Source organism: Nycticebus coucang, chromosome 12 (genome assembly GCF_027406575.1).
Source record: "Nycticebus coucang isolate mNycCou1 chromosome 12, mNycCou1.pri, whole genome shotgun sequence".
NCBI lineage: Eukaryota > Metazoa > Chordata > Mammalia > Primates > Lorisidae > Nycticebus > Nycticebus coucang.
The window spans coordinates 67344830-67415652 of record NC_069791.1 but is presented as its reverse complement, the minus strand read 5'-3'; the positions used below and the strand labels follow the sequence as shown (position 1 = coordinate 67415652).

Below are 70823 nucleotides of genomic sequence, written 5' to 3'. Positions count from 1 at the left end.
GGAGGTTACAGACAAGCAAAAAGGGGAAACTTGGCTTGGTGCCTGTAGCTCAGCTGCTAGAGCGCCAGCCACATACACCGGAACTGGTGGGTTCAACCCTGGCCTGGACCTGCCAAACAACAATGACAACTACAACCAAAAAATAGCCAGGCATTGTGGCAGGTGCCTATCGTCACAATTACTGGGGAGGCTGAGGCTAGAGAATCACTTGACCCCAAGAGTTTGAGGTTGCTGTGAGCTGTGATGCCATGGCACTCTACAAAGGGTAACAAAGCAAGACTCTGTATCAAAAAAAAAAAAAAAAAAAGATGACTGATTAAATCGGTAAAGGAGGCCAGGTGCAGAGACTCATGCATGTAATCTTAGCACTCTGAGTGGCTGAGGTGGACAGATAGCTTGAGCTCATGAGTTCGAGATCAGCCTGAGCAAGAGTCAGACCACATTTCTACTAAAAATAGAAAAACTACCAAGTGTTGTGGTGGGTGCCTGTAGTCCCAGGTACTTGAGAGGCTGAGGCGAGAAGATTGTTCAAGCCCAGGAGTTTGAGGTTGCTATGAGCTATGATGCCACAGTACTCTACCCAGGGTGACAGAGTGAGATTCTGTCTCAACAACAACAAAAAAAATCAGTAAATGAGAGGGAGACAAATCTCCATGTTTAAACATTCACATAGCTGGGCAGCACCTGTGGCTCAAGGAGTAGGGCGCCAACCTCATATACCAGGGGTGGTGGGTTCAAGCCTGGCTCCGGCCAAAACTGAAAAAAAAAAAAAAATTCACATAGCTAATTCTCCTCAGGGAAAATTATGGGCTGTAATATGGGCTGCACATAGTGATTTCCTTGCAGATAGGACAATATGAAGGGGTTTGGAGAAAGGGAAGAGTAACTTCATGGAGGAGAAACCTGACGAACACCACCTTAGTTGCTCAAGCTTGATATCAACACTGACAAATCATGTGAGAAATGTGTTGCCTTCCTTGACATGCTGAGAATGGCTTTTTGCCTCATCTTCCCCAAAACCATACCTGGGCTAACTATGAAAAAATGGCAGTGAACCCTAATTGAGAGAAATTCTATAAAATACTTAACTCTAAAACTGTTGAGATCATCAAAAGCAAGAAAAGTCTAAGAAACTGTCACAGCCCAAGGAGACATGATAACTAAATGCAATGTTTTATCCAAACTAAAAACTGCATTAGCAAATAATAATGAATCAATTTTGGTTCATTAGTTGTGACAATGTACCATAGCAACATAAGGTGACAACAATAATGGAAATAGGGTATGGGGATATGGGAATTTTGTACTTTAATAACTTTTCTGTAAATCTTAAACTGTCCTAAAATTTAAAGTTTGTTTTAAAATCCTCTTCTCAGGGTGTAGGAGAAGGGAACCAGATAGACTAGCAGCTATTTTTTTTTTAAGTAAATTTATTTTAGGTTAATGTGAGGGTACAGGCAATCAGGTCCAAATATTTTATTTAGTTAGGTAGAGTTCGTCTTGTGGTTATGTATCACACATAAAAGATGTTCCAACCCCCCCAACCCCATGTCCATTCAGTGAGAGGGCCCCCAACCCCCTCCCTCATTACCTCTCCCTCCCAACTTGAAATGAGTTTTTCTCCTGTTTAGGCATGTATTGAATTGTTTAGTGGCTTCACGTTAGTATGGAGTACATTGGAATTTGCTTTTCCATTCTTGTGATAATTTACTAAGAACGTATTTCAGCTCCATCCAGGGTATTAGAAAAGATGTGAAGTCTCCATCCTTTTTAAAGCCTGAATAGTATTCCATATTGTGCATGTACCACAATTTGTTAATCCATTCCTGAGTTGATGGGCATTTAGGTTGTTTCTACATCCTGGCAATTGTAAATTGAGCTGACATAAATAATCTAGGGCAAATGTCCTTATGGTAAAATGATTTTTTTTTTCTGGGTAGATGCTTAGTAGTGGGATTGCAGGGTCAAATGGGAGATTTAATTTGAGATCTTTGAGGATTCTTCGTATTTCTTTCCAAAGAGACTGTATGAGTTTGTAGTCCCATCAACACTGTAAAAGTATTTCCCTCTCTGGCGGCGCCTGTGGCTCAGTGAGTAGGGTGCCGGCCCCATATACCGAGGTTGGCAGGTTCAAACCTGGCCCCAGCCAAACTACAACAAAAAATAGCCAGGCATTGTGGCACGCTCTTGTAGTCCCAGCTATGAGGCTGAGGCAAGAGAATCACCTAAGCCCAAGAGATGGAGGTTTCTGTGAGCTGTGACGCCACAGCACTCTACCAAGGGTGACAAAGTGAGACTCTGTCTCTAAAAAAAAAAGGGGTTTCCCTCTCTCTACATCCACGCCAGCATCTGCAGCTATGGGACTTTGTGATGTGGGCTAGGAGTTAGGTGATATCTCAGGGTGGTTTTGATTTGTATTTTTCTGATGATTAGGGATAATGATCATTTTTTCATATGTTTGTTAGCCATTCATCTGTCTTCCTTAGAGAAGGTTCCATTCATGTCTCTTGCCCAGTGATATATGGGATGGTTGGTTCTTTCTTTGTTGATTAATTTGAGTTCCCAGTAGTTCCTAGTTATCAAGCCTTTGTCCAATTCATAATATGCAAATATTTTTTCCCATTCTGAAGGTCATCTATTTGCTTTGGTTGCTGTCTCCTTAGCTGTACAGAAGCTTTTTAGTTTAATTAAGTCCCATTTATTTATTTTTGTTGTTGTTGCAATTGCCATGGAAGTCTTTTTTTTTTTTTTTTAGACAGAGCCTCAAGCTGTCCCCCTGGGTAGAGTGCTGTGGCATCACAACTCACAGCAACCTCCAACTCCTGGGCTCAGGTGATTCTCCTGCCTCCACCTCCCAAGTAGCTGGGACTACAGGCGCCTGCCACAACACCTGGCTATTTTTTGGTTGCAGCCATCATTGTTGTTTGGCAGGTCCAGACTGGATTTGAACCTGCCAGCTCAGGTGTATGTGGCTGGTGCTTTAGCTGCTTGAGCCACAGGCGCTGAGCCAGGAAGTCTTCTTCATAAAATCTTTCCCTAAGCCAATATCTTCAAGTGTTCTTCCCACATTTTCTTTGAGGAGTTTTATTATTTCATGCCTTAGATTTAAATTTTTTATCCATATTGAATCAATTTTTGTAAGTGGTGAAAGATGCATGTCCAGTTTCAGTCTTTTACGTGTGGTTATCCAGTTCTCCCAGCACCATTTATTGAATAGGGATTCATTTCCCCAGTGTATGTTCCTGTTTGGTTTATTAAAGATCAGGTGGCTGTAAGATGTTGGTTTCATCTCATGGTTTTCTATTTGGTTCCAAATGTCTCTGTCTCTATTTTTGTGCCAATACCATGCTGTTTTGATCACCATGGCCTTGTAGGATAGCCTAAAGTCTGGTAGGGTGATGCCCCTAGCTTTGTTTCTATTACTAACAATTGCCTTGGATATACAGGTTTTTTTCTGGTTCCATACAAAACAAAGAATAATTTTTTTTCCGAATCTTGAAAGTTGATATTTTAATCGGGATTGCATTGAATCTGTAGATTGTTTCAGGAGTATGGACATTTTAATAATGTTGATTCTGCCCAGCCATGAGCATGGTATGTTCTTCAATTTGTTAGTATCTTCTGCTATTTCTTTTCTTAGGGTTTTGTAATTTTCTTTGTAGAGGTCATTTACCTCTTTTGTTAGGCATATTCCTAGATATTTCAGTTTTTTTTTTTGAAGCTACTGTGAAGGGAATTGTATCCTTGATTAGCTTCTCAACTTGGCTGTTATTGGCATATACAAAGGCTACTGATCTGTGGACATTGATTTTATATCCTGAGACATTGCTGTATTTTTTCATCACTTCCAGGAGTCTTGAGGTTGAGTCCTTGGGGTTCTCTAAGTATAAGTTCATATCATTGGCAAAGAGTGAAAGTTTGATCTCCTCTGCCCACATTTGGATGCCCTTTATTTCTTTCCCTTGCCTGACTGTATTGGCTAGAACTTCCAGCATTATGTTGAATAGAAGTGGTGATAGAGGTTTCAGTTCTAAGTGAAAAAGCATTCAGTTTTACTCCATTCAGTATAATATTAGCTATGAGTTTGTTGTGGATGGCTTTGATCAGTTTAAGAAATGTGCTACCTATGCCTATATTCATAAGTGTTCAATTAGAAAAGGATGCTGAATTTTATCGAATGTTTTTTTTTTTTTTTTGCATCTGTTGAGAGGATCATATGGTCTTTGTTTTTGCTTTGGTTGAAATGTTGAATTATGTCTATGGACTTGCGATGTTAAACAAGCCTTGCATCCCTGGGATGAAACTTACTTGATCGTGATGTATAATTTTTTTTAATGTATAGCTGTAATCTATTGGCTAGGATTTTGTTGAGAATTTTTGCATCTATATTCATTAGTGAAATTAGTCTGAAGTTCTCCTTTTTAGTTGGGTCTTTTCCTGGTTTTGGTATCAGGGTGATGTTTCCTTTGTAGATCGTGTTGGAGAAGATTGCTTCCATCTCAATTTTTTGGAATAATTTCTGCAGTATGGATATAAGCTCTTTTTAGAAGTTTTGATAGAATTCTGGTGTGAAGCCATCTAGACCAGGGAATTTTTTTTTGTTTTTGGGAGATTTTTAATTGTTTCTTTGGTCCCAGTGTTTGAAATTGGTCTGTTCAAGAGATCTATTACTTCTTGGTTAAGTCTAGGGCAAGGGCGTGATTTCAGGTATTGACCCATTTCCTCCACATTATCAAATTTCTAGGTATAGAGTTTCTTGTAGTACTCAGAGATAATCTCTTTTATCTCTGTGGCATCTGTTGTTATTTCCCCTTTATCATTTCTGATTGAAGTTATTAGAGATTTTACTTTTCTGTTTCTAGTTTATCTGGCCAAAGGTTTATTGATTTTATTAATTTTTTTAAGAACCAACTTTTTGTTTTGGTAATTTTCTAAATGATTCTTTTGTTTTCAATGTCATTAATCTATGATTTAATTTTGGTTCTTTTCTTCTGTTGGGTTTGGGATTAGATTGTTCTTTTTCCAATTCCATAATTTTTGAGATTAGATTGTTCTTTTTTTTCCAATTTCAGCCCAGAATTCTGTATCCCGCTAAACTAAGCCTTAAAATTTATTTATTTATTTAGACAGAGTCTCACTTTGTGGCCCTTAGCAGAGTGCTATGGCAGAGTGCCAGTGCCTCACCTACAGATGAGGTCTCACTTTGGCTCAAACTGGTCTTAAACTCCTGAGCTCAGGGCAATCCACCTGCCTTGGCCTCTCCAAGTGCTAGGATTATAGGTGTGATCCACCACACCTGGCCTCACCTTCAAAATTGATGGAGAAATCAAACTGAGGAAATTTGCCACAATAAGACCAGCTCTATAGGAAATACTTAGACCTAATGCACAAAAGGTAAAACTATACAATGGACTCTCAGAAAATAAGATGAATAGAATTCTACCACACGTATCAATTCTCTCAATAAATGTTAATGGCTTGAATTCCTTACTGAAGAGGCACAGGCTGGTGGGTGCAGTGGCTTATACCTGCAATCCTAGCACACTGGGAAGCAAAGTCGGGTGGATTGCTGGAGCTCAGGAGTGCCCAGCCTGAGCAAGAGCGAGACCCCACCTCTAAAAATAGCTGGGCATTGTGGTGGGTGGCTACTCAGAAGGCTGAGGCAAGAGAATTGCTTGAGCCCAAGAGTTTGAGGTTGCTGTGAGCAATAACACCACAGCACCCTACCAAGGGTGACAAAATGAGACTCTGTCTCAAAAAAAAAGGAAACCCCACGAACCATCCATATGTTATCCCCAGGAAACACACCAAGACTTGAAGGACAAATCAAGACTCAGGATGGAAAACAGTATTTCAACCAAATAGAAATCAGAAGAAAGGAGGGGTTGCAACCTTATTTTCAGATAAAGTGGATTTAGAGCAACTAACGTTAAGAAAGATGAAGATGGACACTTCATACTGGTCAAGGGGACAATAAAACAAGAAGATATTTCAATTTTAAATATTTTTTTCACCCAAGTTAAATGTTCCCAGATTTATGAAACCGACCTGAGTAATGTGATATCCCATCACACCCTCACAGCCAAGGACTTTAACACCCCTCTGACAGAACTGGACAGATTCTCTGAACAGAGACTAAACAAAGATACAAAGGATTTAAATGTGATTCTACAACAAATGGGATTATAGACATATGCAGAACACAACATCCTGAAGCTAAAAGAACCTAACATCTCGTCAGCCCATGGAACATACACCAAAATAGATCATATCCTAGGATAAAAATCAAAGCTCAACAAAATAAAAAGAATAGAAATTATACCATGTCTTCTCAGACCACAAGGCTAAATATAGGTAGTACTCAACTTCAACGAAAATGTTCATCCCCACACAAAGGCATGGAAATTAAACAATCTCATGCTGAATGATAGTTGGGAAGATGAAGCTGTTAAATTCCTCAAACATAACAATGAAGACACAAGTTACCCAAACCTGTAGGATACAGCAAAAGCAGTCTCAAGAGGAAATTTATCACATTAGATGTCTACATTTGAAAACAGAAAGACAGCACATCTAGAAGCTATAGGTCACCAGGACCAAGCTGGATGTTTTCCAGAATTTGCTTTGCCCAAAGATACTGAGTTACTCTCTCTCTGTCTCTCTCTCTGTGTGAGACAGATATGTCTATATGATATGTTCTCATATCTCATATACATTATAAACTCTCTGGGGAGCTTACAGATATCCTCATTGGAAAAATAATTGTGAGTGAATCAGCATATTCCCAAAGCATGATAGAGAATGTCTTAGACTACAGCTCTGCACACTTAGCAGCCTGCATGGTTGATTAGAACAGTGGCAGTTGTGAGGGTGACTTGGCATGCTCTTTTATCTTCTTGCTGCAAACAAACTCATCTTTCTCTAGGATGGAAAAGATGAAGTCACCTGACACTGCTGATTGGAATGTAAAATGGTACAACTATTATGGAAAACTGTTAGGTAGTTTCTTAAAAAGTTAAATATATGGTCCACCTGTCTTTTTTTTTTTTTCTTTGTAGAGACAGAGTTTCACTTTATGCCCTCGGTAGAGTGCCGTGGCATCACACAGCTCACAGCAACCTCCAACTCCTGGGCTTAGGCGATTCTCCTGCCTCAGCCTCCCGAGTAGCTGGGACTACAGGCGCCCACCACAACGCCCGGCTATTTTTTTGTTGCAGTTTGACCGGGGCTGGGTTTGAACCCGCCACCCTTGGTATATGGGGCTGGCGCCCTGCTCACTGAGCCACAGGCGCCACCCTGGTCCACCTGTCTTAATCTATTCAGGCTGCTATAACAAGACTATGAAAGACTGGGTAATTTGTTAATAATAGAAATTTATTGATCACAGTTCTGGAGGCTGAGAAGAAGGAAGTTTAGGATCAAGGTGTCCAGCCAGCAGACTCAGTGTCTGGTGAGGGCCCATTCCTCACAGATGGCACCAACAATGGGCTTTTTCAAGCCTCTTTTATAAGGGTACTAATCCCATTCATGAGGGCAGAGCTCTCATGACCTAATCTCCTCCCAAAGGCCCCACCTCTTAATGTCAGATTGGGGTTTAAGTTTCAAAATATGAATTGTGGGGAGGGGGGGAACACAAACATTCACACCACAGCACTACCCATTTCACTTGTCTTAGCTCAGACTGCCATAACAGTAATACAGGTACTGGGTGGCTTAAATGGAAGAAATGCATTTTCTCACTGTTCTGGAGGCAGGAAGGCCATGATCTAGGTGCTGGCCGATTGGGTTCCTGATGTGGGCTGTCTTCCTGGTTTGTGGACTGCTGTCTCCTCACTATATCCTCAACCATCTCTTCTCTGTGTGCCCTCAGAGAAAGAGACTGAGTGAGCTCTCTGGTGTCCCTTCTTGTAAAGATACTGATCCTATCAAATCAGGGTCCCACTTTATGCCCTCAGTTAACCTTAATTACTTCCTTAGAACCCCTATCCCCAAATACAGTCACACTGGAGGGTTAGCGCTTCAACATATGAATTTTGGGACCCACCTAGGTGTTTACCCAAGATAAATGAAAGTGTATGTCCACACAGAGACTTGGACATGAATGCTTATAGCTGCACTATTCACAGTAACCACAAGATGGAAACGATCTAAATATCCATACTGGTGAATGAATAAATAAATTGTGATACATCTGGATGCCTACTCAGCAATAAAAAAAAAAACCATTGATACATGTAACAACATGGATAAACTTACAAAACCATTATGCTAAGTCAACAAAAGCCTCTATGATTCAATTTATTTCAAATCCTAAAACTTATCTATATTGTCAGAAGACAGATTGGTGACTGGTGGGGTGAGGACAGAGGAAGGGATAAATTGCAAAGGGACATGAGGAACTTCTGGGGTGAACAAAACATTTTCTGTTTTGATTGTGGTAGTAATTTACAGGAACATAAAAGTCAAAACTCATTGAATTGTACACTTTAAATGTATGCAGGTTATTCCATATAAATCGGTGGTTCTTAACCTTCCTAATGCTGCAATGTATTTTCATTGTTAAAAAGGAGTTGTGACCCACAGATTGAGAACCACTGATATAAATGATTATATATCTCAATAAAGTTGACATTTAGAAAACTTGAATTCCATTAGAGTGCTGTGGTGTTACAGCTCAGAGCAACCTCCAAATCCTGGGCTTAGGTGATTCTGTTGCCTCAGCCTCCCAAGTAGCTGGGACTACAGACGCCCACCACAATGCCTGGCTATTTTTTTGTTTGCTTGCAGTTTGTCCGGAGCCAGGTTTGAACTGGCCACCCTCAGTAAATGGGGCCGGCGCCCTATCCACTGAGCCACAGGCGCTGCCCGGAAACTTGAATTCCTTGAGAGGCATATCCACAAGCCTGTAACCTAGAGGGGAAGATAAATGAATCTATATTGAAGCCAGACCCAGTCCCGTGCCAGGCAATTGTCAGACATTTGTTACCTCATTCAATTGTCACAACTTTCCCTACAAAGCCAGAATTGTTAGTCCCAGTTTAGAGATGAGAAAACAGAATTTCAGAGAGGTCAAATGACTTGTCCGTGGCCGTACAAGCTCAGGGTCCACCCACCACTCTGCAGCTATGAAATTAGAAGAAATGCACGTGTATGCTCACTTTTGTCTCTGCCCTCAGTTCCTAACACAACTCCTAGGACCTTCATTTTTTTGCAGTTTTTGGCCAGGGCTGGGTTTGAACCCGCCACCTCTGCCATATGGGACCAGCACCCTACTCCTTTGAGCCACAGGCGCCGCCCCTCCTAGGACCTTTGTAATTTCATGAGTGATAGGAGCATCTTAGCTCCAGGGAGGGAAGAGAGGCTGATAGTTAAGTTGATGGTTAATCTCTCCCTGTGGAGTTGGGGTACATTACCTTCCTGGCATGGGGATGCATTCTTGTTTGCCAACCTGGAAGTTCTCCAACCCTGTCCTTTTGAGTTTTTATGGTGGCTCTATTATGTGGACATGATTGATTGGCTATTGTTGATCAACTTAAACAGCTGGTGTCCCACTGGAGAATTTTTTGGTGTAAGAAGAGAATTGCTTCTGATGATACAGGTAAATTTGCGTGTTATAGAATTTCCCCATCTTTTGTCAGCAGTGTTCTGTGTTGAGTGTGAGAGTAGAAGACACCACCTGGTTTGTTCTGTCTGTTACATCTGCCTTTCAGCCCTTACAGGACACTGAGTCCATTCTCTTTCCCTCCCTCCATTCCTTCCTTCTTTTCTTTTTTTGAGACAGTGTCTCACTATGTTGCCTTCAGTAGAGTGCCATGGTGTCACATCTCACAGCAACCTCGAACTTTTGGGCTCAAGCAATTCTCTTGCCTCAGCCTCCCAGGTAGCTGGGACTATGGGCGCCTGCCACAATGCCTAGCTATTTTTTTTGTTGCAGTTGTCATTGTTGTCTAGCAGGCCTGGGCAGGGTTCGAACTCACCTGCCTCGGTGTATGTGGCTGGCGCCCTAACCACTGAGCAACGGGCGCCAAGCCACCATTGCTCTTTCTACTGACAATAAAAAAAGCACTTGATGAACTCCCAGCCCAAGATCTTTTTCCATATTTCATGTTCCACCTTCTTGCCAGCAGGTGAAGTGAGGGAGGCCAGGCCCAGGGGGCAGCACAGTTTCCTAGGAGTCTACAGGTATGGAAAAAGGCTTGGAGACCTTTGGGTGGCTGCCACTGAGAAGGGATGGCATCATTAACCCCTTTTATACCCCAAATTCAAACATCAGCAAATCCTATGACTCTACCCTCTAATTTGAACTTATAACATAACCCATCCAATTCTCTCCACTCCCACTCTACCACCTTGGTCCAAGTTGCCATCTTCCCTCTCCTCAATTGGTTCCACCACTTTCTCAGTGGTCTTCCTTTGCCCCCTGCAGTCTATTGTTAAGATAGCAGCCAGAAGGAGGTGTTATAGGACAGTCAGATCCTGTCTCTCCTCTGCTCAAAACATTCCCATCATGTAAGTACTCCCACAGCCTCTAGGACCCTACCCAATCAGACCCCTTGCACCTCCCTGAACTTCCCTGCTACAGGACCCCTTGCCTGCTCACTCCTTACACGGGCCAGGCATGTCCCACTTCGTATTAGCTTCTCCCTCCACCCAGATTATTTCCGCCACAAACAATCCTTCCTCACAGCCTCTGTTCAGATATCTCCTGTTCCATGAGTCTCCCAGCCCTCCTGTTCTCCTTTCCCTGCTTTCTGTTTCTTTATAGTACTTCTCACCATCTGACCTGCAGTTAAGTGTCCTACTAATCCATCTTGTTTGCTGTCGGTGTCTGACATATTAGAATGCAAGCTCCGGGGGTGGGGCAGGTATTGCTCTCTGATCTTTCCTGGGTCTGTAGTACCTGGAACATGCTTAGCGATTTGAGGGTGTACAATGTATATTTGTTAATAATCCCTACACTGAGATCCCATACCCCTCACAGAAGGAAGAGCATCCCCCCTCTCCAGCCTGCCCTAGGTACTCTTAAAGTATCTCTAAGACAGGCTCCAGTATGGCACATGGTAAGCATTATCTGGTGGTTATTATGTAATCTCTGGTATGCTATTCTGACAATTCAGTTATATTCCACAAAGTTGAAAAAATTTTTTTCAAAATAAACTTTTTGTTTTAGAGTACAGTAGCTTTAGGTTTACATTCACCTATTGAAGGACATCTTGGTTATTTCTGGCTTTTGGGAATTAAAAATAAATCTGTTGTAAACAATAACATACAGACATAAGTTTTCACATGAGTTGCATAAATACCTAGGAGCATGATTGCTGGATCATATGGTAAGTCTATATTTAGCTCTATAAGAAACTGCCAAACTGACTTGGCTCCTGTAGCACAATGGTTATGGCACCTGCCACATACACAAGGGTGGTGGGTTCAAATCCAGCCTGGGCCAGCTAAACAACAATGACAACTGCAACAAAAGAAATAACCAGGCATTGTGACAGGCACCTGTAGTCCCAGCTACCTGGGAGGCTGAGGCAAGAGAATAGCTTAAGCCCAAGAGTTTGAGGTTGCTGTGAGCTATGACGCCATGGCTTTCTACAGAGGGTGACAGCTTAAGACTCCGCCTCAAAAAAAAAAAAAACAAAACTGCCAAACTGTCTCCAAAGTGGTGGTACCATTTTGCATTTCTACCAGCTACTTCACATCTTTGTAGGCAATTGTTATTGTTAGGCTTTTTATTGAAGGTGGGTGGAATTTTAGCCATTCTAATAGGTATGAAATAGTATCTCATGGATGTTCATTGATGTTTTAATTTGCCTCTTCCTAATGTCAAATGATGTTGAACATTTTTTCATATTTTTTGAAACAGAGTAAGCTATCTCCCTTGGTAGAGTGCTGTGGCATTAGCCTAGCTGACAGCAACCTCAAACTCTTGGGCTCAAGTGATCCTCTTAGCCTCTTGAGTAGCTGGGACTACAGGTGCCTGCCACAACACCTGGCTAGTTTATCTAGTTTTAGTAGAGATGGGGTCTCCTCTTGCTTAGGCTGGTCTTAAACTCCTGAGTCTAAGCAATCCACATGCCTCAGCCTCCCCCAGAGTGCTAGAATTACAGGCATGAGCCACCATACAGGCCAAGTGAAAAATTTTAATTTTAATAAAGTAAAATTTATCAAAATTCTTTCTTTTGGGATTGTGCTTTTTGTGTTAATCTAGAAACTCAACACCAAGCATGTAGATTTTAAGGTCATGTGGATTTCCTCTTAAAATTTTTCTTCTATTGGCTCAGTGCTTGTAGCTCAGCAGCTAGGGCACCAGCCACATACACGGGAGCTGGAGGCGGGTTCAAACCCAGCCACATCAGAGCTTGTGGGTTCAAACCCAGCCTGGGCCTGCCAAACAACAATGACAATGCAACAAAAAATAGCCAGATGTTGTGACAGGCACCTGTAGTCCCAGCTACTTGGAAGGCTGAGGCAAGAGAATTGCTTACGCCCAAGAGTTTGAGGTTGCTGTGAGTTGTGATGCCACAGCACTCTACTAAAGGCAATATAGTGAGACTCTGTCTCAAAAAAAAGAAATTTTTTTTTTCTTCTATCAAACTCTGGAAAACATCCAGCCCAACCATTGTGCCCTGAAAGAGTATCTTGAAGTTGATCTGACTCTTCCACGAGAAGAGGCATTTTCCCGGTAAATAATCCACAGAAATAGGATCATAAACACCACAAAATGGGCCCTTCTTGTAACTGAGCTGTGTCCCCCCCAAATTCATATTTTGAAGCCCTAACCCCCAGTACTTCTGAATGTAATTTTATTAGAGGTAGTTAAGTTAAAATGAGGTCATTAGGGTGGATTCTAATCTAATCTGACTGGTGTCCTTATAAGAAGAGGAAATTTGGACACAGACGTGCACAGAAGGTAGACCATGTGAAAACACAGTGAAAAGGCAAGTGTCTGCAAGCCAAGGAGAGAGGCCTCTGGAACAAACAGCCTGTCAACACCCTGGTCTCAGACTTCTGGTCTCTGGAACTGTGAGGAAACACAGTTCATTGAAGCCATCAGTCTGTGGAATTTTGTTATGACAGCCTTAGCAAATTAATGCACTGCCATAGTGAAATTTTTAAAAAAACTTTTTATATTTTTTAATTTAATTAATTAATTAATTTATTTATTGAAACAGAGTCTCAAGCTTTTGCCCTGGGTAGAGTGCCATGGCATCACAGGTCACAGCAACCTTAAATTCCTGGGCTCCAGCAATTCTCCTGCCTCAGCCTCCCAAGCAACTGGGACCGCAGGCGCCCACCACAATGCCCAGCCATCTTTAGAGACAACCATAGTGAAATCTTATCAAAATATGGATAAAAGGCTCTTCATTCAGGATGTAACAGGCCTGGTAAGAGGTATTAGCCAAGGAAAATAAATGAGGGAAGACAAGGATTGAATGGGAAAACCCAGACATTGGTTTAAAAATGGCTGGTGTCTTGTTCTCTCCCTGCCAAGTCTACTCTGACAAATTCAGTCACTCTGGACCAAGGAAACAGTCCAAACAGAGATTTGTGTCTTGCAGTCATGCACTCCTACACAAAGCTTCTGTGGTCTATACTGTGACTGTAAGACCTCAGGTGACAAAGGAAGGGAAGTGTGTGGGGCCGGGCTGATCTAACTGATTGCCCATCCCCATGACTGAGAGCGGTTGACTGATGATGTAATGGCATTTTGAGGGCAAGCTTGATGATGGGCTTTCACTGACACCTTGAATAGTAAGTATCATTAATGACAGCTGCTGTAACAAACAACCTGCAGTCTCAGTGGCGTCACATAATCAAGTTTCAGTCTTTCCTATATCACCTGTCTGATGATGGTCTATGAACTCAGATGTTGGCAGGAGCCTCTCTGAGAACCCTCACTTCTACCACAGAAGTGAGATCAGCTCAATGGCACACCTGGTTCCACCTTGTCTTTTTTATGTTCACTTCTTCTGCTTCTTATCTCCCCTCCACTCTTGGTAAAGCTATTTTATCTTGTTTCTATGTCTGTGTCAGCTGTCTTCAGGAATTAGACGTATCTTCCTGGGCAGAGTGATGTAAGTACATGTAGCAGACAACATTTTGAAGTTTCCCTCTCTGTCCTTCTCCCTGTGGCCCTTTCTCCAAGGGTCAAGCTAGCTTTCCTGGATACCTGAGTATGTGGGGGTGGGGCAGGGAGAGCCATCTTTTCATCCCTTCACCTCCTAAGTAGATGTAAGTGTGTCTGTTTAGACAAAGTTCTAAAAGCCAAACTATTTTTTTCAATGTCAAAGGTGGGGATTTGTAAAGGGAAAAAAATACTGCAAAAACTCACAGTTTATACCATAAACCACAGACACTGTTTACACCAGAACTAATTTTTTTATACCTGAAAAAAATAAGAGGTGAGTGTTGGGCTTGGAAGGGGGGTAGAACTGCTGTTCTAGCAGATTTTGGGTCACAGAGCCCAGTTTTGGAAATACAGAGGAGGTTACAGCTGACTTTGGAACTGAGTAAACATTCGGCACAGCTGACTTTGGAACTGTGTAAACTCCCGTCAGCTGCACGGCCTCCCCCCTTGGCACCGCACTGCACTCTTAGGAGCATTATCAGAGAGCTACAGTCAGGGTGATGCATGCCAGGTGCTGTAACAAACTGCATGTGTGTGTAATAATAAACCACCAACACTGTGTATTCAGATGCCTCTCCCTCTGATGTCCTTGCTTCAAGCTAAGGAATTTAGAAAAATATGACATTTTAACATTTTGAACTAAGGAAGCCTCAAGGTCTCTCTGATCTCCTGCAACCACCATCACCAACTCTCTCAAAATCCTTCAAGTTTCTTTATCTGAGTGGTTCTGAGATCCACAGAATAATTGTCTTTTTCTTCCCCTCCCAGGAAGACATGGTGTGTCACTGCACCTGAATAGACTCTTTAAGAAGATAATGTCCCTGACTCTCAGGCTCCTTTCAATTCCAAGAGAGAACAATTTAATCTTTGTTCCCCAACTATCCATCCTCTATAGTGGTCCTTTGTTGCCCCTACACTGAGCGTGCCCACCTCCCCTTCCACCTCTTTCACCTTTTCTGCTTCATCACCCCTGAGAGGGCAACACCAATTTCTCCTCTTCCTCCTCCTCCTCAGCTTACTCAGTATGAAGGCAACAAGGATGAAGACCATTATGATGATCCACTTCATAAATAGTAAATATATTTTCTGTTCCTAATGATTTTCTTAATGTGTTTTCTCTAACTCACTTTATTGGAAGAATATGATAGACAGTATATACAAGGTCTGACAATTAAGTTCATGAACTCATCCTAGAAAAAGTGCTACGTATCCCTCATTGGTGAATATTTCTTTCTTTCTTTTTTGTTTTTTTTTTTTTTTTGCAGTTTTTGGCCGGGGCTGGGTTTGAACCCGCCACCTCCAGCATATGGGGCCGGTAACCTACTCCTTTGAGCCACACGCAAAGCCCTGGTGAATATTTCTATACATACGTCATTGCTGAGTATCACTATGGTCACCTTTGAAGTACTCCCTTTGGGAAGCTATGCGCTGATGCCAGCACCTAGTCCAAGCAATTTTGGAACTCTTTTTCTGGATTGTTCATCAGATCTGTAGTCATGTTACCCTTGATGTCCTGAATGTCATAAAAATGTTTTCCTTTCAGTATTTCCTTTATCTTCAGGTAAAGAAAAAAGTCATTGGGGGCCAGATCAGGTGAGTAGGGAGGGTGTTCCAATACAGTTATTTGTTTACTGGCTAAAAACTCCCTCACAGACAGTGCCATGTGAGCTGGTGCATTGTCTTGATGCAAGAGCCACACCTTTCTCATGCCAAGATTTTCAGTTAAGATTTCCCTAACTTGGGCAGCACCTGCGGCTCTGAGTAGGGTGTCAGTGAGGGTGGTGGGTTCAAACCCGGCCATGGACAAACTGCATCAAAAAAAATAGCCGGGCGTTGTGGTGGGTGCCTATATTCCCAGCTACTCAGGAGGCTAAGGCAAGAGAATCGCCTAAGCCCAAGAGCTGGAGGTTGCTGTGAGCTGTGACGCCAGGGTGACAAAGTGAAACTCTGTCTCTAAAAAAAAAAAAAAGAAAAGATTTCCCTAACTTTATGGATGTTTACTTGGTCTACTATGCTTCTTAAATTTTGACACACAATTTAAGAATTTTTGCAATGTTTTTTGTCAACTACGCTTGTTACTGACCGCCCTGACTTCTCTTCATCAGTGACAACTTCTCTCTTCTCAGAAAATACTTAATCCATTAGTACACTGCTGTTTTCTTCATGGTATTAACCCCATAAACTTGGGTTAACAAGTCTCTGATTTCACTTCCACTTTTGCCAAGTTTAACAAGAAATTTAATGTTTGTTTGTTGCTATAATTCAAGCTCTCTTGATGAAAGTAATGAATGCCACTCAGCAAAATACTTCTTCACGTCAACTTGAACACGGCTGTGAGACACTGATACACTAAAGTTGTGAAACCTTACCACACTCTTTGTATAGTGCTGCCAACCTAAGCACAAGGTGGCAAGCTCTTCAACTTAATTGTCAGACCTTTGTACCCAGAATCCCTCTCCCCCCCCCATAACCCATTTTACCAGAAAGGCATAAAAGCTCCTGAATTCCATAGCGGAGTTAAATCCTAATTTTTCTGAGGATTCCCATTTATACATATTTAAATACACTTCATAGTTTTTTTGTTGTTATTGTTTAGCAGTCCTGGGCCGAGTTCAAACTTGCCACACCTGGTGCTCGGGGCCAGCACTCTAACCACTGAACTATGGGTGCCCTGCCAATAGATTTTCTTTTATTAATCTCTTTATTATGAGTTGCTTTTTCAGCAAACCCTGTGAGGGAGAAGGGAAAGTTTTGCCTTGGTCCCCACAGAGCTAATGTTCAGGACCCCTCTGACACTGCAGTCTCAGGTGCCCCCCTCCAGGGAACGGGGCTTCCCAGCTGACTCTGGAGGCCCCCATGCAATGATGCAGCACCTCTAACCATTAGGAAGTGGTGGCACAAACCTATAGTTCCAGGTAGTCTGGAGGCTGAGGCAGGGAGATCACTCAAGGCCCTGAGTTCGAGTCCTGCCTGGGTGACATAGGGAGACTTTTATCTTTAAAAAACTTTTTTTATTAATAAAGAGGGGGGAAAAAAGGGAATTTCCTTGGTGGCTTGCTGGTCCAGGCTAGTCTACAGTCATCACTGCAGTCTTTCCCAGGGGATAAATCATGGAGTCTGTGGAAGCCTCATTCCAGGCTCTTCCCATTGACCTCATCTGTTTGAGCCTCCCTAGGGAGATTATTTTATTTTTTATTTGATTTTTCAGAGACACTATCCCTCTATTACCCAGGCTGGAACTCCTGGGCTCAAGCAATCCTCCTGCCTCAGGCTCCCAAGTAATTGGGACTACAGGCATGCACCACCATGACTGGCTAGTTTTTCTTGCTTGCTTGCTTTTTGTTTTGGTAGCGATGGGGTCTTGCTCTTACTCAGGCTGGTCCCAAACTCCTGGCCTCAAGTGATCCTCCTGCCTCAGTATCCCTAAGTAGTGGTATTCCAGGTGTGAGCCACCATGCTGGGCTGTCCCTGGGAGAGATAATGGCTTCCTCGTTTCAGCTTTCACAGTTCCCCTCTTCCCTGGTTCTCCTACCTCTTTGACCATCCAACTTGGCTTTCTTTGCCAGCTCCTCTTTTTTTTCCCTGGCTCCATAATGTCAGTGAGCCCCAGCCTCTTCTCTCCTTACACTCTCGGGCTCTTCCTGAGCAACTGCATCCGTTCTGGATGACCTTGCAGAAGTGTGTGACTGCAGCTTTGTGGCTAAAATTTCCTTCCCCTTCCTTTGCATACACATTTTCTTACACCTACACCAGGAGACTACTGCCAGGAAGGAATTGTATTAATAGATTTGCCTTTGAATCTGGGAAGTAAAGGACATCCACCATAAGGTCCTGCCATGGCCCAAGCATCCCATGTTTTCAGTGTTGCACCTTCATCCATCCTGAGCTTAATCTTAATTTTGGGGGAGGGGATTTTTTTTTTATTTTTGAGACAGAGTCTCACTTTGTCACCCTCAGTAGAGTGCTGTGGCATCATAGCTCACAGCAACCTCAAACTTTTTGGCTTAAGCGATTTTGTTGCCTCAGCCTGCCAGGTAGCTGGGACTACAGGAGCCTGCCACAATGCCTGGATATTTTTTGATTATAGTTGGCATTGTTGTTTGGTGGGCCCAGTCTGGATTTGAACCCGCCAGCTCCGGTGTATGTGGCTGGTGCCCTAGCCACTAAGCTACAGGCACTGAGCCTGGGGGGATATTTCTTACATATTCCTCCCATCATTCCAGATATAACTTATTAGTTGCCCACTTAATGATTGCCTACCTGGTCAGCATCCATACGCCTCCCTAGTAGTACCCAGACTTCCCTTCCAGATCCAGCCCCTCTCCCAAGCAGCTCACCGGCTTTGGGAGAAAAAGATCCCCGTAGCTGCAGCAGGGGACTTGTTTTACTGAAGTCAAACAGCACATTCTGTCTTCCTGGCCCCTCATTGGTTCAAGAGTGAGCCTATGACCCAAGAGAGCCCAATCGTGGTGAGTTTTAGTTTTCCTACCTGGAGTAGGATAGGCCCCTTCTCTATGCTCATTGGTTGTGAATGTGGATGCATGAAGCCCCAACTGTGGCTGGCTACCATCTCACCATCAGGAGGTCAGGAGGAAAGCTGATCTTGGGATGAAGCTGGTACTCCAGTGGCAGAGTAAGGGACAAAAAGAACTTCTGTCCTTGGTGATGCCATTGAGCTGATGATTCAAACCATTCTGGAAATAATGTCCAGTAAAATCTCTGGACATTCAGTGGCAAAGACCAAGAAATCTTTTTTGTTGTTTAAACTAATTTGAATTGGGTTTACTATTATTTGCAACATAAATGAGTCCTGACACCCCAAACCTCTTGTACCAGAAATACTTCCTCCTTTGTTCTTCTAAATTGATCATTGTTAACTTTAAGGATTTGCATCTATGATATAAGTAGCCAATATTTGTTGAATGTGTTTTACATGCGTTATCTCATTTAATCCTCATGACAACCCTGCAATGGTTTGAATGTTTGTCCTCACAAAAAATGATCTTAAAGATAATCCGCAATATAGCAGCATTGAGAAGTGAGGTGTTTGAGAGGTGATTAGTTCATGAGGGCTCTGCCCTTATGAACAGATTAATCTATTCATAGATTAATGGATTAATAATTAACAGTTATTAATGGATTAATGGGTTAATATGAGATTGGGACTGGTGACTTTATAAGAAGAGGAAGAGAGACATCAGCTAGCATGCTCAGCTCCCTCTCATGGGCTGCCTCCAACCCCTACAGACTTCTATAGCAAGAATGCTCTCACCAGGTGTGGCCCCTTGACTTTGGACTTTTCAGCCTCCATACTGTAAGAAATAAAAGTTTTTTTAAATGTTCAGAAAAATTTTTTTTTCAGAATTTTAGGAGTATAAATGTTTTGCTTACATGAATTGCTTTTGTGCAGTTTAAGTCCAAGTTATAAGTGTGCCCATCACCAAGACAGCGTGCATTTTACCTGTTAGGTGTGAATTTACTCATCCTTTTCTCTCCCCTTCCATCTGCTTGGTTTCCATTGAGTGCACCTGGGTGTTGCTTGACTAGTTCCAATTTAATATTGAGTACATGCAGTGGATGTTTTTCCATTCTTGCAAAACTTTGTTTAGAAGAATAGTGTCCAGTTCCATTGAGGTTGTTACCCCTTCTCCCTTTCTTATGACTGAGTAGTACCCCATGGTATACATGTACAATATTCTATATTAATACACATCATGTATTGATGGGCACTTGGGAATAAGTCCTTTTCTTTATAAATTACCTGGTTTCAGGCAATTCTGTATACATAACAGAAAACAGACTAAGATAAACCTTTTGAGGTAGATTCTTTTCTCACTTTACAGATAAAGAAACCAAGGCTTAGAGAGGATAAGCAGCTGGCCTGAAGCCACAGCACTGGAAGAGATAGATCATAGACTGGAATCCAGTTATTCCTGAGCTCACACTCTCTTTTTTCATTTTAAACTTATGTTTATTTCCCACCAATCTTACTTCCATCTTGTTTAAAAGCTTGTGGGAAAATAGCTTAAGACAACTCAGTGGCTGTTTCTACCCATTTAGTGAGCTGAGCAGGGGCAGCTGCAGACCAGGCTTCTGTGACAGGCTGGGCATTCTGATTTTCAGTGGGGAACTGCTGCATAGGCACAGAGGGTACCTGCAGCCTTCAGACCGGTCTGCAACCTCGGGTTGAGTAGCAGTGAGCTCAGAAACTGGAGCAGTCCATTCACTCTGAAATTCCTCCTTGGTCATAGCTTTCTCAGGAGCAGCCTGCCTTTCTTTTTCAATCTCTTTAGAATATCTGTGGAAGTAGAGATTGAAGCATGCCCTCCCACAGTTATTCATGGGAGATGTTGAGGGTTTCAATGGTGATAGTGACACGAGCTGCCAGCAGAAGCTTCTCCCAGGTTCGCTTCACATTTAGGATGTAGATGTCATCACTTTTCCTTTTGTAGATGTACTGTTCCATTTGTTCCATTTTAAAGTAAAGGTTGGTGCCACCAAAGTGGGTACTTGCTGCAAAGAATTTGAGGACAACTTCCTCCTTCATTTGTAGGACATCAAGGGCTCCAGACATTGTAAAAGTTTCTTTCTCTTTAAGTTTCAATAGGAATCCAGAACAATACGATGTGGACCCTGCTCTGGGCCGTGAGGAAAGCCTGCCTTAACTCCTTTGTGGCCTCCCATGTGATACAGTTGATCCTTGTACACTGGCCACCCAAGGGATTGTAACAGACTGGTCAACATACAGAGGTGGTCAACATGAGGAACTAAGCGTGCTGTACTGATACAGACGTGGTACTGTGTCTGGTCTATGAAAATAGGTCAACTTAAGGAGGTGGTCAGTTTAGGGAGGTGGTCAACTATGGAGATTCTCATTTTTATTATGCATTTCTTCCTGGAATCCCCACATACACATCTGTGCTTAATAGAGCCCAGCATCAGACCTGATTGATTTGGTGTCAAGGATGTCAATATGAAAGTCAATGATTCTGGGGCACTGATCAAAAATTACCATTCATTTCTTCCCATGATCTTGAGCACTGTATTTACAATATTGTGCCTTGTCCTTCTTCAGCCTCGTTCTGAAGAGAGACATCACAGCTGATGGGGAACAGCAGTCCTGATGACTGGAGTAATGGAGCATTTGGGACAAGGAGCACTGAGGAGTGCACTGGGTTGAGACCAGTTCAGAAATGACTCAGGAGGTGGAGATTCCACCCTTTTACTTGGTGCCTGAGCACAGTTGCTTTAAAAGGCAGCAATCACAGTAGCAAAGGCAAAGTGAAAATTTGCAAGTATAGGTTGAGCACACATGTATTATGCTTCAACCCAGGGAATAGTGGCAACAGTGGTCCCACCAACTGGCCAAGGAATTTTTTTTCTGTGTTTTTTGTGTTTTTTTTTTGAGACACAGTCTCACTTATTAACCCTTGGTAGAGTGCCGTGGTGTCACAGTTCACAGCAACCTCCAAATCCTTGGGCTTAGGCAATTCTCTTGCCTCAGCCTCCCGAGTAGCTGGGACTACAGGTGCCCACCATGACGCCCGGCTATTTTTTTGTTGCAGTTTGGCCAGGGCTGGGTTTGAACCCACCACCCTCAGTATATGGGGCCGGCGCCTTACCCACTGGGCCACAGGCACCGCCCTGTTTCTTTGTGTTTTTTTTTTAAAGAGACAAGGTCTCTCTGTGTTGTCTCGGATGATCTGGAACTCCTGAGCTCTGCCATTCTCCTACCCTAGCCTCCAAAGTGCCAGAATTACAAGCAGGAACCACTGCACCCAGCCAGAGGAATTTTGTTTGGGTGATAATCTAGGCTATACATGTCCTTCAGGTCTAAACTTTTCCTTTTATTCATTCATTGAACACATTTTTTATTGAGCATCTATTATTAGCTAGGCTCTAATTATATTAGAATTGAATTAATTTATAGTTTTAGGTTTAAATAGTGTTTTTTTTCCCTAGCTAATATATCTATTAGCTAGGCATCTAAAATAGATGCTACTGCTATATTAGGAAGCCAACATAGACTCAGTCTTTGTCTTCTAACAAAAATACTTTCTTTTTTTTTTTTGGTGGTTTTTTTTGGCCGGGGCTGGGTTTGAACCCACCACCTCTGGCATATGGGACCAGCGCCCTACTCCTTGAGCCACAGGTGCCACCCCTAACAAAAATACTTTCATTATGTTCTTTTTTGGGTTTTTCTTCTTTATTTCTCCATTGTAAAATTCCTCACAGATCACTGATTGTAAACAACCATCATGTGCTTTGTGCCTTTTGAAAAAGTAGCTATAAAGTCCTGTATCCCATTTTCCAAAGTATTGCCTGAGTCATTCTGTCAGAGACAAGAGATCATGTATAAAGCGTTGTTGATCCTGTCAACTGATCTTACAGCAGGTAAAAAGCTGATACCACAGGTCCAGTTTCAGGAGCTAAAAGGAGGGTTTAGGAACACTCCAAAGAGGGATTTTGTGCTACGTGTGTCCAAAGTGATACAATCCTTTCTATCACACTTGAATTAATTTATAGTTTTAGGTTTAAATAGTGTTTTTTTTCCCTATGTGATTTATAAAATGCAGGTGTCAGGATTTGTGCTTGGAAGTTTTAAAGAACAGAGGTGAAAATAAAATGCCAGGAGCACCTGGGCTTCAAGAACTGACAATGGAGAGACTCATCCTGAGAAAATAATTCAACTAAGAAAAAAAAAAAAGCAAAAAGCTATGAGTGTGTTAGTTTTAAAACTATAACATTGAAAAGAAGGAAACAACACAAATATCCCCAAATACGAGAATGTTAGTTCATCATATGATATTCCTAAATAATAATTAAAACTATCTAGATGAAAAAATGCTAAACCAAATAAAAAAGGTGAAATTTGAAACTTTCTAGACACTATGATTACAGCTATTACACCTTTTAATAAAATTCAGTTTTATGTAATACATACATAGAAATACACAGTAATAAAGTAGCAGTTAAGATAGTGCAGCCTAGGGCGGCACCTGTGGCTCAGTGAGTAGGGCGCCGGCCCCATATATGGAGGGTGGTGGGTTCAAACCCAGCCCCTGCCAAACCGCAACAAAAAAATAGCCGGGCGTTGTGGCGGGCGCCTGTAGTCCCAGCTGCTCGGGAGGCTGAGGCAGGAGAATCACGTAGGCCCAATAGCTGGAGGTTGCTGTGAGCTGTGTGATGCCACGGCACTCTACCCAGGGCAGTAAAGTGAGACTCTGTCTCTACAAAAAAAAAAGATAGCACAGCCTTTTTTCTTTGCTATTATGTATATATTTCTCAAAAATTGATGGCTGGTAGCCAGGTGATGTGGTGGGCACCTGTAGTCCCAGCTACTCGGGAGGCTGAGGTGAGAGAATCGCCTAAGCCTAAGAGCTGGAGGTTGCTGTGAGCCATGATGCTACGGCACTCTACCAAGGGCAACAAAATGAGACTCCATCTCTAAAAAAATAAAGAAGACAATATTTCAGGCAGCACCTGTGGCTCAGTGGTTAGGAGGCCGGCCCCCGCCAAATTGCAACAAAAAAATAGCCAGGCATTGTGTGTGTAGTGGGGGCTGTATTCCCAGCTACTCGGGAGGCTGAGGCAAGAGAATCGCTTAAGCCCAGGAGTTGGAGGTTGCTGTGAGCTGTGTGATGCCATGGCACTCTACCAAGGGCAATAAAGTGAGACTCTGTCTCTACAAAAAAAAAGAAAAAGAAAATCGAAGGCTGGGCAAGGTGGTTCATGTCTGTAGTCCTAGCACTCTGGGAGGCAGAGGAGGGAGGATCCCTTGAGCTCAGGAGTTCCAGACTAGCATGAGCAAGTGCAAGATCCTGTTTCTATTAACAAAATAGAGAAATTAGCCAGGCTTGGTAGTGCCTGTAGTTCTAGCTACTCAGGAGGCTGAGGCAGGAGAATCGCTTGAACCCAGGAGTTTGAAGTTGCTGTGAGCCTGGGTAACAGAGTGAAACTCTGTCTCAAAAACAAAAAATCGAAAATGTGTTTTAAAGGAAAAACACAAGGTAGGGGGAGAAGGGCTAAGTGACTACACATTTCTGTTGGGATTAGAACACATTTCTGTTGCAAGTTACAGAAAATGTAACTCAACATAGTTTTAAAAATGGCTCATCTAAGTAGAAAGTCCAGTTGTAGCACAGGGAAATGGACCCAGAGCCCTGAGTGATCCCTGCTCAAAGTCTACTCCACCTTTGGGCTTTGTAGTTAGGTGAGAGCTCTGCTTACCCAGCCTGTTGGCTTTATCCTCACGCTGGCCTTTCTCATGGTCCTGAGATAAGTGAGGCTTCAGGCTTCCTCTTTTATATATGAAGGCAAGAGGAGTCACTGTAGAATTGGAATCCTAGCTTCAGTCTAATTGGTTTACTTATATTCCAGAGGCTAGCCTTGCCCTGGTTGGCTTTTGTTTTGAAAAATTATTGTGATAAAGGTGGTAGGATTACCCTGATTGGCTAAGACCAATTAGGACTCATCCCTAAAGCTGGGGATGGGCTTAATCCTATCCAAAGAGCACATATGGGAAAAGTGTAGCAGACATATTAGGTAGGAAACTTTAGTGTCCACTATACTGTTTGTGTGCAAAAGATTGTTGTGAGGCTTAGCGCTTGTAGCTCAGTGGCTAGGGCGCCAGCCACATACATCGGAGCTGGCAGGTTTGAATCCAGCTCGGGCCCGCCAAACAATAATGAGAACTAGAACCAAAAAATAGCCAGGTTTTCTGGCACGTGCCTGTAGTCCCAGCTACTGGAGAGGCTGAGGCAAGAGAATTGCTTATTCCCAAGAGTTTGAAGTTGCTGTGAGATGTGACACCATGGTACTCTAACCAGGGAGACACAGTGATACTCTGTCTGGGCGGCACCTGTAGCTCAGTGGGTAAGGCGCCGGCCCCATATACTGAGGGTGGTGGGTTCAAACCCAGCCCTGGCCAAACTGCAACAAAAAAATAGCTGGGTGTTGTGGTGGGCACCTGTAGTCCCAGCTACTCGGGAGGCTGAGGCAAGAGAATCGCCTAAGCCCGAGGATTTGAAGGTTGCTGTGAGCTGTGACACCACAGCACTCTATTGAGGGTTAATAAGTGAGACTTTGTCTCAAAAAAAAAAAAAGATTGTCATGAAGAGCAGAAATATAAGTTGGAAGGCAGTTGAGAATTTTTTTTTTAACTCTTAACATATGTTTTATTGGTGAAAGAGCACCCCAACATACAAAGAGAAACATAATCACTGAGAAGACAGCAAGCAGTAATTCAGAAGCACCATGCACAATTAAATAACCTTTTGAGGATTATACTATTCCTCCTTAAGAAAGAAGTTAATATAGGTGACCCCCATACAATTACAGTAAAACCTCTATAAGTTGACCACCCAAGGGACTGTAACAAACCGGTCAACATATAGAGGTGGTCAACACAAGGACCTAGGCCTGTTATACTGATACATACAAGTACTTCACTTTCTTATACAACATTTATTAGAGAATATCATATGAAATCATATATAATCAAAACAGTAAAATCATACAGAATCATATAAAATCAATACAATTACTGTTTTCTCATGGTTTAATTATTCTTTCTGAAGAAAGAGTCAATCTTGACTTCTTATTACAAACTTAAGTGCAGAAAGCACTCTCAATGCTGGCCACACCACTCAGCATACCTGGGCATTTTTCTGCAGCAAATGACTTCAACTGCATTATCAGATGCCCGACATCCTCTTCCTTCGGAGTCTCTTCCACAACTTTTGCTGAAACGTCATTGGATTCACCACACAAGACTTTCTGGGAGATTTTGTTTTGTAGTTTAAATTTTTCAAGCCAACCACTTGATGCTTGGAAATCTGCCACCCCGAATTCCTGTGAGAATTTCTTTGCCACTTCTCGAATCATCAGCCCAGAGATCGGGGCATTAACTGCCCTCATTTGTTTGAACCAGCTTAATGTGGCTTGATTAACTTCATCCAGGGAAGTTTTCCTCTTTTTCCGCTGTGGGTCTCCACTGTCTTTACTGTATTTCTGTAAGTACTCAAGTTTACGTTTTTGGAGGTTGCTAACTGTGGTCTTGCTAACACCAAAATGTTCTGCTGTCTTTCTCTGGCTGCTGCTTTCTAGAAAATGTAAAAGATCGACCTTTTCCTTCAATGTCAGCTCTTTGAGTTCTTTCCTTTGGGCCATTATGTCTCAATTAAATATAAAATTTTTCAGTCATTGCAGGATGTACCAGGCCTTCACATTGAAAAATCTTTCCCAACACATGATAAGCAATAGGACATTAGGCCTGATTTAACATACAGTAGTAATACGACTTGAAAAAAGAACTTATACTAAAGAAAAAAATTACACAACTAATGAGCAAAGTTCACAGTTTTTATCTCTTGGTGTAGAGTGAACTGAACTGGTCAAGTTATAGAGGGTAAATTAGTATTGTATGTTACACAGTCCAAGTAATCAAGATACAACGTACAGAGGTGGTCTTCCATTGAGTTCATGTGGTACATGTACAGTCTATGAACATTACATCAACTGAAGGAGATGGTCAATGTAGGGAGGTGGTCAGCTACCCTGTTTCCCCGAAAATAAGACAGTGTCTTATTTTAAGGTGTGCTCCCAAAGATGCGCTAGGTCTTATATTCATGGGACGTCTTATCTTTCCTGTAAGTAGGTCTTATTTTCGGGGAAACAGGGTACTGTATTTTCATATATGCAGCAGACTTACGTTAGAAAAGGAATGATCCATAGCAGCCCAACCATGTCGTACACATTGAGCACTACTAACTGCTTAGCCCCCATTCTCCTCCCCGCGGCCGCAGCCTCGTCCTCCAGCCGCTCCGTCTTCGCGGGGCCCGAGACCGCTGTCGCCCCCGCCAGCGCTCGGGGGCCTGAGCCGGGCACTAAGCGCACAGCCCGGCCCGCGGCGGCCGGGGCGGAAGCATCGGGCAGCCGGGGCAGCTCCGAGGCGCCGCCGACCGGGGACTCTGCGCGGACGGGGCCGGACCCGCGGAGGCCCGCTCCGGCTCAGACGCCTCCGGCAGTTAAGAATTTAATATACTCTGTATAGATACAGCCTTAGATAAACACTTTAAATGTTTCCTTTCCCTTCTGAAGTGATGTCAGCCATCATAGGAAAAAATTCCAGATCAATTAGAGATAAAAAGTATAAATCTCAAGCCATCAATGGTATATGTGTGTGTGTGTATACATAGTATATGTGTATTTTTTTTGGTAAGTGTAATATTAAAGAATACCTTGGAGTTTTGTGTGTATGTGTTGTTTTTGTTTGTTTTTGAGACAGGGTCTCCCTCTGTTGTCCAGGCTGAAGTACAATGGCATCATCACAGCTCACAGCAATCTGAAACTCCCCGGCCAAAGCAATCCTCTAGGATCAGCCCCCGAGTAGCTGGGGCTATAGGTACACACCCAATGACTAATTTTTTAAAAAAGTTTTTTGTAGGGATGAGGGTCTCCCTAAGTTATGTAGGATGGTCTCAAACTCCTGGCTTTAAGTGATCCTCCCATCTCGGCCTCCCAATGTGCCAGGATTATAGGCATCAGCTATTGTGCTGCTGCCTGAACAACAGTACCTTATTAAATAAGATACAAAACACAAAACTATGAAAGAAAAGGCTGATAAATTTGAGTATGTCAGAATTTAAAACCTTTGTATGACAAAGATACGATAAACAAAGTTAACAGACCTATAGGAGAAAATATTTGAAATTGTTATCAGAGACAAAAGACTGATATCAATTTCACTTTACTTCTTCCTTTCAGTAACACAGGCTTCCAAGTTCTACCTGGAACCACTGCAGCTTAGTTCAAGACTACATCTCCTAGTTTGCCTTGCAGCCATGTGACTGCATGGCTAGGTGATTATATTCTGGCCAATGGAATCTAAGAAGGAAAGGCAAGGCTCAATTTTTTGGGTCCCATTATCCAATGGAAACAGCCTATTATTTCCATCTTCCCCCTTTCTCAGGAGCTGAAAGGTGGTAACCATGGGGAAGTACAACGTTCTAGGGCTGTAGCTCCAAAAATTGTGCATGAAGTGCCTGGGGTCTACAAGAAAACTCATAGAAGTGTTATGGGAAATCTGAACAATTTTGAGAAAAACAAAGCAACACTTGTGTCCTACATGAAATTCCTAGCTTCAGCTAGTTCACAGTTCAACATTAGACTGGGAAATTCTTGGTCTGTTATGAAAATGGATTTGAGACTGGTGGTTTCAAGGATTGATAAATTGCTCAGTATTTAATGGGTACTGTGTTGTTAGGCCATAAGTACAGTACTTAATCAGTTTTTCAGAGCTAATTAATAGATGGTGTTGTTAGGGTTTGTTTTGATTTATTTTTGTTTTTTGGCTTAGGGGTTCCATGAAAAAAAAATATCTAAGTCATTAAGGGTGTCATGAACAGAAAAAGTTTAGGGACCTTTGCCCTAGTGATGAGCAAGATAGAATCTGGGTCCTAGTGAGTTCTGGATCTCATGCAGAACTACTCATGGCTCCTGCACTATCTACCTACCTCTGGACTACTGCATGTGAAAAAAACAACAACACTTTCTTGTTATAGTTATAGCCATTGTGTTTGGGGCTCTCTGTTACAAAAGCTTAGCGGACATTATAGGTACCCTGCCCATATCCCATCAGCCCACCACAGAGGTCACCTACAGGTAGTTTCTGTACTTGCTGGTGCTGCCTGAGTCTCTGCCTGAGGATGTTCTTTATACCTGGGGCCAGGGAGTTTCTGCTTCAGGAGTGGTTAGGTTAATATTCCAGCTCCCTTTCCTCTCAGGAACAATTCGGAGGCCTATTTAATGGACCCTCTTGGAAGATCTAAGCCCCAGTGAGAGATGCCCACAGTGGTATCTTATTCATCAACATCTGTATTTTTGGCTTTCCACTCTTTTCTCTCTCACTTTCTCAACCTCTCACCATGTTTTCTGGGAATATCTTCAATAATAAAATTTTTTGTCTCTTGGACTTTTGGAGGACCCTAAACTAAGAGAAGAATTGTTTAATAAACACATTAAGACGTTCAACCTTGCTAGAAAGTGGCCAATTGTAATGAGGATAGCATAGAACAGAGATAGAAACATTAGTGAGCTGTGGTGGCACACATCTGTAGTCTCAGCTGCTTGGGAGGCTGTAGGATTGCTTGAGCCAAGGAGTTTGAGGTTGCAGTCAGCTATGATGCCTCCACACTCTAACCTGGGCAACGAAGCAGGACCCTGTCCTAAAAAAAAAAAAAAAAAGAAGAAAAGAGAAAACATCAACTGACTTATTCTTAAACTCAAATATCTGGGTTTAAATTCTGGTTTTAATACTTTCTAGCTCCCTGCCTTGGTTTATCTCAAAAAGTGTTGTTGTCGGCCAGGTACAATGGCTCATGCCTGTAATCCTAGCACTCTGGGAGGCCAAGGCTGGTGGATTGCTTGAGCTCAGGAGTCTGAGATCAGCCTGAGCAAGAGTGAGACCTGGTCTCTAAAAAAATTGCTGGGCATTGTGGCAGGTGCCTGTAGTCCCAGCTACTTAGAAGGCTGAGGAAAGAGGATCACTTGAGCCAGAGTTGGAGGTTGCTGTGAGCTATGATACCACAGCACTCTATCAAGAGCGACAGCTGAGACTCTGTCTTTAAAAAAAAAATGTCCTTGTCATCATTATCACAATACCTATTTTGTAGAGTTACTATAAGGATTAAATGATGACTAAAATTTTTGGTGCTTTAAACTGTTTAAAGCACCAAAACCCTGTTTGCTTAGCAAATGATATTAAATGCTGTTTGTTTCACCCATCAGAATGGTAAATATTGATCATATATACATTTTTTTGAGAGAGTCTCACTATGTCTCACAGCTCACAGCAACCGCAAACTCTCGGGCTTAAGCGATTCTCTTGCCTCAGACTTCAGTAACTTGAGACTACAGGCGCTCACCACAACACCCAGCTATGTTTTTGTTGCAGTTATCATTGTTGTTTAGCAGGCCCGGGCCAGGTTCGAACCCGCCAGCCTCAGTGTATGTGGCTGGCACTCTAACCACTGAGCTACAGGCGCTGAGCCAATATTGATAATATTTAATATTGGAAGTGTTTGGGGAAGTGCTTTCTTGGATCTTTTCAGCTGAAGAGCAATTTATTAAAATTTAAGTAATGCCTGTGTACACTTTGACTCAGAAATTCCACTTCCTTGTAACTGCTCCAAAAAGGAAAAAATACTTCTGATTGCGTGTAATGAAGCTTGTGCAGGTATTTCCACTGCAGCATTGTTTGTAATAGCAAAAACTGAAATTAACCTAAATGTTTAGCAACAGAACAGTTAGAAGTTGCACACTGCTGGTTTTTGGGCTAAACCGTCCTGAAGATGTGTTGTGCTTATCTTGAAGGGTGTTTTAAACTCTTGAGTTAAAGCTGCCAATATTTAAAAATATCAGGAATTTATGCTATAAAAAAAATACTTTTTTTTTTTTTTTTGAGAAAGAATCTCCCTATGTCACCCTCAGTAGAGTGCTGTGGCATCACAATCACAGCAACCTCAAACTCTTGGGCTCAAGCAAAAAAATACAGATTTTCAAATGCTCTTTAAACATTGGAACTGTGAATATTTGGGTTCTAGTTAACAATCCTTTGGTCTATATAAATAGCTGTTGTGTTTAGAACAAAAGACGCGTGGTCCACTTTATCGCTTTACCTGTTGGTCATCTGCATAGCCCTTTCTGGGCTTTGTAGAACCTCAAGGATACATACTAAATAAGAGTGATTAATTCCTTCAAGGGACTGGGATTTGGGAAAAGTGGTGGTCAAGAAGAGTTTTGTTTTACATAGCTTGACTTTTCCCAGGAGAACATATTGCATGACTTGCATAAATTTGTTAAAAATTAAAGAAAGGCAATCCAGCACAAAATATAATAGGTGACCAAACCAAGACTCAAAGTTAGTCTGAACCGAAACCACCCAGAAAAAAATGAAAGAGGATAAAAATAAAGTTCTGTATTTATGAACAAAGAAAGGTAATCCAAAATATTTAACCACTAGCTCAGTATCAACCAGCAGGATGATGACTCATCTGGAGACACTGATGAAAGCCACCCTGCTCTGTGCCAAGGTTCCATCCTTAACCACAGCCTTCCCTCATCACATCATATATTCAGATTTTCTTTTTTTTTTCAATTCTGTGTCCACAAGTTCATACAGACCTTAGATATAAAGTATATAAAAGAAGGTGTCCTACTTGGCAAGGAATTTTTTTTTAAAAGGAATAAGAAAAGAATCAAGAAGCTGGGGTAGATGCAAAGAGAGTAAAGAAAAGAGCTTGAAGTCCAGCGTTTGGAGATCAGACATTTACCCTCAAAGAGAGGATAGGTCTAGCTCAGGTTTTCAGAGGCATCAAGAATAGACTTGGCCTCAGAGGATTCAGAGGCTTTCTGAGCAAAGAACACCCCAGGGGGGCCTTCTCAATGCTATGTTTGGAAGTAGCTCTTCTCGCCCCATGTCTGCCTACCATCAAACAGCCTTCCCTTTTATCCTCAAGGTTTGTGGTCAGGCACTTGTCACTGCCCCCAGGGGGAGGATGTACAGGGCTGTAAGGAGACATCAGGACAAGGACACACGTGTACCTGTGTCTGACTCTAATGGGTTCACACTGTGCCTTCTATCTGCTTCCGCAGTCTGACTGCTGAATGGATTTGGACAGATCCCAACCAAGTGGTGACTGAAAGCAAACTCAGACAGTTTATGAGCCCCCTAAATCTAACTGCCCTGGGCCACCCAGATACCCCTGCTCGCCGGTGGAGTGGAGCCACGCTGGACTTTGTTCAGGCCTCAGGCGGCTCGGTCCGTTCCCCAACACCAGTGTTCTCTCCGGCACCACGCCCAGAATGGTCTTCTCCTAAGTCTTCCGACAGCAGTGCTCTAAAATCCTACTTTCAGGCTGGATGCAGTGGCTCACACCTGTAATCCAACCACTCTGGGAGGCCTAGGCGGGAGGATTATATTTGAGCTCAAGAGTTGGAGACCAGCCTGTTCTACTAAAATGGAAAAATTAGCCACTCTGGTGGCACACGCCTGTAGTCACAGCTATTCGGGAAGCCGAGGCAGGAGGATCGTTAGAGCGCAGGAGTTTGAGGTTTCAGTGAGCTTTGATGATGCCACTGCATTCTACCCAGGGAGACAGAGAGAGACTGTCTCTAAATAATTAAAAAAAAAAAAAATCCCACTTCTCAGCCATCACGCCAGACTACAGCCAGAGGTCTCCAAGTTTAGCCGACGAGGCGGCTTCTGAGCTCACAGACAAGAGCCGGTACTCCAACAAACCTCTTCCGCCTTGGCGCACTTCCGCCGGAAGTCAGCCTGGCGGTGGGCGCCGGGCTGACGTCACGGACCTGCAGGCAGGCTCCGGGAGCGTCCGGAAGGCGTCAGAACCCTGTGGCTGGCAGCTGTCGGCGGCTGGCGGTGAGGTTGGCGGTAAGGCCGCCTCTGCGGAGCTCTCTGACGCTCCCTCTGCCCAGGGCCACCGTCTCTCCGTCTGGCTCTCTTCCCCCGTGTATGTCGGGCTGCAGTTGCAGTCCTGTCTCCCCCAACCCGAAGTGCGGGCGCCCCATATATCTCCTCGGATCCTTCTGCACCCTCTTCATTCCTCTATCCGGGGTCCATACCCCGCGAAGAGTTCTGGGAAAATCCCCCAGTCAGAAGCCTTGAATGGGGAGCCCTGGGTAGGCCCTCCCGTCTCCAGCGTGGGCGTCTCAGAGTTATAGATAGACCACAGGCTACCGGCTTGAGTCTGAAAAGTCTGTTTATACTGCTGAGGCTCAGCATCCCCTAATTTCAAATCATTTTCCACAGTATTCGCTGCTGACTCCTACTATGTCTTATTATGCTAGTGTTGAATTGGTCTATCTCTGCAGCCAGATCCAGCCTCCTGGAGGAACCATGTCTCCAGCTTTGGTTGCTACCTGGTGTGCTGGGCACACATTGCTGCCCAAGAGGAGCTGCTGTTTGAATTCTCTGTGAATGTTGGGAACAGGAATGCCCGAGCTGCCGGCTGAAAAAGTGTCTAATCAAGAGAAATATGTAGGCTGGGGACACTGAACCTCCTTTGTTGGAATTCCAGCCCAGAATCCTATCTACTAAGGTCTAAAGTAACCAGTTCTGGTATCTTAACATAGGCGTATGTGTTAACTCTGGTCCTGGCGGGTGATCCCTGCTAGTTGTTCCTGCTGTCTTGGAGGGGATGCTTGTTAGGACAGGATGCCTGATCCTGGGTTCAGAACTCTTCACTCCCTCTAGGAGATGCTTGTTTGGATGGCATCGTCAGATTCTTTGGGTATATTCTGTATCAGTATCTATGTGAACATTTAAGGAAGTGAAAGGATGATTTCTTGCTGAAGGGAAGGAAGGTGGATGCATTTTCTTCCTTTATTTTGGACTTGCAGGTAGGACATACTCCAAAGGCAGACCCCATAGATTGAAAAACTTCATGAAAGAGGGAGCTCAGGACTTTCTGGGAGGCTCCCTGAGAAGCAGTAGGGCTTTGTGGTGTATGCTTCAGAACGGATGAGTTCTGTTTTGGGAGTTCAGTTTGGGAGTTGATGTCTGAGTATATGGGCAATGGAATAAATTCCTCAGTAGCAGATAGTCAACTCTTTCTGTTTCTTTCTAGTCCCCAGGATGGATTTTCTGGTTCTTTTCTTATTCTACCTGGCTTTGGTGGCGATTGGTGGTGTTACTATCTGCATCTGCTCGAAAACCCATCGCTTGAAAGGCCTGGTCAGGGAAGGAGCACAGGTAAAGATCATCCTCGGGTACCACTGGATTTTGAATACTGTGCTAGTCTAGGAAACTTACTGATCTCCCAATGGGACATTAAAAAAAAAAAAAGATGCCATTTAACTTCATTGGTTCATTTGTTCTTTGATTTATGGTAATTGCGGTATACACATATTTCAAAGTCTGTTTATTGTTACTTCTAAAGGTATTCTTGTGATGATGTTTTGGGATAGCATTCTCAAGGTTGGCTATTTTCTTTTAGATTTTGGTATGGATGTGAAGAGGGTCCACCTGGGATGGGGCTTGATGAGTGAAACTGGGGGATGCATGAGCAGAAGCTCATCATCAGGCTATCTACCTTCCTTCAGGGATCAAAATGAGCAAAACTGGGGCAAACAGCCCCTGGGAAGGAGTGGATTTGGGAAAGAATTGGGCTGATATCCAGTGATCCCTGGAACCTGGACAGGGGAAGGAGAGCCCTTCACATCAGTATTCCCTGACCCATTCCCTCTGTCCACTACTCTTTCTCTGAAGACCCTAACAGGTGCTTTCTTTAGGGTCAGAATGGAAGTGGAGGAGTTGGCATTAAAGAAAGGCCATTAGGAGGAAGTCCTCCTTTTTATTTTGTCTTAAATTTTGCTTCTATGCCCATATGCAGAAACAAAACTTAGTATCACTCATAATACTGGCTGTATATGAAGCATCTAGTTTGTTTGAGAGTGGGAGGAATGAGAAATGAAATTGAGTCTTTTCATTTCAGGTATTTTCCTGTATAATTCCAGAATGTCTGCAGAGAGCCATGCAGAGATTGCTTCATTACCTCTTCCATACAAGGTATTTATATTTCAGAGTTTGAATATTATGCTCTTTACTGTTTCTAATTATTGATTATTGCTACCCTCTACCTTCAGGAAGCTACTTGTGGTTTCCAGCATGGTGAGGGAAAGGAGGGAGAGGATGCTGGAAAAGATCAAGAGTCCTGGTTTTGGAGCCTCTACTTAACAGTTACTCTCCCTTTTGTCTCTGGGGTTTTGGTGTGTCTGCTTTTAAATAGAGATGTGTAATAGAGTGGGAAAATATTGATATATATTTCTGTAAAATATATGTGTAATGTTTCACATGGTTTCTTCTTTCTTTTTTAAGAGACAGAGTCTTACTATGTCACTTATTGTCTACCAAGGGAATACTGATGTGAAGGGCTCTCCTTCCCCTGTCCATGTTCCAGAGTTCACCCCTAGATCACTGGATATCACTGGATCTTGGTAGAGTGCTGTGGCGTGATAGCTCATAGCAACCTCATGCTCTTGGGCTTAAGAGATTCTCTTGCCTCAGCCTCCCTATAGCTGGGACTACAGGCACCTGGCTATTTTTTTGTTGTAGTTGTCATTGTTGTTTTAGCAGGCCCAGGCCGGATTCAAACCCACCTGCCTTGGTGTATGTGGCTGGTGCCCTAACCACTGAGCAATGGGTGACAAGCCCTCTTTCTTTCTTTCTTTCTTTCTTTTTTTTTTTTTTTTTTTGACAGAATCTCACTCTATTGACCAGATTAGAGTGCTGTGGCATTAGCCTAGCTCACAGCAACCTCAAACTCCTGGGCTCAAGTGATCCTCTTGCCTTAGTCTCCAAGGAGCTGGGACTGCAGGTGCCTGTTGTGGCACCCAGCTAATTTTTCAGTTTTTAGAGGAGATGAGGTCAGGCTAGTCTCGAATTCCTGAGCTCAAACAATCCTCCCACCTTCGCCTTCTAAAGTGTTAGGATTATCCGTGTGAGCCACCATGCCTAGCCTCTTATTTAATTCTTACTGTTAACTCAAGCCCAAAGGAAGTGGTTGGTCTTTGGTTACTTTCCTTAATATTGTATGGGTTTTTTTATGGAGAAGCTTCTATGAACAAGCCATGTGCCTATTTCCTTTCAGAAACCACATCTTCATTATCCTGCACCTGATCTTGGAAGGGATGGTTTATAGTGAATACACCTGGGAAATACTTGGCTTTTGTCAAGAGCTGGAGTTCTCCTTGTATTACCTTCTTCTTCCTTATTTGCTGCTGATTGTAAACTTGTTTTTTTTCACTCTAACTTGCATAACCAATCCTGGTAAGTTTAGTATATGGACTGGCAACAGTGCTACAGTCTTATAGATAGTGCTATAAACAAGGAGTGGTCCCCTTAGGGACTTTGCAAAAGATTTGACATGTGTTTTCATTATCTTCCAGTTTTCTCATTTTACTTTTTTCTTCTTTGATCCATGGGTTCTTTATAACTGTTTAAAAATGTCTAATATACTTTTTTAAGTTTATTTTTTGATACTTTCATTTAATTGTATTATATGTAGTGATTGGTTTGCATGATACTGTTTCTTTTTAAAATTTCATTGATTTTGCATTATGCTGAGGCATGTGGTTAGTTTTTCTGAGTGATCCATGTGTCCCTAGAGTGTGTATTTTCTAGTTCTTGGGTATAGTGAATCATACAAATTCATTACAACAGGTTTATAAATTATGTTCAGATCTTTTATTATTTTTTTTTATTTTTTATTTTTTTTGAGACAGAGTTTCACTTTGTTGCCCTCGGTAGAGTGCTCTGGCTTCATAACTGACAGCAACCTCAAACTCTTGGGCTAAAGTGAATCTCTTGTCTCAGCCTTCTGAACAGCTGGGACTACAGACGACAGCCACAATGCCTGGCTTTTTTTTTTTTTTTTTTGCAGTTTTTGGCTGGGGCCGGGTTTAAACCCCCCGCCACCTCTGGTATATGGAGCCGGCCACATCTGGCTATTTTTTAGAGACAGGGTCTTGCACTTGCTCAGGCTGTGAGCTTGAACCTGTGAGCTCAAGCCTTGGCCTCCCAGAGTGCTTGGACTATAGGCATGAGCCACCTCACCCGGCCTTGTTCATATCTTTTATATACATGCTAATTTTTTTCTTTAATCGATTACTGAGAGTTTTTTTAACTCTCATTCTGATGGTCGACTTGACAGAATTATTGTAGTCAATTTTTCTTTGCATATTTTGAAACTATTTACATATATGTATATATTCTTTTTTTTTTTTTTTTTTTTTGAGATAGTCTCACCTCACCCAGGCTAGGTGCCATGGCATCAGCCTAGCTCACAGCAACCTCAAACTACTGGGTTCAAGTGATCTTTTTGCCTCAGCCTCCTGAGTAGTTGGGACCATAGGAACCCACCACAATGCTTGGCTAATTTTTAGTCGAGGTGGGTGTCTCATTCTTTCTCAGGCTGGTCTCCACTTCCAAGCTTAAGTGATCCTACTGCCTTAGCCTCCCAGAGTGTTAGGATTCTGGGCATGAGCCATCATATTTGTATTATTTTTAACTGTTGTATTGTTATTTTTTAATTTTTTTCCAAATATTTTTTTTTTTTTAAGATTTTTTTATTTTATTTATTTATTTATTTTTGTGTGTGTGTGGTTTTTGGCTGGGGCTGGGTTTGAACCAGCCACCTCTGGCATATGGGACCGGTGCCCTTCCCCTTTGAGCCACAGGTGCCACCCCTTTCCAAATTTTTATCCTCTGTTGGTTGAATCTTCAGATACAGACCATGGGATATAAATGACCAATTGTATAGTGAAGATCTTTATCACTACACTACCAGTGGTCTATGCTTTCAAGTCTTTTTTGTCTGAATTTATTATTATTATTTATTATTATTATTTGGTTGTGGATGGGACTTGATGCAAAAAAAACACCTACTTAGTTAATATTCATTGAACCGAGGGACCTTGGGAAGACAACACCAGCAAGCACTCCACAGGGCGAGACAAGGGTGCAACCCCATCAATGATCTTCACAGACTTTTATTGTAATCTCAGGCATGAGAAAACACAGTACAGTGGCAAGATTCAAAGAGAGAGTGAAGGTTGAAAAACAAGAAGTTTATCTTTAACTGTACGATTGAATCCCAGCACATCTTGTTTACTGTGCTTCTGTCTTGCCTTAGCCTTATCATTGCTAAATATGGCTTAGGATTGAAATGGTATGCTGTATCTAGTGAATATTGTTTTTAGTATTTAGGGCCAGCAGCTGTGCTTGGCTTTTTCCCAGATCAATCTGTCTCTAGTGCCTAGCACTTTTAACCCTATACTCTAATGTGTTCTTTTGATTGGTATCTGATATTTTTTTCCATCTCTTTAAATTTTTCTTTCCTTAAAGCACTAAATATTCATCAACAGATGAATGGCTAAATAAAAGTATTATATTCATTCAATGGAATATTATTCATTCATAAAAAAGAATGAAGTATAGATTCATGGGATAACATGGATGAGGCTTGAAAACATTATGCTAAGTGAAAGAAGCTAGACATAAAGGACCACATATTATATAATTCTATTTAAATGAAATGTCCAGAAAAGGCAAATCCATAAATACAGAAAGACCTGGTTTCCAAGGTCTGGAGGCATTAGAAATGGGAGTGACTGCTAACTGGTTTCTTTTTGGGGTGATGAAAATGTTCTAAAGTTGTAGTAGTTGTACAAATCTGTGAATATACTAAAAACCATTGAATTGTACACTTCAAATGAGTGAATTGGATCTGTGAATTATATCTCAGTAAAGCAATTATAAAAATAAATTGCTTAAAATATTAAATATAGTAATTTTGGTTATGTTGTATCAGGATAGGTTTTATGAGCACCCAGTCCACCATATTGCTTAAAACTGATACATGTCCTTACTTTCTTCAGCCATTATAACAAAATCAAATGAACTATTATTTCTTCAAGTTTATGAATTTGATGAAGTAATGTTTCCAAAGAACATGAAGTGCTCTACTTGTGATTTAAGGAAACCAGCTCGATCTAAGCACTGCAGTAAGTATGGCTCTCATGGCTCCAGCCCCACACCCTTCTTTTGTTTGTAAAAGAATGATTTTTTTTTTTTTTTTTTTTTTGTAGAGACAGAATCTCACTTTTATGGCCCTCGGTAGAGTGCCATGGCATCACACAGCTCACAGCAACCTCCAACTCCTGGGCTTAAGCAATTCTCTTGCCTCAGCCTCCCAAGTAGCTGGGACTACAGGCGCCTGCCACAATGCCCAGCTATTTTTTGGTTGCAGTTCAGCCGGGGCCGGGTTTGAACCCGCCACCCTCGGTATATGCGGCCGGCGCCTTACTGACTGAGCCACAGGCACCACCCGTAAAAGAATGTTTTATTAGTCTAAGAGCAGAGCCAGTTGATTCCTAGACATGGGGTGGCCAGAACTTCTAGAGACCATATCCTGGTTTCTTTCAGATGACTGAGGGTAAGGTCTATGTTCTTTCTTCTTTATTTTTTTAAATGATGGGGTCTCACTATGTTGGCTGTTGGCCTGGCTGGTCTCATACTCCTGGCTTCAAGTGATCCTCCTGCTTCAGCCTCTCAAGTACCTGGGATTACAGGTCTGAGCTCTCATACCCAGCTCAGTCTTGTGTTCTTGTGTAGTGGACAACCCTCAGCTTGAGCATATCAGCTCTTCTTTTGCCATGTGGCAGAGCATGCTGACCAAGAGATGATTCTGTGGGATGTTGTGTTTGCAGATTTCAGTCCTAATAAAGCCTAGTTTTCTGGGGAATGCCCAAGATTCTAGACAAGCACTGTCTACAATATGAACCACTATGTAATTTTAAATTTTCTGGAGACAATATTATAAAAGTGAAAAGAAACAATTTATTTTAATCCCTATTTTATTTAACCCAACATAACTAAAATATTATTTTAACATGTAATCAGTATACAAAATTATTCACAAGATAGTTTGTATTCTCTTTTTTTTTTTTTAAGACAGAGTCTCACTATGTCGCCATAGCGTCACAGCTCATAGCAACCTCAAACTCTTGGGCTTAAGCAATTCTCTTGCCTCAGCCTCCCAAGTAGCTGGGACTATAGGCGTCTGCCACAATGCCCAGATATTGTTTGTTGCAGTTGTCATTGTCATTAGCTGGCCCAGCTAACGACATCCTCGGTGTATGTGGCTGGTGCTGTAATCACTGGGCTATGGGCGCTGATCTATATTCTATTTTTCATACTTAGTCTTTGAAATCTAGTGTGTATTTTATATTTGCAGTGCCTCTTGATTTGGATACTAACTTTTCTTTGGAAATACTTATCTATTTTATTTATTTATAGACAACTCCTGGGCTCAAGCAATCCTCCTGCCTCAGCTTCCTGAATAGCTGGGACTGTAGGTACTTGTCACAATGCCTGGCTAATTTTTCTATTTTTGATAGAGACGGGGTCTCTCTTCTTGCTTAGGCTGGTTTTGAACTCCTGAACTCAAGTGATCCTCCTGCCTTGGCCCCCAGAGTGTTATGATTACAGGTGTGTGCCCCTGTGCCAGGCCTACTTGATCTGTGTTTACAGTTCATAATTGTTTGTTTTTTTATGAGACAGAATTTCGCTTTGTTGTCCAGGTTGGAGGCGTCATCATAGCTCACAGCAATCTCAAACTCCTGAGCTCAAGCAATTCTCTTGCCTCTGCTGGGACTACAGGTGTGGGCCATCACACCTGGCTAAGTTTTTTTTGAGACAGAGTCTCACTGTGTGGACCTTGATAGAGTGTGGTTGCCTCAGAGCTTACAGCAACCTCAAACTCTTGGGCTTAAGCAATTCTTTTGCCTCAGCCTCCCAAGTAGCTGCCACTACAGAGGCCCGCCACACTCCCAGTTTTGTTGTTGTTGTTGTTGTTGTAGTTGTCATTGTTGTTTGGCAGGCCCAGGCTGGGTTTGAATCCACCAGCCCAGTGTATGTGGCCAGTGCCCTAGCTGCTGAGCTACAGGTGCTGAGCCCTGGCTAATTTTTTTTTATATTTTGTAGAGACAAGGTCTTGCACTCCTGGCCTGAGGTGATCCTCCCATTTCTGCCTTCTAAAGTGTTAGGATTATAGGTGTGAGCCACCATGCCCAGTCTAGATTTTATAAAATTTACAGCTGAAAAAGTAGACTCATATATCTAAATTATATCAAGACATTCTTAAAAATTTTCCAATAACTGAATTGAGTACCCCCCCAATTATCTTTCTTTATTGTCACATCTGTATTAACATAATGGTTCATTTTTATCAGAAGAATTTACTTGACTTTAAAGCAGAAACATCCGTTTTAATACTATTTCCAAGTTAAGCAGTTTCACTAATTTCAAGTTTCACTACTATTTTCAAGTTAAGCAGTTAAGCAGTTTCACTAATTCTTGTCTCTCCTCAAGATTATTCACATTGAATTCAAAGGAATGTTATATAAATTAAAAACCAGCTGTAAGTCTGTCAATATTGACCAAGTGTTCTTTTTTTTTTTTTTTTTTTTTTTTGTAGAGACAGAGTCTCACTGTACTGCCCTCGGGTAGAGTGCCGTGGCGTCACACGGCTCACAGCAACCTCTAACTCTTGGGCTTACGCGATTCTCTTGCCTCAGCCTCCCGAGCAGCTGGGACTATAGGCGCCCGCCACAACGCCCGGCTATTTTTTTTTTTTTGTTGCAGTTTGGCCGGGGCTGGTTTCGAACCCGCCACCCTCGGCATATGGGGCCGGCGCCCTACTCACTGAGCCACAGGCGCCGCCCAACCAAGTGTTCTTTTAAATTTTTCTTGTAGCCATATTTCAAATGCTCAGTACCCATATTTAGCTAGTGGCTGCTGTATTGGGCACTGTAGTTCTAAGTTTGCCAGCTGCCATCTTCTGCTCAATACAGCCAGGGATCAGGCTGTAAATTTGTAAAATTCTCAGTGGTTGTTGACAGTGTCATTGTCTCATCAAGGGTCAACCCAGTGCTTTCTTCATTTTTTTTGCAGGTGTGTGTAACTGGTGTGTGCACCGTTTTGACCATCACTGTGTTTGGGTGAATAACTGCATTGGGGCTTGGAATATCCGGTACTTCCTCATCTACCTGTTGACACTGACAGCCTCGGCTGTCACCCTGACCATTGTGTGCACAGCGTTTCTGGTCCACTTGGTGGTGGTGTCAGATCTATATCAGGAGACCTACATTGATGATCTTGGACACTTTCAGGTTATGGATACAGTATTTCTCATTCAGGTAATTATATTGTGGGCTGTAGGTTCTTGACTTCAGGTTTCAGAATCGGAAAGAGAATACTTATTTGCCCAATAAAAACACGAATCCTTTCCTTTTTTTTTTAAGAAAAAAATGATACAGGGCGGTGCCTGTGGCTCAGTGAGTAGGGCACCGGCCCCATATACCAAGGTTCCAACCCAGCCCTGGTTCAAACCCAGCCCTGGCCAAACTGCAACAAAAAAAATAGCTGGGCGTTGTGGCAGGCGTCTGTAGTTCCAGCTACTTGGGAGGCTGAGGCAAGAGAATTGCCTAAGCCCAGGAGTTGGAGGTTGTGAGCTGTGATGCCATGACACTCTAACAAGGGCGATAAAGTGCGACTCTGTCTCTACAAAAAAAAAAAAAAAAAAAGATACAAAATTTATGGCTACCACAGTGGTTCACATCTGTAATTCAGCACTTTAGGAGGCTAAGGCAAGAGGATACCTTGAGTTCAGGAGTTCAAAACCAGCCTGGGCCATGTAATGAGACTCCATCTGTACAAAAAAATTAAAATAAAAAAATTTAAAAATATTGGTATCAAATTCACCCTTTTAAAGTATACTGGTCATTGGTATTTAGTATTTTCACAGCATTGCGCAGCCATCACCACTATCTAATTTCAGAATATTTCATCAATCCAAAAAGAAATACTCCCCATTGCCTCCTCCCGCCCACCCCCAGGCCCTGGTGACCACTAACCTACTTCCTACTTTCTGTTTGTATGGATTTGCCTTTTCTAGACATTTCCTATGAGTGGAATCATACAACATGTGGCCTTTTCCACTACTTCTTTCTTGTAGAATAATGTTTTCAAGGTTTATTTGTGTTGTAGCACAACTTTGTACTTCATTCCTCCCTGTGGCCAGATATTATTCCATTGTGTGGATATCCCATACTTTATTTATTCATCAGCTGATGGACATTTGGGCATTTCCATTTTTTGACTATTTTTGAATAATATTGCTATGAAAATTCATGTACAAGATTTTGTGTGGACATATGTCTTCATTTCTCTTGAGTATGTACCTAGAATGGTAATTGCTGGGTCATATGGTAAGACCATCCTGAAAGAACTACCAGGATGTTTTCCAAAGTGTCTATACCATTTTACTTTTCCACCAACAATGTATGAGGGTTTCAATTTCTCTACATCCTTCTCAACACTGTTTATTACAGCTATCCTTATGGGTATGAAATGTTATCTCATTGTAGTTTGATTTGTATTTTCCTATGACTAATGATGTTGAGTATCTTTTCATATGCTTATTGGCCATTTGTATATCTTTGGAGAAATGTCTATTCAAAACCTTTCCCCAGGCTGGGTATGGTAATCCTAGCACTCTGGGAGGCCGAGGTGGTGGATTGCGTGAGCTCAGGAGTTCAAGACCAGCCTGAGCAAGAGTGATACCTTGTCTCTACTACAAATAGAAAAATGAGCCAGGCATTGTGGCAGGGGCTTGTATTCCTACCTACTTGGGAGTCTGAGGCAGGAGGATTGTTTAAGCCCAAGAGTTTGAGGTTGCTGTGAGCCGTGACACCACAGCACTCTACCCAGGGGCAACAAAGCAAGACTCTGTCTCAAACAAACAAAAATAAACCCTTGTTCATTTGAAAAATTGAGTTGTCTTTTATTGTTATAAGAGTTCCTTGCCTATTCTGGATACTAGACCCTTATCAACTATATGATTTGCAATTTTTTTCTCCCATTCTGTAAGTTGTCTTTTCACTTTTTTGATAGTTTTCTTTGAATCATAAGGATTTTTAATTTTGATAAATTCATTTTATCTATTTTTTTCTTTTGTGGCTTATGCTTTTGTGTCATATCTGAGAAACCATATTCTAATCTAAGGTCATAAAGATTTACAGCCTATACTTTCTTCTAAGAGTTTTTTTTTTTGAGACAGAATCTGACTTTGTCACCCTCAGTAGAGTGCTGTGACATCACAACTCACAGCAACCTCAAACTCTTGGGCTTAAGCAATTTTTTTGCCTCAGCCTCCCGATATACCACTTCGTTTAATTAGTTCACCCACTGAAGAACATTTGGGTAGTATCCAGTTTTGGGCCATTATGAACAAACTGCTATGAACTTTCGTTTAGAGCTTCCTACATGAAAATAAGTCTTGAGTGTAATTGTTGGGTTGTATGATAATACCCTTTTAGGTTTTGAAAAGGGTTATCATAGGATTTTCCACAGCAGTTGTGTCATTTTACATTTCTACTATATTTTTCTTATTACTAGAAATAAGTTGGAAGTGCATGGTATTTCACCCCTAATAGTTGCATGGGCATGCATTTTTTTTAAGGGATATTTGCATTCTATATAGCTACAATTCTATTATTCCACTTAGGGAAAGAAATTCCATATTTTGTCTAGTCTATATTGCATTTGTTTCTTTGGTTGGGTTTTTTTTTTTGAGACAGAGTCTCACTATGTCACCCTTGGTAGAGTGCCATGGTGTCATAGCTCACGGCAACCTCAAACTCTTAGGCTTAAGCAATTCTCTTGTCTCAGCCTCCCAAAGAGCTCCTGCCACAATGCCCAGCTATTTTTTTTTGTTGTTGTTATTGTAGTTGTCATCGTTTAGCAGGCCTGGGCCCAGTTCATACGTGCCAGCCCCAGTGTATGTGGCCGGTGTCCTAACTGCTGAGCTACAGGCACCAAGCCATAGTCCGTATTGCATTTGGATTTGTCTGTTGTTCCACATATATCTTTTATAGTTCTTTTATCTCTCCATACCAGAATCTATTTTATCGTTATGCCTTACATTTGAACATTATGTCTTTTTAGTCTCTGTTAATTTAAAACAATCCCTCTACCTTTTTTTCATGGTAATTTTGTAGCCTAGTTGTCTTTTAGAATGTCCCATGTTATAGATTTGTCTGTTTCTTAATTGTGTCATCTGATTTTTTCTCTATTCCTTTATATTTGTATAAATTGGAAGTTAGTTCTAGAGGCTTGATTAGATTCAAGGTAAGTATTTTTGGCAAAAATACTTCCTAGATAGCAGTAAATATTTTGTATTGCATCCCATCAGGTGGAACTTAGTATAAGTGATGCCGAGTTTGATCCATTAGTTAAGGTGGTGACCACTTTCTCTATTGGTAAAGTACTTTTTCACCCTGGCGATAGCTAATCTATGTATATGGCTTGTTTTTGTATTTAGGACTATTTCTTTAGGAGAGATTCAAAAAAACATACGTAGTGGATCAAAGATTACCAACATAAGACTTTGTTTTGTTTTGTTTTGAAACAGTCTTTCTGTGTTACCCTTGGTAGAGTGCCATGGTGTCACAGCTCACAGCAACCTCAAACTCTTGGGCTTAAGCGATTCTCTTGCCTCCCCTCCTGAGTAGCTGAGACTACAGGTGCCGCCACAATGCCCAGCTATGTTTTGCATGCAATTGTCATTGTTCTTTAGCAGGCCCAGGCCGGGCTCAAACCCGCCAGCCTCGGTGTATGTAGCTGGCGCCCTACTCACTGAGCTACGAGCACCAAACTCTGTTGCCCAGGATAGAGTGCCATGGTATCAGCCCAGTTCACAGTAACTTTCATACTCTGGGGTTCAAGAGATCCTCCTGCCTCAGCCTCCTGAGTAGCTGGGACTACAGGTGCCTGCTACCCCTCCTGGCAAATATTTTTCTATTTTTAGTAGAGGTGGGATCTTGCTCTTACTCAAGCTGGTCTTGAATTACTGAGCTCAAGGGATCTACCTGCCTGAGCCTCCCAGAGTGCTAGGATTATAGGCATGAGCCACTACTCCTGGCCTAACATATGACTTTTGATATTAACGTATACTATTCATTTGCTTTTTTAAAGCCTGTACCTAGAGTACAGTGTAAGTATTAATTTCATTGTATCAGAGCAAGCATTACTGCTGCCTGGGTGGGATGGCTCTTTTAGTTTGATAGGAGAATATGGTATGTCATTTTTTAAAAACTCATACTTTTGGATTACTTTTGATTGCTCACCTTGTTAGTCATTTGTATAGCTTCTTATGTGAGTCGTGCCCTTTCACTATTTACCTATTTGATAACAGAATAACTTTTGATTTGAGGTCTTTATGTAATAATAATAGTTCATACTTTGTTGTATTTCTTTTCTATTTGTGTATCTTTTATACATTAGATATGGATTATTTAGGGATTTTTGGGTTTTTGGTGTATAAAAATTCAGACATTCCTCCTCATCATGTCAGTCTCTCTTTGCAATGTCCGTTAGAAAATTACCCACATCGGGGGGCGGCACCTGTGGCTCAGTCAGTAAGGTGCCGGCCCCATATACCGAGGGTGGCGGGTTCAAACCCGGCCCTGGCCAAACTGCAACAACAACAACAACAAAAAAAAAAAAATAGTTGGGCGTTGTGGCGGGCGCCTGTAGTCCCAGCTACTTGGGAGGCTGAGGCAAGAGAATCGCTTAAGCCCAGGAGTTGGAGGTTGCTGTGAGCTGTGTGATGCCATGGCACTCTACCTAGCGCCATAAAGTGAAACTCTGTCTCTACAAAAAAAAAAAAAAGAAAATTACCCACATCGGGTGGCGCCTGTGGCTCAATCGGTAAGGCGCCGGCCCCATATACCGAGGGTGACGGGTTCAAACCCGGCCCCGGCCAAACTGCAACCAAAACATAGCCGGGCGTTGTGGCCGGCGCCTGTAGTCACAGCTACTCGGGAGGCTGAGTCAGGAGAATAGCTTGGGCCCAGGAGTTGGAGGTTGCTGTGAACTGTGTGAGGCCACGGCACTCTACCGAGGGTAATAAAGTGAGACTCTGTCTCTACAAAAAAAAAAAAAAAGAAAATTACCCACATCAAGAGTTTTGGTAAATGTTTACTTCTCTTTTCTTGTGACTTTTAAAAATATTAAACTATTTCTAAATTATTCATTTTGTTTATTATAAAAGTAACATAAAAATTCAAGCAGTTCAGAAGTAGTGTTTAGAATGAAAAGTGAGTGATCCCATCCCCATCTCCCAGTTCCACTTCCCAGAGGAAACCACTTTTGTAGTTGGTATGTATATTTCCAAGCTTTTTACCTATGTGTATTTGTTTGGCCACATACCATAACAGAGTCAATTTTGTTTGGTTTTTACACAAATAAGACCATAGTATAATCCTTGCATCTTGCTTTTCTCATTGGTGTATATATTAAATATTTTATTTTATAGACAGAATCACCCTGGTAAAGTGCTGTGATGTCATTGCTCACTGTGACCTCCAACTCTTGGGCTTAAGTAATCCCTCTGCCTCAGCCTCCTGAGTAGCTGGGAGCACAGGCTCCAGCCACAACACCTGGCTAGTTTTTTTTTTTTTCTATTTTTAGTAGAGATGGGATCTTGATGTTGCACAGGCTGGTCTTGAACTTGTGAGCTCAGGTGATTCACCCACCTTGGTCTCTCACAGTGCTTGGATTATAGGTGTAAGTGGCCAAGATAGGCCTAAAACTTTAAAAAAATCATTATATAGAAATTGACATAGGGCGGCGCCTGTGGCTCAGTGAGCAGGGCACCGGCCCCATATACCGAGGGTGGCGGGTTCAAACCCAGCCCCGGCCAAACTGCAACATCAACAACAACAAAATAGCCGGGCGTTGTGGCGGGCGCCTGTAGTCCCAGCTACTCGGGAGGCTGAGGCAGGAGAATCACCTAAGCCCAGGAGTTGGAGGTTGCTGTGAGCTGTGTGACGCCACGGCACTCTACCGAGGGCAATAAAGTGAAACTCTGTCTCTACAAAAAAAAAAAAAAAAGAAAGAAATTGACATAATTCAAAAGAAATTATTAAGGTAGATGGGTGAGGGGGGTGTCTTACTCTGTTGCAAGTGATTGTCCTGCCTCAGCTTCCCAAGCAGCAAGGACTATAGGCATTTGCCACCACACCTGGCATATTTTTCTTTTTTTTTGTAAAGATGGAGATCTTATTCTTGCTCAGGCTGTTTTTGAACTCCTGGCCTCAAGCAACCCCGACAATGCTAGGATTACAGGCAGGAAACCACTGCACCCAGCCTTGGACATTTTTAATGGCACCTTATTATCCCATAGTGTGACTGTTCCAGAGTTTATTTTACTCTTCCTTTAATGGTGGAGATTTAATTTTTTTTTTTTGTGGTGGGGGGGTGAAGAAGGGCTGCTTAAATCAAGATTACAATGAATATCTTTGTCTTTTTTTTTTTTTTTTTTTTGGCCAGGGCTGGGTTTGAACCCACCACCTCCGGCATATGGGACCAGCTCCCTACTCCTTGAGCCACAGGCACCGCCCACAATGAATATCCTTGTATATGTATTTTTGTGGTTGTATTGTTTTAAGTGAGACATTTACCTCTTGTTCATATGGATTTTATTTTGATCAGTATACTAAGTTTATTTGTTTATCTTATAAATAGCTAACTGGCATAGCCCTATTTCCTAAGTAACTTTTCCCTTCTCCCTGAGTGTGAGCAATTTATCCCAAAGTGAACTCTTGTACTTACTGACATTGTTCATGGGCTGTTTGTTGATGTTGTTTATGGTTCTGATTTATGTTCAATGGGTCATACTTGGACTCAGGTAGGTGGGCAGAGGAGGCAGCTCTGGTGTGTCTATGAATAGGACCAGGGTTGGTGGGTGTGTACCCTTACCGATGTCACAGGGCACAGTCCACCTGTCTAATGTGCTCTACTTCTTTGTCCGCAGTACCTGTTCGTGACCTTTCCAAGGATTGTCTTCATGCTGGGGTTTGTCCTGGTCCTGAGCATCCTCCTGGGTGGCTACCTGTGCTTTGCTCTATACCTGGCTGCCACCAACCAGACTACCAATGAGTGGTTCAGAGGTGCCTGGGACTGGTGCCAGCATTGTCCCTTTGTGGCTGGGGCCCCATCAGCTAAGCACCAAGTCTACCAGAACATTCACTCCCGTGGGCTTTGGAGCAACTTTCAAGAGATCTTTCTACCTGCCTTTCTACATTATGAGACAAAGAAAAAATAAGAGTGGAAAGAATGTTTCTGCCTTTTAAATGTAGTATACATTTATTTATACATTTGGATACTTACTTTCTAAGCATTGTTTGTTTTGCTTTTACTATGTGTTTGTAAATCAGCTTTCACTGGGGAAGGAAGGAAATGTTCTTAATCTCTGCCAGGTGCTGTAGTGGACATCCTCTCCCTTTGCTTATCCTCTGTTGGACCCAAGCATCTCTGAACTGATGGTGTCAAGGGACTCAAGAGAGGACTTCTTGGAGGTTCCAGGTGACACTGAGGCCTTGGTGTTTTTAAACTGTGAGCTCCTGAACAGGAGGGGCCTTGTGGCCGTGTTTCCTGATGTGCAGCTGAGTCTGGATGACTCAATTTCTTGGCCTTGGGCCTGGCTGCACTCTTTTTTATGCCTGTCCCTATTCTCTGTCCCCTCTCTGCAGGGGATTTTCATCTCCTTAACCACAACCATGGACCTCCCCCAGGTCTGCCTTGGAGCCAGCATAGATAGGTCTTTTACAGGACGCACATTGCTGTATTTGTGGCCTTCTTTCTGTCCTCCCCTGGCCTCTTCTGGCCATATTTAAATCTTTCCTTCCCTGCTTAAAAAATTCCAAAACCAGTTCAAAGCAGAAAGACGAATTCAGGAAAAAAAGTCATTTAAAGGTGCTGAAGGTTTTTAGTGTGGGAGGGTTTTCGGGAGCAGGATGCAGTTGGGCTGGACCTTGTTGGCTGTCTTAAGATTCCTGTGGCCCTCCCAGGTTAAGCCAAGGAGCAGGCATCCGGAGATGCCCAGACCTGTGGAGAGGGCTGGGGAATAGGGACCTTGGGGACAGGTAGTGGGAGTCAGGGTAGGAGGGAGGCTCCTATTAGGCATCATCTGTCATAGCAGTCCATGAGGTTAGAATAGATGTGATCCTTAAGATGGATCGCTGGGGCAGGAGGGAACCCAAGCCAAAGCCTATATACTACCACTCTATACTTGGTGGTGGAAAAGCAGGGTGAAATGAAACAGCAGAGACTCTGAACACCGAGCACTCCAAAGGCTTGAGGGCATTCCCTGGTGGGTGTACAGTCCAGGCGTCCTCAAACTGCGGCCCACGGGCCACAGGAAGGGGTGTGAATTGTATTCGTTCCCATTTTGTTTTTTACTTCAAAATAAGATATGTGCAGTGTGCATAGGAATTTGTTCATAGTTGTTTTTTTTTTTTAACTATAGTCTGGCCCTCCAACGGTCTGAGGGACAGTAAATTGGCCCCCTGTTTAAAAAGTGAGGACGCCTGGTACAGGCTCCTCACCCGGGCGGCCAGGACCCACCCGGCTTAGGGCCCGAAGATTGGCTGACGGCCTAGGGGCGTGACATGTGGGCGTAGCCTGACTGGCCTAGGCCCAGCCCTTCTCCGCCCCACCCCGCGCCGGACAGCGCCGCCAGGGGGCGCCCTCCAGAGAGCGTGCCCAGGCCGCGGCCTACGCTTGGCCCCTACAGGCCGCCGTCGCCGCGCTTGGCATTCCGCCGCCGTTCGGTTGCGCGGCGTCGGCTCCCGCGGCTCTCAGCGGCGCCGCAGTCGGACTCCCGGGCTCCAGCCGGTCGGCAGCGGCGGTGATGACTCCCTGAGCAGGCCGGGAGCAGGTAGCGGCGGGCGGGTGGGCGCCGCGGCCCAGGCCCGGGGTCGGGGCGGAGGCCTGGGTCGCGCCTCTTTGTCTCCACGGGCGGCGGCGGGTCCCCGGGCTCCTGGCGGAAGTGGAACGCGCTCGGCTCTGGGGCCGCGGCGGCCGCACCATGAGCGACATCCGCCACTCGCTGCTGCGCCGCGACGCGCTGAGCGCCGCCAAGGAGGTGCTGTACCACCTGGACATCTACTTCAGCAACCAGCTGCAGAGCGCGCCGCTGCCCATAGTGGACAAGGGCCCCGTTGAGCTGCTGGAGGAGTTCGTGTTCCAGGTGCCCAAGGAGCGTGGCGCGCAGCCCAAGGTGCAGCAGAGCGGCCAGCGGCCAGCGGACGGGTGGCTGCCCTTAGTGTGTCCTGGATAAGCCGACTAGTGTCCTTCCCCTAGTGCTGACGAGTATTTGTCAAACCGCACACACTCTTCGTTAGGCGAGCTCCATTCTCACCCTTGGCGTACTCCTGCGGCAGCCTCGACCCTTTCTCAGTTGGGTGGCTGTTTATTGGGGCATGTGACAGCCGAGTCTCACTCTGGAGACTGCCCACTACCTAAAGGCCTGTTAGCTTGTTATGGAGAGACTCAGACTGTTGTGGGTCATCCTGAGTTTTCGGCATGATGTATAATGATATATGTAACTTTTTGCTGAGGTTAACAGCAAAGTTCTATTCCCTAGGACCAGAGCTTCAGAAGGGTACCCTGGGAAAAATAATATATTCCCTGTTTTCTTACTTTGTGAATTAAGAATCATATTAGAGACAAATTTCTTACAACTTTTCCTGGGTTTGTTTTACAGAGACTGAATTCACTTCAGGAGCTTCAACTTCTTGAAATCATGTGCAATTATTTCCAGGAGCAAACCAAGGACTCTGTCCGGCAGATTATTTTCTCATCACTTTTCAGCCCTCAAGGGAATAAAGCAGATGACAGCCGGATGAGCTTGTTGGGAAAACTGGTCTCTATGGCTGTGGCTGTGTGTCGAATCCCTGTGTTGGAGTGTGCAGCCTCCTGGCTCCAGGTACTGCTCTAGAGCAGCCTTGCTCCTAAGAGTCTTTTAAAGAGTTTATTTACTGTAGGAATTTTCACTTAATTTGGTTTCTGGAGAGGTTTTATCCATGTATATTATGTCCTTGATTGTTAGGGTCTTATGTATTAATACTGTACTACAGTTCCATTTTTTATATACAGGGCGGCATAAAGTTCACGTGCAGTTTACTATGTTAAACTATTTTAAATTGCATATGAACTTTATGGACACCCTGTACAGATCATAACTATTCTTGAGAACACAGTGTTGTGTAATGGCAAGTGAATGTTTCTTTTAATGAAGAGTGTACTTGATCTTGGCTAAAAGACCAAGAAGTGATCTTTTAATGAAGAGTAAAAGAAATACCTCCATCCTCAGAACAAGTGAAAATCTTTTTTCTTAGAAAATAATAAGGAAAATAATAAAAAGATTTTGAAAACAGTGTGCATGCAGTTCCAAAGGTAGTTTATTTATTTTTTTTTTTTAGAAAGATCACGATATATCAAATTTTGGCAATGTTTGCATATCATTATAGAAGGTTTTATTTATTTATTTATGTTTGAGACAGAATTTCACTATGTTGTCCTTGGTAGAGTGCCATGTGTCACAGCTCACACAGCAACCTTAAACTCTTGGGCTCGAGTGATTATCTTGCCTAAGCTGCCCAAGTAGCTGGGACTACAGGTGCCCACCACAATGCCAGGCTGTTTTTTTGTTGTAATTTTCATTGTTTAGCAGGCCCGGGCTGGGTTCGAACCTGCCTGCCTCAGTGTATGTGTCTGGTGCCCTAACCACTGAGCTATGGGTGCTGAGTTAAGGTTTTTTAAAAAATGTATAGTAAGGTCAGTAAGCATAGGAATTGTTTTGCTTTGTTCTAGGGTAACATCACAAAGTTGATGATTCTTTGTAATGAATATGTATATAAATGGTTTCTAGAGAGTTTTTATATATTAAAGGAAAAATAATGTCTACAGATATAGTATTAAGGTATTATTTTGGATGATTTATTTTGTTTTGTGTTTTTACTGAAAGTCTGAAAAATTGATAATCCACTGAAAGAAATTATTAGCCCAATATCTTGACTAATCTGGTCCTCAACTAACAGAATTTACTGCTGTATTCAGTTTGATAAGCCTGCTTCATTCCTAAGCACTTGAAATCTTTTTTCTCAATTTAATTGAATGTTTTTCTTGTAATTTGTGTATCCTTAAAATTTGGCTGGCAAAAATATATTGTTATTTGTGTACATATGCTGAATATCACTAGAATTGGTGGAACCACTTCCAAGAGGGGAAAAAAATTAACAGCTTATTATGAAGCAAGAGTTGGCACTCTAAAGCCCACAGACCAAATCTGTTCGTCCACCCATTTTTGTAAATAAAGTTTCATTGAGACACAGTCATGATCACTCATTTGCCTCCTAAGGCTGCTCTTGCACTACAAGGGCAGAGTTGAGTAATGTAATGTGTGATGTACACAGATACATCACAGTGGAATTGTGCCTTAATCCTCCCCAGTTTAATTTCTGGGGCATCCAAATTGATCATACATCAATTCAATATCATGCATGTTGTACATGTATTTAACCTCTGGATTACATTGATTCCTTGACAACCCAGTGAAGGTTTAGCGTCTTTTAACATACGTAGTTTTTTATTTATCTTTAAAAAAATGTTTAATGAACTCAAAGATTTCATTTATCTCTTGTGAGGCTGTTGTGATGATATTTTGGCAAAATGAAAGAGGTCAACAACAGGAAAGGGCCTTTAATGCTTTGGGTCAGGACTTGCTATGCTGAGGAGAGGGGCTACAGCTTCCTCCTGGGGAAAGAGAGAGAATTTGGTATTCTTAGCAGCTAATTTGATTTCACGGGGACAGATGATAGCCTGAATTGAACAATCTGGCCTGCTGTCTACTTGCAATCTTTCCCACAGGACAAGTTAGCAGCCTGGAGATGTAGCATCCTGAGCAGCTGCTGAACGTGGCCAGAGTTTTAGATTGACATATGAGTGGGAAGGATAAAAGGCAGGGGAGAGAGATGATAATAGGATTTGAATGTGTTATAGAAGCCTATTGAAGAGAACGGGATTGTAAGGGAAATTTAGAAAGTTCTGCTCTAAACAAACATTTTAATCATGGAGTTCACAAACTCACCTAAATCTCTTCAAAGTGATAGAAACTGTTAATCCCATAGGGTTATAAAAGTTGTCACTTCTCACCTGTAGTCAGAAATGATTTTTCCTAAGTAAACTTTAAAGCAGGGATTGGCAGATGCTTTATGTAAATAATGAGATGTGAAATATTTTAGGCTTTACAGGTTACATAGTCTGTTTACATTACTCAACTCTGCCCTTGTAGTGCAAGAGCAGCCTTAGGAGGCAAATGAGTGATCATGGCTGTGTCTCAATGAAACTTTATTTACAAAAATGGGTGGAGGAACAGATTTGGTCTGTGGGCTTTAGAGTGCCAACTCTTGCTTCATAATAAGCTGTTAATTTTTTTCCCCTCTTGGAAGTGGTTCCACCAATTCTAGTGATATTCAGCATATGTACACAGTCTACTTGCCAGTCTCCTAGCTCATGACACCTGTAGTTATGTGGACTGTGGCTTCTTTCCAGCGGACGCCTGTGGTCTACTGTGTGAGGTTAGCCAGGGCCCTCGTGGATGACTACTGCTGTTTGGTGCCAGGATCCGTTCAGACGCTGAAGCAGATATTCAGTGCCAGTCCTCGGTTCTGCTGCCAGTTCATAACTTCTGTCACTGCACTCTATGACCTGTCATCAGGTAAACTTCAAATAGGTTGTTTCTGTTAAAGAAGCTTCAACTAATTACCAGTTTTGTTTTTTTCTCTGAATATTCAGGGGAAATGTCCATTGAATGCTGTGGTCTTTTTTTTCTGAAATGTGTGTTTCAATTATATGCGGAATGCTAAAGTGTGGGCTACCTCAACTCATGCAGTTTGCTAAGAGTGAGCTTACCTATTTGCCTGAGACATCATGGTCCAGGTGGCAGGCAGCCCAAAAAGTGGCATCTGATGAAATGTGGCCTGTTCCCTAGACATATGTTATGTTTTTAACCCCCCATTTTTTATTTTGTAAAATTTCCAAACTTCAGAAAAGTTGCAAGAATAGTACAACAAACATTCATACACTTGTTACCTAGATTTAACTATTAAGATTTATTGTTAAGATTTATTGTATATTCTCTTCTCTTTGTGAGTGCCGGTGCACACACAGCCCCCACCAAACATATTTTTCCTGAACTATTGAGAGTTCATTGTTGATATCCTGTACCAAATACTTAAGCATGTATCTTCGAAAAATGAGAACCTTCTGATAGTAACCATGGTACCATTATCACACCTATGAAATTTAATGTTGATGAAATACTGTTATGTATTTTATAGTCTATATTCAGATTTCCTTGATTGTATGCATTTTTGTTCTTTTGTTTTTTGTTTTTTTTTTTTGTAGCGTGCCATGCTGTCACAGCTCAAACCAACCTCAAACTCTTGAGTTTAAGTGGTTCCCTTGCCTTAGTCTCCCAAGTAGCTGGGACTACAGGCACCTGCCACAATGCCTGGCTATTTTGTTGTTGTTGTCATTGTTGTTTAGCAGGCCTGGGCCAGATTCGAACCCACCAGCCCCAGTGTATGTGGCTGGCACCACTGAGCTATGGGCGCCGAGCCTTTTTTTTTTTTTTTTTATTAAAGACACGGTCTCATTGCTGCTGCTGCCTTGGCTGGAGTGCAGTGGCCTAGTGAATTATAGGTCAAAGTGCTGGGATTGTAGATGGGAGCCACCATACCCAAGCCAGGCCAATAATGTCTTCTGTAGTCTTTCTTTTTGCTTTGAGGGATTATGTGCATATGATCATATCCATATTTTGGTCTCTCTCTCTTTTTTTTTTTTTTTTTTTTAAAGACAAGGTCTCACTCTGTCACCCTGGCTATAATGCAGTGGCATCCTATCATAGCTCACTGCAACCTCAAATTCTTGGGTTCAAGCAATCCTCCTGCCTCAGCCTCCCAAGTAACTAGGACTACAGTATGTACCACCATGCCTAGCTAATTTTTCTATTTTTGTAGAGATGGAGTCTCACTCTTGTTCAGGCTATTCTTGAACTTCTGGCTTCCCAAAGTGCTAGGATTACAGGCATGAGCCACTATGCCCAGCCCTCTTTAGTCTTTTTAAATTTAGACCAGTGCCCACCCCTGCCCACCCCCACATTTTGGCATTTAAAAAATTATCTCTTATTTTTTTTTTTTTTTTTTTTTTTTATTTTTTTGTAGAGACAGAGTCTCACTTTATGGCCCTTGGTAGAGTGCCGTGGCGTCACACGGCTCACAGCAACCTCCAACTCCTGGGCTTAAGCGATTCTCTTGCCTCAGCCTCCCGAGTCGCTGGGACTACAGGCGCCCGCCACAACGCCCGGCTATTTTTTGGTTGCAGTTTGGCCGGGGCCGGGTTTGAACCCACCACCCTCGGCATATGGGGCCGGCGCCCCACCGACTGAGCCACAGGCGCCGCCCAATTATCTCTTATTTTTTAACATTGATATTTGTGAAGTTCTCGGGCCTGTTTTATAGAGCATCTCTTAATTTAGATTTGTCTGATTGTTTCCTTATGAAAAGATTAGAATTAAACCTTTTTGGCATTAGTACTACCTAAGTGATGCGTTGTAAGTGCTTGACATTAGAAGGCAAATATGTTGGTTCTAGTGTTAGTGACTTTTAGGGACTTCCTCAACAGAATATCCATGATAGCCATGATACAGTATTTGGCTTTGACTAGGAGAATGTCTGTCATTCTTGTCCAGCAGCAGCAGCAGCAGAGTCCTATGGTCAGACTTCAAAAAATAAAAATAGCTGGGCACGGTGGCTCACACCTATCTATAGTCATAGAACTCTGGGAGGCTGAGGTAGGTGGAATGCCTGAGCTCACAAATTTGAGACCAGCCTGAGCAAGAACAAGACCCTGTCTCTAAAAAAAAAAAAAAAAGTAGCCGGGCATTGTGGTGGGCACCTGTAGTCCCAGATACTCAGGAGGCTGAGGCAAGAGAATCACTTAAGCCCAGGAGTTTAAGGTTGCTGTGAGCTATGATGCCACCGCACTCTACTGAGGGTGGCAAAGTGAGACTCTTGTCTCAAAAAAAAAATAAATAGAAGTTGAGCAGCTATGATCAAGTTAGGGTAGGGGGGTAAGACCCTTGCCTATTGGGTTGTGCTGTTCACTTTCTTCCCCCAGAGGTAGATTCTAAGGAACAGGATTGACAAACAAGGATTTCCAGTACACTGAGTCCTTCTGTGTCTGTGTCCTTGAGTGATCACCACTGCCCTGTGTGGCTTTCAGGCAGGGGCTGTGGGCCTTGTTTTCCACATGGGAAGTTATAGGCCTTGATGACTGGCATTCTGTCAAAGCCAGCTTTTCTGCTAGTATTTCAGGTTTCTCCTCTGCCCTCAGATCTTGCTGCTTAGAGGGCCAACAATTGGTCTGTTTTTTATTCTGGTCTTAGAGCTAAACCAGCATTTTGAGAGCCTTCAATAACATTTTCTGTTGTTCAGTCCAGTATTCCAGTATTGGTTTCCTGCCAGCCCGCTGATTATATTTTAGCCTCTTTTTATTTATAACCTTTTTTCTTGCTGTTAGACTTTGGAAGTTTGTGTGGAAATAGTGTGAACATGCAAGTGCATACATATTCATATGCTAATTTCTGGTTTTTGTCTGTTTTGTTTTGTTTTTGTGACAGGGTCTTGCTCTTTCACCCAGTCTAGTGTGCAGTGGTACAGTCATAACTCACTGTAGCATCAAGCTCCTGGGCTAAAGCTATCTTCCTCAGCCTCCTAAGTAGTTGGGACTACAGGCGCATGTCTGGTTAAGTTTTAATTTTTTTCTAGAGATAGAGTCTTGTTATGATGCCTAGCTTCTCAAACTCTTAGAAGTGATCTTCCTACCTTGGCCTCCCAAAGTGGTGTGATGATAGATGTGAGCCACCACACCTAGTCACTAATCACATACTCCCTCTTTTGTAGCAGTTTGCCACAGGAGTGGGAGGCAGGTTTTATAGAGCAGTGCCATATTGGTAGCGTGGAATTTTCCCTGGCTTTCTGTTGCTGATAATAGCTGAAAACAACATTCAGGCTTCTCCCCACCCCGCCAAGAAAGATCTAATTAAACTAATTTTACGGTCTCATAATTGCCTTTTAAGTCATCAGAAAGGGCAGAAATTGATCTTACCATGGGGAATGGATGAATTGGTGGATGAAACAAGAAATAACATTCAGGGAATACCACTGACATGTGAGAGTAGCTCTGAGATACAGTATTTTCTTCTTAAGTCAGTGTGTCAGCCTGATGGATGTGTGGGTGATGTCTCCAGTCACCCAGCACACAAGACTTTTGTTAGAATGGTGATTGATACTGCTCTTGGGTGCTTCTGGTAATAGGAGAGCATTTTTTTTTTTTTTTTTTTTTGTAGAGACAGAGTCTCACTTTATGGCCCTCGGTAGAGTGCCGTGGCCTCACACAGCTCACAGCAACCTCCAACTCCTGGGCTTAGGCGATTCTCTTGCCTCAGCCTCCCGAGTAGCTGGGACTACAGGCGCCCGCCACAATGCCCTGCTATTTTTTTGGTTGCAGTTTGGACAGGGCCGGGCTTGAACCCGCCACCCTCGGTATATGGGGCTGGCGCCTTACCGACTGAGCCACAGGCGCCGCCCTAGGAGAGCATTTTTAAAGAGTCTGTGCTGTCAAAACCACAAAAAGGAAGCAGCTCATGTAACCATACAGAACTTCCTCTTGCCTAAATTTTGCCAAGAACTCATGTCTCTGAGTAGGAAGGTCATTGAGATTGAGGACTCACTCACAATGTGCATATATGCACATGTATGGCGGGAGCCTGCATGCACAAGTGTACACATAGCTTCCAGGCTGGTGGGAGATGCCTCAGCTTAGATGTGGGGGAGGTTATGCTGGAATAGTGGGTGCATGCCAGGCAGTGCCCACACAGAAACATTGCTGGGGAATCAAGGCTCTGGACACTGGAGAACATCTGCTATCTACTGTTGCCTTCATCTTACAACAGAAGGGGCAGATTGGGTTGGGGGTGGTTAATACTAAAAAAATCGTAGAATAATCTTAGGGAAAAAAGACTAGTCTCCTGGGCAGCACCTGTGGCTCAAGGAGTAGGGCACCGGCCCCATACACTGGAGGTGGTGGGTTCAAAACCAGCCCCAGCCAAAAATTGAAAAAAAAAAAAAAAAAAAAAAGACCAATCTCCTAAGAAATTAAAAACCTTATACCAACATGTATCTCGTTCTTGCCTCTCTCTGGAGCTGTACACACCCCATAGCACATGGGAAAGCAGAGCCATTCTAGGGTTGTTGACTCAATAAGTATTGTGGAGCTTCTCTCTTGTCCAGTCTGGGACACTAGCGAGGTAACACTAAGACAAAAGTCCCAGCCCCTGTGGAGCAGATGTTCTTGGAAAAGAGACAGGAAATAGATAGGGTAGGGAGTAGTGACCTGAATGCCAGGGTAAGTGCTGTAAGTTTAGGGGTCCATCTTTTCTCTTTCCACTTCCCACTCCTGTCCCCCAGACTGAGAATACATCTGACCTGATAGTCTTTGTTTGCAGATGATCTCATCCCACCTTTGGACTTGCTTGAAATGATCGTCAGCTGGATTTTTGAGGACCCAAGGTTGATTCTCATCACTTTTTTAAATACACCGATTGCAGCCAATCTACCAATAGGATTTTTAGAACTCACCCCACTCATTGGATTGATCCGCTGGTGTGTGAAGTCCCCTCTGGCTTATAAAAGGAAAAAGAAGCCCTCTTTATCCAATGGCCATGTCAATAACATGGCTGCCAAGGACTCAGGTATGGGGATGGACAGAGACTCCCACCTCCTGTACTCGAAACTCCACCTCAGTGTCCTGCAGGTTCTCCTGACGCTCCAGCTGCACTTAACTGAGAAGAATCTTTATGGGCGTCTGGGGCTGATCCTGTTTGACCACATGGTCCCATTGGTAGAGGAGATCAACAGGTTGGCAGATGAACTTAACCCCCTTAATGCCTCCCAGGAGATTGAGCTCTCACTGGACCGGCTGGCACAGGCTTTGCAGGTGGCCATGGCCTCGGGAGCCCTACTGTGCACAAGAGGTGGGTAGTGTCCTGACCTGGGCCTCCTAGGATGGGAGCATCACTGCCCGGCAAGAGGACAATGGGGACTCCTGGACAAATACTGTTTTTGCTTTTTGCTTTTCTTCTTCCTCCTGACCGTGGGGTTTGGGGAAGGATGGTGAAAGTCACAGAACATCCTCCATTGGCACCCTGTCCCTCTGCCTTCCCTGCTTACTGCTGTTAAGTCCTAACATAGAATAGATGTGACATCTGAGCACCTCTTGACTTTTTTCTCAGGACTGGGGACTCCTCAAGAGCATGGATATTATCTTTCCTCTTGAGGAATCTTATTTTTCTGTGTCCTTTTTTATTGAAACATAATTTACATACGGTAAAATGCACAAATATAGAGTTTGATGCATATTGACAAATGTATACACTCATGTAACTGCTACCCAGGCAAGGCACACAACATTCCCATTGCCTGTCTTGAAGGTTCTTAATTCTGTGTTCCAGTGCTCAGACTCTCCCTGGAGAATGATCTGGTGCTAATAACACACTTAGGTTTGCTTTTTACTTATTGACTCATGCGAGTTGCCTGTGGCCTCAAGGGTGGTCCCTGGCAGTGGGTTTCCCTCTTAGCGCTGCTCTAGAAATGGCTTGGGTGTTTGGTTGCCAGTGAGAGCTCTGTCACCAGGCTCTTTCCGCACTATCTAACAAGTTGCTAACAGGGTTGCCCATCCTTCCTAAGTGATAGCTTCTGTTTGGGGTTTACTTTGCTATAGCAAAAATTGAAAGAAATGAGAACCCCTCTTCTAAGTATATTAGGGAAATGTAGTATAAGGCACTGTTGCTATCTTGCTAGTATCCTTGAAAAGAACATCACTGACTTTCACTGTGCTGCCTTCAGTCCATTCCTTAATCACGTTATCTCTTAATTTCAGATGACCTGAGAACCTTGTGCTCCAGGCTGCCCCATAATAAGTAAGTGCCCTCTCAAGACTTCTGGCTGCCAGGCTGCGGTTGGGGAGGCAAGGCAGAGTGCACTCCTTTGTCCTGGGCTCCTCGGGAAGGGTTGGTCTGCAGGGTCCCCTATATAGAGCTCCGTAAGGACCTCATGATGAGTGGGAAATGGATAGATTTGGAAACCCACATGAGAAGAACCCTAAGTAGAGATGAACATGAAAAATGGTGCTAGAAGTCTAGGAAAGAAGCCAGAGTACACTGCAGGTATCACTGGAAGCCTCTAAAAGAGTGTGCACCTGCTAATGAGGCTGGTGCAGTGGTGCCCTGCCAGTGACATTGTGAACTGCACTGTCCTTTGGGCAACACTGCAGAGCCACAGCCCTAGAGGGCATTGAGTTGGTTACATCACTGGTGCTCAGTCACCAGGCAGCAGGGACCTGGGTTCTGAGCACAGTTCTGTGATTTGCTGTGATACTTGAAAAGTGTCTTCACTTGTTTCTGGTCCTTAGTTTCCCCCCTTATAAAATGGGGTGCTACTTACTATTGCCTGCCTCATAGGTGGCAGTGAGGATGAAACAAGGTGGTGTTTGTAAATTTCTCAGTGTAGTCCCTGTCACATGGAAACCTCCCCACAAATGCAATCACAGGGTGAAAAGCTGTAATTGTGGTCACACTGATTCTCATCAGAGTCCCAGCTTGCTACTTCCTGTCCATATGACTTTGGGCAAGTTCCCTACCTTCTACTGCCTCCTCGGATTCCTTGTCTGTAAAATTAGGACAATCATAAGACCTGTGTTATGACCCGGTGTTCCCCCACACCCCTCCATAGGATTTGTATGAGGATTAAATGAGTAAAAACAGGGAAAGCGTTTAGAATAGTATGTCATCTGTAGTGTTTAGTAATTGTTAGTTGTCAGTATTACTATTCCTTCAGTAAGTTAAGAAATTTACTTCTGTGACTCTGCCCTTAGAAAAAAGGCCAAAAGGCATATTGCACAAAAATCCTTCATACAGGTGCAAAACTCTAGCAACATACTGCAAGGTTAACTCCAGCAAAAAACTGGAAGCAACCTAACTACCCCAAAGCACAGGGATACTTAGTAAGTTTTGATACATCACAAGGTAGAACATTTTGTATCCACTAAAAATAGTAATTGTGACAACTCTGTGTGAGGAAATGTTTATAGTGGAAGGCAGAACTCCTGTGCACATGGTAAGGTTTACAGAAATGATAAATGACTGAGTTAACTTGGTGGGTTACTAATGTTCTTCTTTCTTAGACCCATCACAGTGGTCTGGCATAAGGAAGCATAAGGGCTTCCAGGGTGCTCAACAGCCACTCAGCGAGTCTGGGCATGTTGGGAGGGTGAGTCAGAAGTGTGCGTAATTTGAGTCCAAGAATTGGCCATATAGTGACTCAGCTAGCAGAAGAGGCATGTCCTTGTGCTAGGTGGGAACTTTCATCCTTACCACACACTGCCAGGTTCAGCAAGAGAAGAGCAGCTTCCCAAGTAGGACAGAACCCAAGGAGGTGGCCTGTAATCCTAGCACTTTGGGAGGCCGAGGTGGGTGGATTGCTTGAGCTCAGGAGTTAAAGACTAGCCTGAACAAAAGTGCGACCCCGTCTTTAAAAATAGCTGGGCATTGTGGCAGAGGCCTGTAGTCCAGCGACTTGGAAGGTGGAAGCAGGAGGATTTCTTGAGCCCAAGAGCTTGAGGTTGCTGTGAGCTATGATAGCATAGCACTCTACCGAGGGCAACAAAGTAAAACTCTGTCTCAAAGAAAAAAAAAGGAGGTGGAATGGGATGGTTTCCTGGTGGGATGAAACTCTTCTGCCTGTGATGTTTTATCTGCTCTGCAGGCAGACTGTCCTAAGGTCACCTGTCTCTTTGTTTTTGGTCTGGGCTGTAGAAGCTTCCTCAGCATCTGACATTGTTGGTATCTGTTGGGATGTGTCCCCCTCTTGTAATAATCCTTTTATGATAGTTCTCTGTCCGCAGCTTTTATTTACTATTTTAGTCTTTTCAGGGAATTAAAATAAGGATGGGATGTAAATCCTTAGGTCATTTTAGTTTTATAACCAGGGCTCTGAGTTGAAGTCCCCCTATCTCACCTGGAGGCTCTGACTCCGTCCCTTTCTGGGAGCCTGTGGTGAGGCTCCCAGCTAGGCCTGGCACTGATGTGAGGAAAGAGGGGGGACAGGTAGCCGCTTGCTGTGTCTCTGGTTTCTGATGGTCTCTGCATTGACTCCCCACCTAAACTGCAAACTTCTTCAGACTGTTTCTGTCTCTGACAGGGTTACAGGTTTAATTAATCCTGCAACTTGAATTTTGCCTCTGTAATACACCCTCCTCCTTGGGTTTGTTCATTTGTTACTGAATTTCTTACACAGAGTTAAAGAAAAGCAATAGTGGAATGAAAAGGGGCTCAGAAGAGCTCTGGACCACTATGACTCACCAGGCTTCCCCGTGCCCTTGTTCATTGCCCAGACCCTTCCTGTGGGTGCTGGCACCAGCCTTTGTTCAGGGGAGGGGAGGGTCACTTTGCTTCAGACTAGACTAAGGGAGTAGGCAGGGGGCACAGAAAAGTGAAGTGGTCCTAGGACAGGCTATCGCAGCCTGTGGGGCAGTGTGTGGTAGGGTTGGCTTGAGTGACTGCTGGCTGGCCTTGGGGAGGGGACAGACCAGCAGAGGTACCTCAGTCATCGGAGGCAGGCAGGCAAGGTCCTGGTGAGGTCAGGAGAAGAGTGGGCAGGGTAGGTCTGTCTGCAGTGGGACCTCCTCCAAGGGAAGGCAGGGTTGGAGGAAGCTGTGTCCTGAAGTTGGGAGGTAGAGTAGGGGTCCTGAGAGGTTTTTTTGATCAAGGTAGGACCCATGGATAGTTGATCACTTCAGGCTGATAGCAGGACTTGGGGTGGCCCAGAGAGCTGGAGGTGCAGAGCAGAGCCAGGAGGTTCTGAGGGTTCTGCTCATCCTGGGGAAGGGAGGTTAGAGAGGAGAGCCCCATGAGAAGCTCTTTCAGGAGTTTCAGGAGGGACCCAGCTTGGAGATTGAGAGAAGTCAGGAGAGAGGAGAATGTCCAGAGGTGGTGGCTGTGGGTGTTTGCTGGACCCCAAACAGAGGACAGCCCAGGCGTCTAGGGCTGGGGGTGGGATGGGGAGTCATGGGTGGAAAGCACAGGGGCCTGACAAGGGAATGTGGTACCAGGTGGGGCAGAGCTGCTGGTGAGGAGAGGGTATGAAGCCTCGTTAGGCAGGGGTGCAAGAGGGAGTTGGGCCCCAAGAGTCAGTAAGGGCTGGGTCCAGGCCTCGGCCACCCTCCAGGCACTCAATTTCAGATTCATATGCAAAGCCAGCTTTCCTGGAGCTTACTCTTGGGATTCAATTGGGACTGGTCATAAAGAGTGACAGGAGACTGACCTGTGGTCCTATGTGCAGTGGTGTGCTCAGTGCCAGACCCAGAGTGTAGAGAACTGCTAATGGAGCCTGTGTATGGACCACAGCCGAGTGCAGGTTGCTCTCTGCGCACTGTTGCCTTCTTGCCAGTCCTGGTCCTGGTGTAAATCCTCCAGCCCCAGGTCACCTCCTGGTGCTCAGTTTCCACCTGGAAACTGGCGTGACTGGTGCCTCTCCTGGACTGTGGGTGTGTGCGTGTGCCCCTGAGTCCAGGCCAGGTGCAGGGAGGAGTGGAGCCAGCACCTGGGTGTGTGTGTGTGTGTGTGTGTGCACGCGCGTGCATGCATGCATACATGCACGAGTGGGGAAAGTTGTCAGTGGGTGTTTGCAGACTGAGTGGCACTAACCCTTCTCCTTGTGTTCGCAGCTTGCTCCAGCTGGTGATATCGGGTCCAGTGCAGCAGTCGCCACATGCATCGCTCCCCCCTGGGTTCTACCCTCACATCCACACGCCCCCGCTGGGCTACGGGGCTGTGCCGGCCCACCCTGCTGCCCACCCTGCGCTGCCCACGCACCCCGGGCACACCTTCATCTCGGGGGTGACATTCCCCTTCAGGCCCATCCGCTAGGCCCATCCCCGTGCACAGCCAAGCGGCAATGTGCCTTCTGTGCCTGGGCTGGAGGCAGCCTTCCGAGAGGGGTGACTGGCACCACAGGAGAGGACCTTGGGGAAGCAGCTGGGTCGCCCCTCCTCGCCAGCGCAACCATCTTGGTGCAGCAGTTCTGAGTCGTCGCAGTCCAGGTGCCTCCTACCTGGTCACATTCTTAAAAATCCAGATTGGATGGATGAAAGGAAGAACGCACAGCCCTCTAGGGAGAGTGTGCTGCGGGTGTTTTTTAAAATAAGCCAATTCTGTGAGCCTTTGTTCTCTTGCGTGTCATTTCAGACACACTCTGAGCCTGTGCTGTGAGGAATACCACTGGAGGAGCCACGTTGCGGGTCCACTTGTCTGGCCTCTCGTGAAGGCGCCGCGTCCCCCCAGAAATGTGGGCTCTTTCTGCAGTGCTGGAGCTCAGAGCTGAAGTGTCTGACGTGACCTTGTGTGCGGCGCTCAGCACCGCTCAGGGAAGCCTCGCAGGATTTCCCCTCACCTTGGGAAGGAACTTCTGTTTTATTGGGGGTCTCTAAATTTTCCTATGTTCAAATAAAATTTTTCTAAACAGTTTTATAGACTTTGTGAAATGTATTTTAACAACATTATAAACGTGAGCTGTCGGAGTTTTCTCCTGAATCTGCTATGATGATGGTAAGAAGATTGAGCACAGGTTTTTAGCCACTTTTGACAGAAACATGTTGGACACAGTGTCTCCACCACAGCCAGGCAGCAAGGTCAGTTGGCAATAGAGCACCCTTGATCTGTTTGCTTCAGGCTCAAGTTCTTCCCTCAAGTACAAAATATAGGGAACGTTTTTTCTAGTACACAATTAGAAGGTGTCTGTTTACTGTTTTACTTTCAATAGGAAGGAAAGATCAGGAACTGTGTTACTGTGGCCCCCCCTTCCCTCAAAGTGAGCACTCAGGGACTGAGATTAAGTGGTAGGGGTGAAATGTAACCTGTGGTTCTTTTATCCTTCCTTGTATTCCTGGTTGAAGGCCATGACTTGGAGGACTACACCAAACCAGATGGCCTCTGAGATTCTGTGCACAATATGCACGTATAAGGTGTTTCTCAAGAGCCGGAATGTGCGCTGATGCAGATGGCAGTTGTGTGTAAGGGTCATTCTTCGTTGACAAGGACATCTCTTAGAGCAAGAACCTGCAGCTTTCCCTGGGCCCCTGGAATCTCAACCAGGTCCCCTATCAGAAATCTTTTCAAGAGCTCTCAAATTGCTTTCAGGAGCCATGGACTATAAAGGAACTTTTCTTTTGGATTTGATTTCATTATCCCTGATTGAACATGTATCCTGTTCAATGTGTGAGTCAACTGATGTCAGATCAGGAACTGAAGTAAATGTCTGCTTCTGTCTCTAAAGAGATTAGTGCTGGGCTGGTTCTTGATGTTTCATTCTTGTATTAAGTGTTTTAGAGAAGGATCCAAAAGTATCTCTCATGTTGCTTTCTAGTTCAAGAAAGAAGATCTGAACAATGGGGCTCTCACAGCTCCATCTCACAAGGTGGCCTGCACCAGATGTTTCCAAGGGCTAGAGAGGTCTCAGCTCTTCTCAGACCCAAGGTAGTTTTTGCCAAAATAACAGGAAAAAATGTTATAGGAAATAAAGCCACTGAAGCCATGAGTTTGGTGGTATACTTAGCAGTGTGAGTAAATCAACCTATTAAAAATGTAGATGTAGGGAGACTGTTCACACCCTCTCCTATTCTTCCCTTCCTCAATAATGAAAAGAATGCTTCCTACTTAGTAGTTATTATGTGCCACCACTTGCAAAGTGTTTAACATAACATTAAAAATTGATGTATGACAAGGTGGGGCATTGTGGCTCATGCCTGTAATCCTAGCACTTTGAGAGGCTGAGGCAGGTGGATTGCTTGAGCTAAGGTGTTCAAGACCAGACTGAGCAAGAGCAAGACCCCATCTCTTAAAAAACAAAATGTAGCTGGGCATTGTGGAGGGCACCTGTAGTCCTAACTACTGGGGAGGCTGAGGCAAGAGGATTGCTTAAGAGCAGCGCCTGTGGCTCAAAGGAGTAAAGCACCAGCCCCATATACTAGAGGTGGTGGGTTCAAACCTGGCCCTGGCCAAAAACTGCAAAAAAAAAAAAAGAGGATCACTTAAGCACAAGAGTTTGAGGTTGCTGTGAGCTATGACGCCACAGTACTCTACCAAGGGCGACAAAGTGAGACTGTCTCAAAAAAAATTTTTTTGATGCATGAGAAAATATTTGCAATATCATAAAGCATATCTATACAGAATGTTTAAAGAACTACAAATCAATGAAGACATTCTAATAAAAAATGAGTGAATGACATGAACAGCAAATTAATAGAAGAGAAGATACAAACTGACCACTAAATATTAACAGATTACCTAAATGGTCACTAGGAAAATGCAGACTATGGCAAGATGCTTCACTTACCCATCAGAATACAAAACAGAAAGTTAGCTAAAAGTGTAGAGAAGCAAGCGTCACCCTGAGCTGGAGTATGTTGTTTTGGTCGCTCTGGAAAAATTAAATAGAATAGCCCCTGTGATCCAGCAATTCCAGAAACAAAAAAGGGTATTCAAGGGTGTTTGCTACAGTATTGCTTTTTAAGTAGCAGTTTTGTTGAAATATAATTCACATGCCATTTAAAACGTACAATTCAGGCTGGGCATGGTGGCTCATGCCTGTAATCCTAGTACTCTGGGAGGCTGGGAGGCTGAAGCAGATGGATTGCTTGAGCTCAGAAGTTCGAGGCCAGCCTGAGCAGAAGTGAGACCCCCATCAATACTAACAACAACAACAACAACAAAAGAAAAAAACTAGCTGGGCGTTCTAGCAGGTGCCTGTAGTTCCAGCTACTCAGAAGGCTGAAGCAAGAGGATTGCTTGAACCCAAGAGTTTGAGTTTGCTGTGAGCTCACCATGGCACTCTACCCAGGGTGACAGAGTGAGACTCTGTCTCAAAAAAAAAAACAAAAACAAAAAGTAAAATTCAGTGGTTTTTAGTATTTCACATAGTTGTGCGACCATCACCACTGTATTTTAGAACCTTTCATCATCCCCCAAAGAAACCCCATACCCATTAGCAGTCACCAACCCTCTCCCCAGATTTCCTGACACCCACTAACCTACTTTCTGTAGGTAGGGATGTGCCTTTTCTGGACATTTCATATAAATGGCCTCATATAATATGTTCCTTGTAATGGCTTTTTTCCATGGTATAGTGTTTTCAAGGTTCATCCATATTGTAGCAGGTATCAGAACTTGATTCCTTTTTGTGGCTGGATAATTGTCCATTGTATGAATAGACTATGTTTTGTTTATTCATTCATCAGTTGGCTGATAATTGGGTGGTTTCCACTTTTTGGCTATTGTGAATAATGCTGCTGTGAACATTCTTGTACAGTTTTTGTGTGGATATATGTTTTCAGTTCCTTTGGGAAACAAAACACACACACATACACATTAATGGAATTGCTGAATGTGGGGTTTTTGTTATTGTTATTTGAAAGGAAAATCCAGAAACAGCCTGATTAGATTTCCATAGGGAATGATCTGACCAAGCTGTAAACTCAGAAGTCCTTAGGGACCAGGTAGATACTGGCAGTGTCAAAGGATGACACTACCAGGATCAGACACCAGGAGGAGCTGGGTGCTGTGCACTGTGCTAATGTGGGGACACAGAGCTAGATGATCAGTGCTGTACATGCTTGAGCCAAGGTGTTGCCAGAGCTTCTTAGTTTTCAAGAGAAGATGAAGTGGCCAGGCACGGTCGTTCACGCCTGTCATCCTAGCACTCTGGGAGGCCAAGGTGGGTGGACTGTTGGAACTCACAAGTCTGAGACCAGACTGAGCCAGAGGGAGACCTCATCTCTAAAAATAGCTAGGCATTGTGGCCATAGCCTGTAGTCCCAGCTACTTGGGAGGCTGAGGCAAGAGAATCCCTTAAGCCCAAGAGTTAGAGTTTGCTGTGAGCTGTGACTTCACAGCACTCTATCAAGAGCAACAAAGTGAAACTCTATCTCAAGGAAAAAAAAAAGAGATGAAAATATAATTTTTTTGTTCGGCACCCATAGGACAGTGGTTATAGTGCCAGCCATGTACACCAAGGCCGGCAGGTTCGAACCTGGCCCAGCCAGCTAAACAACAACGACAACTGCAACAAAAAATAGCTGGGCGTTTTGGTGGGTGCCTGTAGTCCCAGCTACTGGGAGGCTGAGGCAAGAGAATCACTTAAGGCCAGGAGTTTGGGGTTGCTGTGAGCTGTGATGCCATGGCACTCTACCCAGGGCAACATAGTGAGACTCTGTCTCAAAAAAATATATATATATATATAATTTTTTATGTTGTATTTAAATATATATAAATATTCCCCTACAGACACACACACACACACACATTTGGAAACTACAGTAGAGACGGGGTCTCACTATTGCTTATTAGGCTGGTCTCTAACTCCTGAGCTCAAGCAATCCACCTGCCTCAGCCTCCCAGAGTGCCAGGATTATAGAAGTGAGCCACCTTGCTTGGCCCTCTATACCTGTTTTAATTGCATGTTTATGAAATTTGGAACAAACATCCTCAATATACCAGAGCTGCGGGGAGACAGACACTGTCATTTTGGCTGGTGATGATATAAATTGGTGCAATTTTGTCAGGGATTCTTTAGGCAATAATTACCAAAATTTAAAATATGTGTGTCCCAAGTGGCTCCTGTGGCTCAGTGGGTAGGGTGCCGGCCCCATATACCAAGGGTGGTGGGTTCAAACTTGGCACCGGCCAGCTAAAACAGCAGTGACAACTGCAACAAAAAATAGCCGGGCGTGTGGCGGGCACTTGTATTCCCAGCTACTTGGGAGGCTGAGGCAAGAGAATCGCCTAAGCCCAAAAGTTGGAGGTTACTGTGAGTTGTGACATCATAGCACTCTACTGAGGGCAACAAAGTGAGACTCTGTCTCAAAAAAAAAAAAATGTGTATCCCTTGACCAGCAATTCCATTGCTAAGGACATATCTCAGAAGAACTCTCGAAATTAATGTTTTGTGCATAAAGCTTGTTTGAAATAGCAAACAAACAAACAAACAAACAGAACACAGCTTAATTGTTTATTTGTAGAGGCCTGGTTAAATAAATTAAGATATACTACAGTTAGAGATAATTAGAGATTAGGGAGAATTTTAAATTTTAAATCAGGTAGTATATTTGGTTTAAAAGGCAAGTTGTTAGCGAAGTGCTGTGGTGGGTGCCCATTGTCCCAGCTACTCAGAATGCTGAGGTAAGGGGATATTTTGAGCCTAGGAGTTTGAGGCTGCAGTGAGCTATGATGGTACCACTGCATTCCAGCCTGGATGACAGATGGAAACTCTGCACCACCATCACCCCCAACTGAAAAGCAAGTTGTTATAAGTCCACCTATATATTATAAACAAACAATGATATAGTCTACTTTTGATGACTCTTGTTTTTGTACACCCAACATCCAGCCCCTCAGTCCCTCTTTTCCTTCTACTGAGAGCATGCTGATTTCACCCCTCAGGCCCTGGCTCCATTCCTGACACCAGTGGGGGATACAGGGGTGGCAAAGCTGAGCATTGCAGACCCCATGCTGATTGGCTGAGAATGAACACATGACCTGACAAGGGTGAATGAAAACCAACTCCCCTCTTAAAGAAATTCAGTCGCTTGAATTGTCATTACCCTGTTTGTAATGTGATGTTTTTCTCCAGCTGCTCTTAAGATATTTTTCCTTATCTTTAGTTTTTGCACTTTGATATGATGTATTTGAGTGTATGTGTATGTGTGTGTTTATCCTTTGGGGTTTGCTGGGATTTCTGATGCTGTAAATTTGTCTCTCAACAAATTTGAAATGTTTTCAGTCATTATTTCTTTAATTTTTTAGTGCACCAATTTCTTTCTCCTCTTCTTTAGGAACTCAATAACACTAATATTAGACCTTTTGATAGGGCTCTATAGGTCCCTGACGCGCCATTTTTTTTTTTTTTTTTTTTTGGCCTTTTTTAACCTTGTAATTTCTATTGATCTATCTTCAACTTTATTAGCTCTTTCTCTTATCTCTATTATTTTATTAAACATATTCAGTGATTTTTAAAAAGATTTCATGTGTATATA

The 70823-nt window shown here is 43.3% G+C and overlaps 2 protein-coding genes across 13 annotated transcripts; both read left to right on the top strand.

Moving 5' to 3' along the window:
- The first annotated feature begins 32468 nt into the window (after positions 1-32468).
- ZDHHC4 (zinc finger DHHC-type palmitoyltransferase 4) lies at positions 32469-48954 on the top strand. 9 transcript variants are annotated; one of them, XM_053555789.1, is made up of 7 exons: positions 32469-32582; positions 33023-33902; positions 34645-34718; positions 35800-35978; positions 38588-38713; positions 41664-41908; positions 48589-48954. In XM_053555789.1, the coding sequence occupies exons 2-7, from the start codon at positions 33786-33788 to the stop codon at positions 48877-48879; spliced, it is 1032 nt and encodes a 343-aa protein (XP_053411764.1). In that variant the 5' UTR covers positions 32469-32582; positions 33023-33785; the 3' UTR covers positions 48880-48954. The 9 variants fall into 9 exon arrangements, with proteins under 9 accessions (XP_053411764.1, XP_053411765.1, XP_053411763.1 ...); XM_053555790.1 differs by having other exon boundaries at positions 32496-32570; XM_053555788.1 differs by having other exon boundaries at positions 32506-32661.
- A 145-nt stretch (positions 48955-49099) lies between these two features.
- INTS15 (integrator complex subunit 15) lies at positions 49100-65262 on the top strand. Of its 4 annotated transcripts, XR_008373265.1 has the most exons (7): positions 49100-50835; positions 51322-51543; positions 54171-54336; positions 59188-59715; positions 60621-60660; positions 64464-64838; positions 64984-65262. XR_008373265.1 is itself a non-coding variant. In XM_053555787.1 (6 exons), the coding sequence occupies exons 2-6, from the start codon at positions 51361-51363 to the stop codon at positions 64663-64665; spliced, it is 1119 nt and encodes a 372-aa protein (XP_053411762.1). In that variant the 5' UTR covers positions 49100-50493; positions 51322-51360; the 3' UTR covers positions 64666-65262. The 4 variants fall into 4 exon arrangements, 3 of the variants coding, with proteins under 3 accessions (XP_053411762.1, XP_053411760.1, XP_053411761.1); XM_053555787.1 differs by having other exon boundaries at positions 49100-50493; positions 64464-65262; XM_053555785.1 differs by having other exon boundaries at positions 64464-65262.
- The last annotated feature ends 5561 nt before the right edge of the window (positions 65263-70823 follow it).

Excerpts from the sequence above, each read along its gene's own strand:
- INTS15 (XM_053555785.1), top strand. The coding sequence starts at position 50,644 with ATGAGCGACATCCGCCACTCGCTGCTGCGCCGCGACGCGCTGAGCGCC. Across the intron at positions 54,337-59,187 it reads ACTCTATGACCTGTCATCAG|ATGATCTCATCCCACCTTTG; the intron begins GTAAACTTCAAA and ends CTTTGTTTGCAG. Across the intron at positions 60,661-64,463 it reads TCCAGGCTGCCCCATAATAA|CTTGCTCCAGCTGGTGATAT; the intron begins GTAAGTGCCCTC and ends TTGTGTTCGCAG.
- ZDHHC4 (XM_053555789.1), top strand. The coding sequence starts at position 33,786 with ATGGATTTTCTGGTTCTTTTCTTATTCTACCTGGCTTTGGTGGCGATT. Across the intron at positions 35,979-38,587 it reads AACTTGCATAACCAATCCTG|CCATTATAACAAAATCAAAT; the intron begins GTAAGTTTAGTA and ends TACTTTCTTCAG. Across the intron at positions 38,714-41,663 it reads AGCTCGATCTAAGCACTGCA|GTGTGTGTAACTGGTGTGTG; the intron begins GTAAGTATGGCT and ends TTTTTTTTGCAG.